Source organism: Chiloscyllium punctatum, chromosome 35 (assembly GCF_047496795.1).
Source record: "Chiloscyllium punctatum isolate Juve2018m chromosome 35, sChiPun1.3, whole genome shotgun sequence".
NCBI classification, from domain to species: Eukaryota; Metazoa; Chordata; class Chondrichthyes; order Orectolobiformes; family Hemiscylliidae; genus Chiloscyllium; species Chiloscyllium punctatum.
Window position 1 is genome coordinate 68,508,464 of NC_092773.1, and position 72,089 is coordinate 68,580,552.

Sequence of the window (72,089 nt, forward strand, 5' to 3'; positions counted from 1 at the left end):
CTAGTGTTCTGCACCACAGCCAGAAACATCCCCTGTCTCCACCAACGACAGTCTGTAGCAGCTGTGCGTTGTTCAAAACGTACTGCAGAAATTCGCCAAGGTTCCTTTCAGAACAGCTTCCAGATCTATGGATCGATAGTCCAGAACGCAATGCACAGCAGAGAGACAGGAACACCACCTGTTGCCAATTCAACATCAAGCAACTCGCTACCCTTGCTCAGAAAAATATCTCGGTTGCTGAGTTTCTGAATATATTCCAGAAAACTGAATATCAATTTCCTTGGAATGTATCAGATTGTGAAGAGGCATAAATTGATAGGGTCTCTGCGAAGAACGTACTTCTGTGAATTTTGGAATCTGAAATACAAGGGCACAATCCACGGAGCTGTTGGAAAAACTCAGCAGATCATGCAGCTTCTGTCAGGACAAATCAGAGTTAACGTTTCAGGTCTGGTAATTCAAAGGTCACCGGACACGAAACATTACCTCTCATTTGTCATCAGAGATGCTGTCAGATATGTTGACCTTTTCCACCAACTTATGGTGTTGTCTCTTATCTACAACAGGTTCAGTTCCTTCGGTTTCACTGATCCAACGTAGGCAAAAGAGACAGATTATTTCTGACTGAGATAAGGAGTCAACACCGATTCTTTCATATTCTCTATCAATGACGACTATGCGTGTTTCCTGATTGAGTACATTTCGGATTGGAACAGACGGATTGGCGGTTTCACAGAGAAGCAGCGGACATGTGGAGTGGACAGGAAACTGAATTCGAAAAATAAATCCAGCAATGATTGGATTTACTGCCAGAGTAGCCTAAATGGTTTGAACAGGCTGCACAGTCTCCTCCTGCTCCAGTTTGCTGAGCTTTCATTACTATTATGAACGCATGAACAATCATTGCGATATAGTTCCATGAGACTATTTGTTATTAAGTCTTTGCAGTCTCCAACCTTTTACTAATGATCTCATTTTTACTGCAGTGACAGCCCCATTCCAATTGCTCAGACTTCATTACCGTCCTAATTTTCTTCCATTCTTCTGTAATCTTACTTCAGATTGCAACAGGATCTGCATCATATGGGCCAATCGGCTGAGAAGTGACGGATTGAGTTTAGTTCAAATAAATGCGAGGTTCTCCAATTCGGGAAAGCAAATCTTAGCAGGACTTATATACTTAACGGTAAGGTCCTAGGGAGTGTTGCAGAACGAACAGACCTTGGAGTGCAGGTTCGTAGTTCTTTCTTAGTGGAGTCGCAGGTCGATAGGATAGTGAAGAAGGCGTTTGGTATGCTTTCCTTTATTGGTCAGAGTATTGAGTGCAGGAGTTGGGAGGTCATGTTGTGGTTGTACAGGGCATTGGTTAGGCCACTGTTGGAATATTGCGGGCAATTCTGGTGTCCTACCTATAGGAAAGATGTTGTGAATATTGAAAGGGTTTAGAAAAGATTTACAAGGATGTTGCGAGGTTTGGAGGATCTGAGCTACCGGGAAAGGCTGAACAGATTGTAGCTGTTTTCCCTACAGCGTTGGTGGCTGTGGGGTGACCTTACAGACGTTTGCATAATTATGAGGTTCATGGATATGGTCAATAGGTAAAGTCTTTTCCATGGTGTCGGGGAGTCCAGAACTAGAGTGCATAGTTTTAAGGTGAGAGGGGAAAGATAGAAAAGAGACCTCAGGGGCAACGTTTTCACGCACAGGGTGGTACATGTATGGAATGAGCTGGCAGAAAGTGAGGACTGCAGACGCTGGAGATCAGAGCTAAAAATATGTTGCTGGAAAAGCGCAGCAGGTCAGGCAGCATCCAATGAGCAGGAGAATTGACGTTTCGGGACTGAGCGCTGAAGAAGGGCTCATGCCCGAAATGTCAATTCCCCTGCTCCTTGGATGCTGCCTGACCTGCTGCGCTTTTCCAGCAACACATTTTCAGTATAGAATGAGCTGGCAGTGGATGTGGTGGAGGCTGGATGTGGGAGCTGGCTGATCCCATTGTGAACGGCAGTGACCACATCTGCAGCAAGTGTTGGTAGCTGGAAGAATTCCGGATCAGAGTCGATGATGTGGAATCTGAGCTTCAAACACTGCGGCACATCCGGGAGGGGGAGAGTGACCTGGACGCTTTGTTTCAGGAGGCAGTCACACCTGGACGATCAAGTAATTAACGTTCAGTTCGAGATCAGAGACATCAGAATGTGACTGTAAGTGAAGCAGGTACGGGGAACGTGATTTCAGGAGTGCAGCAGCCTCAGCCCTTGACCCTGTCCAACAGGTATGAGATTCTTGCTCTCTGTCCGGATGAGGAGAAGTGCTCTGGACAGGATGAGCCATCAGACCACGGCACCTTGGTGCAGAAGGCCATTCAAGAGAGGGGAGCAAAAAGACAAGTAGTTGTTATAGTGGATTCTATAATTAGGGGGACAGATAGTATACTTTGCAAGCCGGATCGGGAGTCTCGCATGGCGTGTTGCCTACACGATGCAAAGGTTGGGGACATCTCTGACCGGCTTGAAAGGATATTGGACCGGGAGGGGGAGGATCCAGTTGTTGTGGTCCACGTTGGGACTAACAACATAGGCAAAGCGAGGGTGGAGGACCTGTTTGGGGATTATCGAGCACGAGGAAGGAAATTAAAGTCCAGGTCCTCAAGGGTCATAATCTCAGGATTACTGCCTGAGCCACTTGATAGTTGGCATAGGGATGAGAATATTAGGGAAGTAAACACGTAGCGAAGAGATTGGTATGGGAAAGAGAGATTCCACTTCATGGGGCATTGACATCAGTTTTGCAACCGGAGGGATCTGTACCGTTGGGACGGTCTCCACCTGAACCGATCAGGTACCAATTTTCTAGCGAAGAGGATAAATGGGGTGGTCAGTAGGACTTTAAACTTCTGAGTTGGGGGGGAAGGAAAAGTGAAAGCAACAGGGAGAGTGGAGTTAAATGGAAAGATAAGCGGCAGGATACCATATGTGCAGGCAGATTTAAACTTGAGATAGACTGGGAATGCAGCAAATAGGAAGGATAACTTAGGACATCTTATGACTTCCAATATCTCTAATGATAAGAAATTTAGCATTAAGTCACTTTACCTGAATGTTCATTCATTACAAAGCAGATGAACTAATGGCACAGATCATCGTGAATGATTATGATGTGGTAGGCATCACAGAGACATGTTTACAGGGGGGTCAGGACTAGCAGTTAAATATCCAAGGGTTTTCAACTTATCGAAAAGACTGGGTAGTGGGCAGAGGGGGCGGGGTTTCCTTGTTAATTAAGAACAAATTAAATCTATGGAACTGAATGATAGAGCGTCGGATGATGTGGAGTCTGTGTGGGTGGAACCACAAAGGCAAAAAGAATATAGTGGGACTTATGTACAGACCTCCTAACAGTGGTCAGAACCAGGGGCACAACATGTACCGGGAAATAGAGAAGGCATGTCAGAAAGGCAATGTCACGGTGATCATGGGAGACTTCAATATGCAGGTGGACTGGGTAAATAATGTTGCCAGTGGATCCCAAGAAAGGGAATTCATGGAATGCTTGCAGGATGGCTTTTTGGTACAGCTTGTCATGGAGTCCACAAGGGAGCAGGCTATTATGGACCTAGTGCAATGTAATGAACCAGACTTTATAAAAAAATCCTATAGTAAGGGAACACTTAGGAAGCAGCGATCATAATATGGCAGAGTTCAGTCTGCAGTTTGAAAGAGAGAAGGCAAAATCGGATGTAATGCTGTCACAGTTAAATAAAGGTAATTATGTGGGCATGATAAAGGAACTGACGAAAATAGACTGGAAGCAGAGCCTAGCAGGGAAGACAGTAGAGCAAAAATGACAGGAGTTTGTGGGTAAAATTGAGGACACTGCACGGAGGTTCGTCCCCAAGAAGAGAAGGATTATCTGGGGAGGGATTAGACAGCCATGGCTGACAAAGAAAGTCAGGAAATCTATGAAAGAAAAAGAGAAATCCTATAAAGTGGCCAAGAGCACTGGGAAATCAGCAGATTGGGAAGGCTACAAAAAAAACAGAGGATAACAAAGAGAAAAATAAGGAAGGAGAGGATCAATTATGAAGGTAGGCTAGCCAGTAATATTAGAAGTGATAGCAAAAGTTTCTTTCAATACATAAGAAACAAACAACAGGCGAGATTCGACATTGGGCCATTTCAAACTGATGCTGGAAGCCTAGTGATGGGAGATCAGGAAATCGCAGGAGAACTTAATAAGTACTTTGCAACAGTCTTCACAGTGGAAGACAGGAGTAATATCCCAACAATTAAAGGGAGTCAGGGGCTGAGTTGAGTATGGGTTGCCATTACAAAAGGGAAAGTGCTAGAAAAGCTAAAAGGTCTTAAAATTGATAAAGCTCCTGGCCCAGATGGGCTACATCCTAGAATTCTGAGCGAGGTAGCTGAGGAAATAGCGGAGGCATTGGTTGAAATCTTTCGAAAGTTACTGGAGTCAGGGAAAGTCCCGGATAATTGGAAGATCGCTGTCGTAACCCCCTTGTGAAAGAAATGATCAAGGCAAAAGATGGAAAATTATCGGCCAATTAGCCTAACCTCGGTTGTTGGTAAAATTCTAGAATCCATAATTAAGGATGAGTTTTCTAAATTCTTGGAAGAGCAGGGTCGGATGAGAACAAGTCAACATGGATTTAGTAAGGGGATGTCGTGCCTGACAAACCTGTTGGAGTTCTTTGAAGAGGTAACAAGTACGTTAGACCGGGAAACCCAGTAGATGTGGTCAACGGAGACTTCCAAAAGGCCATTGATAAGGTGCTACACGGGAGGCCGCTGAGCAAGGTGAGGGCCCAAGGTGTTCGAGGTGAGCTACTGGTATGGATTGAAGATTGACTGTCTGAGAGAAGGCAGCGAGTTCGGATAAAATGTTCTTTTTCGGAATGGCAGCTGGTGACAAGCGGTGACCCTCAGGGTTCAGTGTTGGGGCCGCAACTGTTCACATTGTATATTAATGATCTGGATGAAGGGACTGGGGGCATTCTCGCGAAGTTTGCCGATGATACAAAGTTTGGTGGGCAGGCAGGTAGTACTGAGGAAGTGGGGAGGCTGCAGAGTATCTAGACAGTTTGGAAGAGTGGTCCAGGAAATGGCTGATGGAATTCAATGTAAGCAAATGCGAGGTCTTGCACTTTGGAAAAAAGAACACAAGCATGAACTACTTTCTAAACGGTGAGAAAATTCATAAAGCCAAAGTACAAAGGGATCTGTGAGTGCTAGTCGAGGATTCTCTAAAGGTAAACAAGCAGGTTGAATCAGTGATTAAAAAAGCAAATGCAATGTTGTCAATTATCTCAAGAGGGTTGGAATATAAAAGCACCGTTGTACTACTGAGACATTATAAAGTTCTGGTTAGGCCCCATTTGGAGAACTGTGTCCAGTTTTGGTCCCCCACACCTCACGAAGGACATACTGGCACTGGAGTGTGTCCAGCAGAGATTCACACGGATGATCCCTGGAATGGTAGGTCTAACATATGAGGAACGGCTGAGGATACTGGGATTGCGTTCATTGGAGTTTAGATGATTAAGGGGAATCTAATAGAAACTTATAAGATAATACATGGCTTGGACAGGGTGGACGCTAGGAAATTGCTTCCATTTTACGAGAAGACTAGGACTCGTAGACACAGCCTTAGAATGAGAAGGGGTAAATTCAGAACTGAAATGCGTAGACATTTCTTCAGCCAGAGTGGTGGGCCTGTGGAATTCATTGCTGCAAGTGCAGTGGAGGCTGGGACGCTAAATGTCTTCAAGGCAGAAATTGATAAATTCTTGATGTCACAAGGAATTTAGGGCGACGGGGAGAATGCAGGAAAGTGGAGTTGAAATGCCCATCAGCCATGATTGAATTGCGGGACGGACTCCATGGGTTGAATGGCCATACTTCTGCTCCTATGTTTTATGGTCGTAATTGCAACATTTAAGAGGCATTTTGATGGGTATGTGAATAGGAAGTGTTTGGAGGGAATAGGGCCGGGTGCTGGCAGGTGGGACGAGATTGGGTTGGGGTATCTGGTCGGCATGGACATGTTGGACCGAATGGTTTGTTTCCATACTGCCCATCTCGATGACCCTGTGACAGTATTAAATTCAGAATGAGGTTAATCATATGCAGAATCAAAATGAAAGGGAAACTGCAATGAAAATGAATATACGGAGTCATAGAGTAATAATGTCATAGTTAAGTACAGCATGGAAAACCTGAACGGGTTCAGAAAAGATTTCCAAGGATGTTGCCAGTGTTGGAGGATTTGAGATATATGGAGATGCTGAACAGGCTGGGGCTCTTTTCATTCGAGCGTCGGATGCTGAGGGGCGTCCTTATAGATGCTTACAAAATTAAGAGGGGCATGAATAGTGTAAATAGAGCAAATATTTTCCCTGTGGTCAGGGAGTCCAGGACGAGAGGGCATAGGTTTAGGGTGAGAGGGGAAAGATATAGATGAGATATAAGAGCAGCTTTTTCACACAGAGAGTGGGTGGTATGTCATTGGAATCAGCTTCCCGAGGAAGTGGTGGAAGCTGGTACAATTGCAAATTTTAAGAGGAATTTGCTGGGTGCATGAATAGGAAAGGTTTGGAGGGATATGTGCCAGGTGCTGGAAGGTGGGACTAGATTGGGTTGGGATATCTGGTCGAGTTTCACAACATAATTACGTTAGGAAGGAGACCAGAATTGTACGCAATATTCCAACTTTGGCCTCACCAATGTCCTGTACAGCTGCAACATGACCTCCCAACTCCTGTCCGCAATACTCTGACCAATAGAAGAAAGTATACCAACACCTTCTTCACTATCCTATCCAGCAGCGACTATATTATCAAGGAGCTATGAACCTGCACTCCAAGGTATCTTTGTGCTGCTACACTCTCTAGGAACTTATCCTAAAGTGGATAAGTCCTGTTGATACTTGCTTTCCCAAAATGCAGCACCTCACATTTATCTGAATTAAACTCCATCTGACACTTCTCTGCTTATTGGCCCATCTGGTCAAGATCCTGTTGTATTCTGTCATCATAGTTCAGAAGTTTTACAGCACTAAAATTAGGCTGTTCAGTGTATGATTCACACGGTGGTCTAAACTTTTGTTCTCCATCTCGAAAACCTTCCAATTACCAAGATACCCAGTTTCTGATTTACGACTGATTTATTTGTATGGAGTTTGCACATTTTCTATGGTGTCCGTGTGAGTTACCTCTGGCTGTTCCGGTTTCCTCTTTAAGTCCAAAGATGTGCAGGTTGTGTGGATTGGCCACGCTACTTTGCCCATAATGTTGAGGTATGTGCAGGGTTGATGGTTTACCGATGGAAAATATAACGTTACGAGATAAGAGAGTTGAGACTGGGCGGAATACAGTTCAGAGAGTCGGTGTGGTCTCGATGGAATGAAAGAGCCATTTCCACATTTTTGGGATTTTAAGATCCTATGACTCTTCACATGTGCCTCAAGGGATGAAATAGACTATCACCTGATGCCATATCCACTTGGATTGTGCAACATCAGGTCTACATAAACAAAGAACTTCGGATACAAGAGATCTGAACGACTGCGCAGAAATTCTTGGTGAATCTCAACATGTCTGCCAGCATATGTTCGGAAAAAAGCAGAGTGAACATTTCGTCTCCAGTAATTGTTCTTCAGAGCTGAAGATTTATGATGTTAACAGACCTACTGATCTTTCCCCGCAACCTATGTTCCTCTTTCTGATTTACAACATCATCAGTTCTTTTGTTTTTTTTATTCCAAAATTGGTTCAATATCCAGGAGAGGCAGCAGGAGTTATTGAACGATAGACATGCCTGATGATCTTGACAGATTTAGTTTGAAGGACGATAATGTCCGAATGAAGGTCAGCTTGTGATGGTCGGGCAAATGAATTATAAGATTAGTGCCCACATACCTGACTGAAATAGTTCCGTTTAGACATTGTTAGTTTGAGGATCGAACCAGTTTCAATGCTGGCTTTCGCAACACATCCATTTTGTTTCACTCACCCAAACCAAGTGACGTCTTTCTCTGCTGTAATCGATCTCCAATTCCCAGGAACGATATTGCAGTGTGATCAGTAAGTGACACAACATATAACCGTGTTGTAAAATATAAGCCATTCGGCCCTCAATGCCGTGCTGGCCTTCTATCCTACTCTAAGATCAGACTAACTTACATAACATTCATTGTACTTCATTCCACGTGATGATCCAAGAGTTGATAAACTAGCCCTGATGTATCTGACTCTACGACCACTGCTGGCAGTGCATCTAACGCAGTCACCACCCTGAGAAAAGAATCCACCTCTGACATCTCCACTAAACCTTCCCCCAATTACCTTAAAATTGTGCCTCCTCGTGATACACATTCCCATCATGGGGAAAAAAAACCTCTGGTCATCCACTCTATCTATGCCACTCAACATCTTGTACACCTCGATCAAGTCAGTTCTCATCTTTCTTCGCTCCAATGAAAAAAGACCTAACTCTATCAACGTTTCTTGTTAAAACACTACCTCCAGTCCAGGCAGCATCCTGGTCATTTCCGCCCACTCTGAAGCTTCCACATCTTTCTGATAATAAGCTGACCAGAACTGAACACAAAATTCCAAGTGCGATCTAACCTGGACTCTATAGAGATGCAGCATAACCTCGCGTTTCGAAAACACAATCCCCCTGCTAATAAAAATCAACAAACGATACGTCTTCTCAACAGCCCCACCAAATTTGGTGGCAACTTTTAGGAATCTGTGAACATGGATCCCAAGAGCCCTGTTTTCCTCCTCACTGCCAAGAGATATCCTTCCAATCCTGTATTTTGCGTTCAAATTTTATCGTCCAATATGAATGAATTCATATTATTTCAGATTTAACTCCATCTGCCTGTTATTTTCTCAGTTCTGCATCCTGTTAATGTTTCGTGGCTACCGAAAACAAATCTCCAAACTATCCACAATTTCACCACCACTCGTGTCATCTGATAACTTACTAACATTACGCTTCCACTTCCTCGTCCAACCCATTTAGAAAACTCACAAAGAGCAAAGGTTCCATAACTGATCCCTGCAGAACCGGAACAATTCATCCCCAGAGCATCAATATGGACATCAACAGTTTCTTCATTTCCCCTTCCCCACCTCAGCCAAGTTCCAAACGTCCAGCTCATCACTGTCCCCATGACTTGTCCTACCTACAAATCTTCTTTTCCAACTATCCACTCCACCCTCCTCCCTGACCGATCACCTTCTTCCCCTCCCCATTCACCTATTGTAATCTATGCTACTTTCTCCCCAATGCCACCCTCCTCTCTTTTATCTCTCCACCCTTCAGGCACTCTGCCCGCATTCTTGATGAAGGGCTTTTGCCAGAAACGTTGATTTTACAGCTCCTCGGATGCTGCCTGAACTGCTGTGCTTTTCCAGCACCACTAATCCAGAATCTGGTTTCCAGCATCTGCAGTCATTGTTTTTACCAAGAATACTGTTTTATATGATCGCTTCATAATCCATGAAATTGTCATGACACATGTCAGATCCCATGAGCAATTTTCTCTCACGTTGTTTGATGTGCACCTTTCGAGCTTGATCAATACTAATGTTGGGGGCTGAAGCAGAAATTGAGGTGTGTGATGGGGTAGTGTATATCTTAGCACACTCTCATTCCCTATCGATTAAATGATTAATTGTTTTAGCACGTGCCTCCTTTGCCAACAGCCCCTCGAACAGTGTCTCCACAACTTTCTGAACTGGCCCTGCCTGGTTTTTGAGAGTTTCCTCACTTTAAACTGTTAATTCTTTCATGATTTGTCTAACCCTCTGAACATTCTCATTCATACCCTGTATGTTCAATAAAAATTGACGAGGAACGGCACAGCATTGACCCTTGTGACAGCGTCATCCTTCAGGTGTCGAGTGAGATTATGGCATTCCCCACATTTGGTGGCCCCTGTGGCATCAAATGCTTTGTGCACCACGGCATTGGTTAACATGTGTTACATTTGTTTCAATCGAACGAGAAATGTTCTGGCGTTTGAATGCTTTACGTTATCATTTGACATCTCACCTTTGTCAAAAAGTGTGGAGCTGGAAAATCACTGCATGTGAAGTAACATCCCAGTAGCAACACATTCGACGTTTCGTGCAGAAGCCCTTCAGTTGGAATGTGAGGATGGAGAACGGAGCTTAAATTTAAATGGGAGGGGGTTGTGGAGCTAAGGTAAAGTATCTTGGAAGGCAATAGGCAGATAGAGCTGGAGGTGATGTCGATAGGTCGGAGCAAAGGTTGGAGCGGATATGTTGAAAGGAAGATGGATTAGTGGCACAGTTCTACAAGGTAGTGCTGAGTTGGAGGGTTGAACCTGGAATTCAGTGAGGGGAGGGAGAGTATGAAACCGGAGAAATCGACGTTGATACTGTGGGGTAGGAGGATCCCTGTTCGAAAGGTGAGCCGTTCTTCATCCAGACGTTGCGTGGTTCGTATTTGCCGGTGGAGGAAGCTCAGAACCGGGCCAATACCTCTCACCTATGTTTAATAGTACTTTTCCATGAACGGGTTTATGTTGGGATTGGCGATTTCTAATTCCCTCGGGCTTCTTTAGAGGAAGAAGTATTTGGTGTGGGTGAGGCAAGTGAAAAGCCAACCTACAACGATTGTACTGGTGCACCCATTTCCAAATAACCTCCACACAGCTAGTTTTGCCCTTTCATATTATATAGCCTGTTGTCCGTGGAGGGGATTGCAATGCATGCTGAAGGTGCATTCATCCGTTTTTCTACTTCTTTTTTGTACATACATTTCACAGGTCTGCCTGTCGACTGTAAATACAATAAATCTCTACCAGGAGATGGCATGAACGGAGCGCTAAAGACTCGTTATTTTGCCATTCCCCCTTATAAGGCATGTCCCATCCCATGTATTGCGTGATAACAACGTCTCTCATATTCCTTTATTGGACCAATGTGATCTCTGTAGAAACAGAATATTAAGGATTTGAACTGGAGAATGCATCCTGTCACAAAAAGAGCGAAAGGTGGACCCATTGCCTCTGAAAAGGCCATGTTGAGAAAACTGACAAGGTGGGGTAGCATCATACAGAGAGAGCGGGGAATTGCGTGATGGAAATGGGCAAGGGAGAGGATAACATTTGTTTTATGGCGTATTTAAGCAGAACTAAAGAAGTTAGAAAAGCTTTTTTTAGCAATTGGACCAGGTGTGGTGCTAAAGAAGAAATGAAATGGTCTGTGATAGGGTGGAGGCTGCAAACCTTAAATGACAAAAGATTTCATGGAAACAAATCTAAACTGATTGCTGACTGTGTCAGCAAGGAAAACAAGAGCCAAGGAAACGAGCAGGAGAAGATGCATTTATTCGATCTGTTCCATCAGTCAATATGATTGTGGCTGACTTCAGACTTCAAATTCAGCGTCCTCCCCATTTTCCATGATGCTTTGAGACACCATGAAGTTTTCGATTTCAGTCTGAAATGAACTAAGTGAGGGAGCACCCACAATCCTCAGCGATATCAAATACCAAAGACTCCGAGATGATTTGAGGAAAAAGGCATCATCTCTTCTCACTCCCAAATAAGCTTTTCCTTATCTTGAGATTGCGTTTAAGGTTGCCACACCCGCGGGAATAATTTCTCAGCATCTCCCCTATCAAGCCTCTGTCATTCAGGATCTTATATATTTCATTGGAATCGATTCTCAATTTTCTGATAACTGAGGATATGGACACATGGCATGCAATCTTGGCAGCAAATAGTGAATTTTTTTACAATTTATTCATTGGGCTTTGGCATTTCTGGCTGTCTGCTGGCTTTTGTTCCCTATACGTAGCAGGTCTGGAGGAAGCGGTGGGGAGTTGCCTTCTTGAACGCCTGGATTCCATTTTGTGCAGTTAAATACAAAGTGTGGTAAAGGAAGAACTTCCAGGATTTTCAAACATTGGCACCTTTTGGAACCAAATGTTTGTTCAAACCAGGGTGGTGAGTGGTTTGCTGTGAAATTTTCAACTGGGGTGTTTCCTATTTATCTGCTGAGCTTTACATTCCAGATAAGAGTGCTGTGTGTTCAGAAGTTGTTTTGTATGGAATTTCTGCTGGGTATCTTGTCTATGGTACGCACTGCTCATACCGGTGGTGTAGACAGAGAATTTGTCGCTGTGATGCTGAGCAAGCTGCACTGCAAGTTTATTCTCCCTCAATATTGAGGGCACATCTGCTCCATGTGGTTACTCATTGCCTGTTTGGCAATTTTATTTCAGTTCAGATTGTTTACTTTCTTGCGGGCTTTTCGTTTAATAATAAACACAATATTGTGGATAGCCTCAGCTGGATGGAGAGAACCGATGCAGGAAAACAGCAGGAGTCATTCCTTGCCCATTAGCAATGGAGTATTGTCGTGTTTCTACTCCTTCGTATCCTTTCAGTCCTTTCCTCACGTGGACTCCTCGTTTCATTATTTGCTGCATCTAATCTTGTTGCTCAATTACTTGGATTTATTCATTATTTGAATTATTTTTATAACTGGATATTTAGCAGCATACGTTATCTGGTCTCTGAACTTTTTCTGTGTCACCACATAAATAAATGCATTTGTGCAGCAGCTTAAGTTCCGCAGCATAAATGCAGTTAGTTCAAAGAGACGACGAACAGCATAATCCAATGAATAACCAACATTAAAATAATATAAAATACAGCCCAACCAGAGGAGTATGAAGCTGGCTGATATGGCAAAGAGTAAAATCAGAAACTTCTTTCTGCTCTCTATCTCTGGATCGTTCTCCATTTTTCTCTGATTCCCCAATCCCTTACGCACCTTAATAGCCTGGAAGATGTGTCTGACAGTCAGAACATTGAGAAAGAGAAGAAAAATGAATGGGAACATTGGTGTTAAAAATTGCTCCAAATATCTGAAACTTATCCACCGACGGTCGTAATAATAACTGGACCAGACATGACAGGACCATTGAATGTTGTTGATAATCTAGATTAGATTAATTACAGTGTGGAAACAGGCCCTTCGGCCCAACAAGTCCACACCGCCCCACCGAAGCGTAACCCACCCATACCCCTACATCTATATCTACCCCTTACCTAACACTAGGGGCAATTTAACATGGCCAATTCACCTGACCTGCACATCTTTGGAGTGTGGGAGGAAACCGGAGCACCCGGAGGAAACCCACGCAGACACGAGGAGAACGTGCAAACTCCACACAGTCAGTCGCCTGAGGCGGGAATTGAACCCGGGTCTCTGGCGCTGTGAGGCAACAGTGCTAACCACTGTGCCACCGTGCTGCCCACTAAAGCAGCAGGGTGGGGGGCTCCTTTGAGCCGTTCCAGGTTTAAATCGGAAGTACATAGGAATGTTCTTTAACGAGAAGAAAATAGAGATGATTGCGAGAACCCTCATTGCAGTTTTCTTTGTGCAATACGTAGTTTTCATCTGATGAAAACAAATGGCGACAAATCGATCGAAAGAAAAGGCAACAGTGAACCAGACAGAACAGTCAATTGTCAGGTGGTGGAGGACATTGATAAGACTGCAAACCGGAGTGATGCTCAGGAAACAAATTGGATAATAAAATTTTTGAAATCGGATAAGTACGACATAAAAAAAAATGAACAGTAGATCAGACGTTGCCATGGCCACCAGGTAGATAGTGCTGCATGTGGAAAGACCACATTTGCCCCGAGCTAAAATTACAATCACCACGAGACTAACTGTAAGAGAAAGGGCAGGAAGAGATTTCATGTTGCTGATTGAGCATTATTCATGCAGACTTTACGTAATGACACAGAGATGATTGTTGTACTCTGTAATATAAAGTTTAAAGGATCTGAACCATATAACAGAAAACGCATTCTAAATGGATCATTTGCACTTGGAAAAGACACAGGGAACCACATGATCAGCGGATTGCTCATGAAAACACGATAATGTGTTCTCTTTTTGGTGCCGGCAGTGGTTGATTTCATATGCTTCATAGACGAAACAGACTGGTTGGGGTTTCCCATATGACCACAACATCCACCACAAAGACACTTTGGATCAGTTAAGCAAAGAATGGGAGAAACCCTACATACGAATGGGATTGCAAAATTTCTGCATTTCATTTTAAACCAACGTTTGTTCCTTATCAGATTAAACGATATTTTATCTTACTGTATATTGGCACAGACCTCTTACTTACCTAATGCATCATGCATTGTGCTAACCATTGTGAAATCACAAGAAAACATCTTTTTATTTGGAAATGATGGTGGAACGAAAGGCATTGCTGAGGCAGATACAGATTTTGGGACCTAGTATATGACCCTGAATAGTTGCTGCAGCGATGTTCGACAGTTGAGATGATTGCGTTACCACAGCCGAAACCATTTTCACCTGTGGTCATGATGAAACCAGGGAGAATGAGATTACCAGAATGTGATCTAATTTAGTTTTTTTTGAGGGCTGTCTTACTGTGAATCACTATTTGTGATTTGAATGTGAAAGAATTGAATCTTTTTTCAGGAACTAAAATTTAACTGTAAAAATAGGCACAATTGATTGATAAACAGACAGCCAATCCTACTGAAAATGCAAGGCAAACAGTCCTAATTGTGGAGCAAGACAGATTTAACATGTGAATATTGGGAAGGTTAGAGGTCATCGTGCAAAATGCAACAAACAAGTGGCAGAGTTTGAGCCCCCAGAGTCGGAATGTTTTCCATTATGACGATAAAAGAAGGGAACTGCTTATAAATCAGGAAATTGGATTTGTAAGCTGTGAACTGACATGGAGTATGGCAGATGGGTAGAGAATACATAGCGCTTTGTGATGTAATTATTGAATTTAGTTATTTGTTGAAACAGACTTTTTTTCCTATTGCTATTCCTATTTTTATTTTTATATGTTGCCTTAAAACTGATTGATGCACAGTTCTCATCGAGAGCTCTTCTTCCTAATGAAGCCACACATCACAAAGTGTAGGGCAGCGATCTCTGAACAATTAACTGTAGGCAGATTATGAATTGCAGTTTTAACAATTGATAATCTTATTCTAACCAGATACAGATGGCAAGTCGTGACAAAATTTCCAACTCTATATCCATACTTATTCATGTTCAGAAAAGACATTACTGTAGCCATTGTTTCACAACTTTCCCTAAACTTGCTGGAAGATTAATCAGCATCAAAAACATTGCTTGAATCAACATGATATGTCTTAATGGCATTTGGTTGAATGACCGTTATTGCTCTCGGAATATATTGTATCTGTTTATCTTCAATGGGACATTTCACTTTGTAAACTTAGCATCAAACATAATCAACCAGATGCGAATATTTTCCTAGTAGCAAACCATTGTATATTGACAAACTGCATTAAGAACTTCATCACTGGACAGTACAGGAATGAGGAAGGTCATCCAAACGAAGCAGTCACTGTTTCATATTCTTATAGTCATAATTACCTTTGCTGTCAGATATTATAAATCATTGTTGTGGTTCTGTTCTCCGAGCTGGGAATTTGTCTTGCAAACGTTTCGTCCCCTGTCTAGGTGACATCCTCAGTGCTTGGGAGCCTTCTGTGAAGCGCTTCTGTGCTGTTTCCTCCGGCATTTATAGTGGCCTGTCCCTGCCGCTTCCGGTTGTCAGTTCGAGCTGTCCACTGTAGTGGCCGGTATATTGGGTCGATGTGTTTGTTGATAGAGTCTGTGGATGAGTGCCATGCCTCGAGGAATTGTCTGCTGGTAGCGCTAGAGGGAAGGACTAAAATCACTAAGAAACGATAAGAACATAATTATACTACCAGCAAACAAATGCAGAATGACGGTCATCCTGGACAAAGCAGACCACATGCAAAAAGCACAACAACTACTTGCAGATGCCAACACCTACCAAAAGAGGGAGTTTGACCCCACCCCACAGCTCACCAATAGGATAAACAACACACTGAGGAATCTAGAAAAAACGGACAGATAACCAGGTCTGACCTACAAAGAATGAAGCCTGAAAGCAACAACACCCCCAGATTCTATGGACGACCCAAAGTGCACAAACCAGACATCCCACTCAGACCCATAGTATCACTACCAGGGACACCATCACACAAACTGGCCAAAGAACTACAGCAGAAACTGAAACACCTGATCAGCGGATCCAGACAATCTATACAATCGACACAGGAATTCTTGGACATCATCTGAAATATACACATAGACAAGGAAGAAACTATGGTCTCATTCGATGTAACGGCACTGTTCACCTCCATCGACAAAACACTAGCCAAAGAAACAATAGCCAACATGCTGGACAGACACCACAGACAACAGGACTTTGAACCTATCAACAAAGACGGCATACTTAAACTACTGGACTTGTGCCTCACAACATACTTCACATCCAATAACCAAATATACGAATAAATCAACGGAACACACATGGGCTCACCGATCTCTGGAGTCATAGCAGAAGCAGTAATGCAAAGGTTAGAACAAACAGTCTTACCACAACTTCGACCCAAACTCTGGGTCAGATACGTGGATGACAACTTTGTCATAATTAAAAACACAGAGAGAGAGAACACACACCAGATCATCAACGCCACACTCACAGGAATCCGATTCACTGGAGAGGAAGAAAAGGACAACCAACTCCCATTCCTAGACGTGATGGTACAGAGAACACCGAACGGAGAATTCACCACAAAGGTTTACAGGAAAGTCACACACACATACCAAGTCCTAAACTATGAAAGCAACCACCCCAACACACACAAACGAAGTTGCATCAGGACACTATTCAAAAGGGCCACAACACACTGCAGCACACCAGAACTACAAAAAGAGGAAGAGGAACACCTATACAAAGTATTCACCAAAAACGGATACCCTCGCAATTTCATCAACAGATGCCTAAGGGAGAGACAACGGAACGAGGACAGGCCGCAACCCAATGGACGAGCCACACTACCATACATCAGGAGCATTTCTGAACTGACAGCCAGAGTACTGCGACCACTAGGACTCATAACAGCACACAAACCAACAGCCACGCTCTGACAACAGCTCACCAGAACAAAGGACCCGATACCCAACATGACCAAAACTAATGTAGTGTACAACATCCCATGCAAGGACTGCAGAAAACACTACATCAGACAAACAGGAAGACAGATAAGGATCCGGATACACGAACACCAACTAGCCACGAAACGACACGACCAGATGTCCCTAGTAGCCACACACACAGACGACAAGCAACATGAAATCGACTGGGACAACACTACCATTATAGGGCAAGCCAAACAGAGAACAGCCAGGGAATTCCTAGAGGCATGGCACTCATCCACAGACTCTATCAACAAACACAAAGACCTGGACCCAATATACCGGCCACTGCAGTGGACAGCTCGAACTGACAATCGGAAGTGGCAGAGACAGGCCACTGTAAATGCCGGAGCAAACAGCACAGAAGCGCTTCACAGGAGGCTCCCAAGCACTGAGGTTGTCACCTCGACAGGTGAAGAAACGTTTGCAAGCCAAATTCCCAACTCGGCGAACAGAACCACAACAACGAGCACCCGAGCTACAAATCTTCTAACAAACTTTGAATTATAAATCATTCTTTTCCCCACAAACAGCTAAATTCATAGTCAGAGATACTTCTCCATGCTGAAGATCGCTGGGGTAAATTCTTCTGCTCCATTTAATAATTCCCACTCAGCATAATTTTCCTTTGAGTGATGCTCCCAGTTACGCTTTCACACTCCGGTCATTTGTTCCTCTTTAGTTAGGAAATCACTTTCGATAAAGTTCTATTTGAAGATGCTCACTGAATCACTCTGTCACTGGAATTGGGTGCCAATTTATTGACCCTTATGCAATATAGATCTACAGTAAAAGATACACTTAGCAAAACTTACAATTGGAGTCACAGGTAGTCTCCTCTCAGTGCTCCACACTTACGACAATGCTGCATTTACAGGTCTCCACAGAAACGCAAGAATGCTGCGTCATAAGTTTCTGTTTGAGCAGTTACCCACACTCAGTGCAATTCGACAATGGAATACCCTCCGAGTACCATGTGGCCACTGAAGCCAGGGGATCCGGACTGAAGTTCGTGATCCTTGTTCAGTACAATTATACAATCAGTACACACTTCAAACAGAGTCATTCCTGGAGATCTAGATCAATTGGACACAACATTCCAGTCGATCGTGCGTTAACATAGAGTGACTGAAAGTTGCAGACAAATGGTTTTCGTTATTTCAATTTAGAAGTTACACGACAGAGATGGTTTGGAAATATTAACCGCAAACATTAATATCACACAGGAAGAACACGTACCGCCCCAGTCCAGTGCCCATGAAGTGGAGGGATAAATATAACCATTATGCATGTCGATGGATCAACATTCAGACAGCACTCCATATCCGGGTGTAAGATGCTCTGGCGAAGGAAAGACCAAACTTCAAGACACGATTCTACTCCAAGAGCCCATCGAAGAATGCTTTTGCCCCAGAACTCTCAGTGTGCTGTGTTGGACTCACCTCTGGCATGATGATAGTAATCTGTGTTCTCGGAAACTTACAGAGGCTTATTGGGTACGAAATAAAATTTATTTGACTAAGAAGTCTCCATTTTCCTTCAAATGAACCATTTTGGAATGGAAGAAGACAGGCCATTATTGCATCAAAATGCCTGATCCACTCCAGTGATGTCACAAACGCTGTGCCAAATTTCTCCCAGCAAGCAGTTTTGATGTGGCAACCCTGACAATTGCACAAAATAGCAGGTCTCTGTATTCTTACTTCACTCTCACCATCAAGATAATCTCTACCCCTCAATTGCCTCAAAACATTCTGGGATAGCTCAGCACCGAAATGTGATCTTCAATAAATCACCTCACTTTAAACACTGATTCGAAAAATATGAAACATTTCATCGAAGCAGAAGGAGCTGAACATGCTGAACTGCCTTGCGTGGGGTCAATGCCCAGAATGGTCATCCACACCCAGCACAGGTTTAGTCATAAACAAGTTCCCACATAGTAAACACAGGTGAGTAGTCATTCCCACTCACCTCTGCTTTCCGATCATTCAGAAAACAAGGGACATGTGACGTTATTAAGAAGTAGATTGGCTCAAATAGGCCAACAAGATCTTGAACTGCATCGAGGGAGCCAAGCAATTAGAACCGTTGGCATTTATATCTCTATATAAATTTATCTGTGTGGTGTGAATCAAAATCACTGCTTGGACAGACACAGCACATGAAAATTGCATTGATGCCCCACACCATGTGGCAAAGAGTGACATTCAAAGCAGGGTCGACAAAACGGTACATATTATTGTAACAGTGTGCTGCTGATGGATTAGATATCAATTGGTGACACTGATAGGTAGTCTAAGTCACCAATCCATTCAATTCTGAACATCGGCACACGCAGCAGGGCTAAATGTTACTCCATTTTGCCCGATATTCTTGAGCCTTATTGGAACCTTGGAGCAGGAAGATAATCTGAAATATCTTAAATTGTACTTCAGTCACCCCAAACCGACTTCTCTTCCATCAGGTAAAATCTGCTGTACCACACAATCTCCAAAGTTCTGAGTCCAGTATCGTACAATAACAGGAATGTCTCAAAAGTGACAGAGACCTGCAGTCCAACGTATAACACAACGGTTTCACAGTAAATTGGTCTAAATTATATCCAGGATGTTCATCTCCAAAATGTCAGAACCGGAAAACTAACAGCGACGAGAATAAAAATAATCATAAATTCAGATTAGATTAGATTACTTACAGTGTGGAAACAGGCCCTTCGGCCCAACAAGTCCACACTGCCCCGCCGAAGCGCAACCCACCCATACCCCTAACTTAACACTACGGGCAATTCAGCATGGCCAATTCACCTGACTTGGACATCTTTGGAATGTAGGGGGAAACCCACGCAGACACGGGGAGAATATGCAAACTCCACACAGAGAGTCGCCTGAGGCAGGAATTGAACGCTCGTCTCTGGCACTATGAGGCAGAAGTGCTAACCACTGTGCCACCGTGCCGCCCGCAAATACGGAGTAACAATCCCAATCAAAAGCCCTTATATACCATTCATATAGACCAGTATCGTTTGGGGAATATCGAAATATAACACAACAAAGGGAAAGTCGGGAAATATCTTGTTTGACAAACCTGTTTCACCACTGTTGGATTGCTGCTGCCACAAGATTCAAGATCTCATTATATTTCATATTCGATTCCTCCCGACTGAATTGTGCATCTTTTTACAAAAGGTACTACTCACATGTTTTTTGTGGAAAGAAACAATCGAGAAATACACATCTAATTTGGAACCCTGTGCTCAAAATCCCTCCCAGCAATCCGTCCTCACATATATCGTGGTCCCACACACCCACTGATTGACGAAAACACACAAGATGTTCAAAGCCATCTGTGCTGACACTCACTTATCACTCCGTAGTGACCTACTCACACCAAACATTGCCCACCTGGTATCTGCTCTCCCATTTGGAACAAGATATCTGAGATACATCCACCAACAAAATTCCTTTGCATCAAGGAATTCGAAACACCTTACTCAGAGGTTACTAAGATGTCGGTCGTTACAAACACCATCTGACTGATAGTAGGGTTTGAGCTACCACGGAGCGAGATCGGTCTTCTTCAACACTCTCTCGACCCGCCAGGGCCAGTGCTCATTCAAATTCCATCAGTATGGCCGCAGTGCCAACCCATTCTGCGCGGCATGGAGAAACAGGCAATGCTACAGATTACTGAGGGGCCTCCTAATCAATAAACTATTCACAGTAAAATCAGTAAGTGGAGACATTGTCATCTGCCATTGGTATTTGCCATGCTAAATGGAAAGGAAATAACTATTAATCATAGAGTGGAAATAAGTATGATTTAATGCTGAGATTTTTAAAACTAAATTGTTTCAAGACTTACCAGGAATACCAAAAATGGCAAAGATGGTATAGTATATTTTTTCGATCATTATCGTTGGAACATACATTTTGCTGTTTGTGAAATAGCCTTTGATGTCCTGCTGCTGACAGTCTGTCTGAGTGTGGAGAATTACCTGGCGCTGACACAGTTCAAAGGTTATTATTTTATATCATGTGATGGTCCACTGGGAAACACTGATTTTGTATCCAATATTTTTAACAAACAACTTATGACAGAAGGTTTATTTTAAATTTGTGATGTAATTGAGATTTAAGCCTGTACTTGAAATACCCCAAAGACTAGATTAATCTGATCCTGTTAGATCTCTTATATTAATTGTAAATCTTCTTCAAAATTCAATGCTTGTACAAAATCATGTATAGTTCGTCCCATCAATACCAAAATATTTTTCGATATTCTTTTCAGTGACTGCATACATTTTGATCAGGCTTTACAGTCATTCCATAGTTCGCGCGGTTGACCTTTTTAAAAGCTGTTGTACTGCATATTGTTGTATCCCTATTTTGCTTTTTAATCCAATTTACAACACATTTGAGAAATTCTATCTGTGAATGAGCACTCTCAAACAGAACCTGAAGCTGATAGAAACCACAACAGCTGGAACGTGCACTAAATTATATAGTTCGCAAAACAAATGCAAAAACTAAACAGAAAAGATTCAGACCTTTGACTTCAGAATCCAGAATGACCGAATGATACATAATACAAGTGACCCTTAGACCCGTCGTGTTCATTCCACCAAAATGAATCTAAATCTACATTAATCCCACTTTCCACTGCTTGGCGTATAGGCTTGTATGTTATGACATTTCAAACGCTCATCCAAGTAATTTTAAAAGTGTGTATGTTTTCCTATCTCAAGCACCCTCCCAGACAGTGCATTTCAGGTAAATACCATCCTCTGGAAGAAACGAATTTCCCTCATGTCCACTATGAACCTCCTGCCTTTCACATAGTATTATGCAACCTTGTTCCTGACACTAAGACTGAGAGAAACAGCTGCTTTGGATTCACACTGTCAAATGCCCCTTATAAGTTAAACACCTGCTCTAGATAAGTCACTCCGAACTTATCCATCCTCCCTCTGCACAGCTAAATTGTTGCAAACTGAGCACCATTCTGGTGAATCTCCTTTGCACTTCTTCCAGTGCAATCACACCCTTCCTATGGTGCACTTCCGAAACTACACACAATACTCCAACTGTGGATTAAACCAAGTTCTGTACAGCTTCAACATGCACTCTCCTTTTATAATCCTCCTACATTTCTCATGAAGGCATTATGCACGAGAAGTCGACTTTCCAAGTCCACGGATACCGTCTGTTCTGCTGTGCTCTCCCAGCGCCACACTGTTTGACTGTGATCTCCAGCATCTGCAGTCCTCACTTTCTCCTTATAATCTATGCATCGACTGAAAAAGGCGAGTGTCCTATACGCATTCTAAACTACCCCAGTATCCTGTCATTCCACATGCAGGGATCTGTCAACAGCACCTCAAATCCGTTTGGATCCTCTGATCTTCCTAATGTCGGGCTATTCATTGAGTACACCCTTTTATGGTGACTCCGTTTCTTTTAAAGTGCTTCATCTAACATTTCAGAAGGATTACATTTTATCAACCACTCATCTGCCCATCTGACCAATCTATCAATTTCTATCTGACACCTAAGAATATATACCTCCATGACAATGACCCAGACAATGCTCGTACCATCGAAAATCCTATTTCACGTTCCCAATCTCTTCAACTGCTTCTCCCCATTCCCCAGCCACACCCACTCCGTAAAACACACACACACATTCTCAGTCCCCCATGTGCGAACATGTCAAAGCCTTTGCTCAATTCCGATGAACTACTTCAACTGCCCTACCCTTATTGAGAGATCTGGCCACCTCATCGAAAGACTTCACCAGATTTATGAGGCATGACCCCCTCTGACGAAACCGTCCTGACAATCCACGGTGAAAACATTCCGCACTAAATGGAGATGAATTCTATCCTTTGGTTTTTTTCTCCAATCGTGTCCTGAACACTGATGTCAAACTCAGTAGCCTGTTTTTCCTGTTCGATCTCCACCTTCCCTCTTGAACAATGGAAACACACCAGCTGTCCTCTGGAACACCCCGCCCCCCACCCGCCTCCACCCCCAACCCCCCCCCCCCCCCGTCCCCTCCCCACCGTAGCTGAAGAGGAATTGAAAGTTTCAGTAAGCAAGCCTTTAAATTTTTCCGTTGTTCCTTTGGTTATATATCCTACGCAAATCAGAACTTTTACACATTTAAGGTCTCCAAAATCTGCAATATCTGCTCGCATCATATAAATGATGAGAGATTGAGCGAGTTTCGTTTTTTTAAACTCTTTCACTTCCCATTCAGTTTCCCAACCATAAAAAGGGAAGACAAAATGTGTTCCCAGAATCTTGATTTCCGAATTCTATTTTTTTGAATAAACACATTGCAAAGTTATTTTAGACTAAGTAAAAGCCGATTTCAGAAGAAGAGAATTGTACACTGTGGAAGCAAGCCATTTGTAAAACGATTCCACTCCGACTCATTGTACAGCATCACACTTGACCCACCCTTTACCCTATCGTTGTAACTTCTCATTTCCCTTGTCCAATCCAGCTTTCCTGCACATCGCTGGACACTGTGGGCAGGACAGAATGTCTCGTTCATTCCATCTCCACCACCCTGGACTCTGGGAGGAAAGTGGATCATCCAAAACCCAGACAGAGACTGCGGGGACATGCGAAATCCACACAAACAGTCGTAAAGAGTGGAAATAACCCAGGTCCATGGTGCTGTGAGGCAGAAGTGCTAAACACTAAGTCACTGCATATAACACTCATAATTCAGAAGAATGAATTAGGTGTTTTACACTCTCTCTCTCTCTCTCTCTCTCTCGCACACACACACAGACACACACACGCACAATCACACACACACACACACACACACACCACATGAAATGTATTTTTACTTTCTTCTTTCACTACTTAACACTTTCCTTTGCATGGGGAAACAATTCCTCTGATCATCAACAGTTGCTTTTTCCTCACTGAGCAAATATACTAAGCCATCTTGATTTTCTCTTAATTGTTCGCAGTCAATGGTAATGCCATTGCCTGGTCTTATTTTGACTGCATTCACATTTTCTCGGGATCAAGTAGAAACAAGTTAATAATTCGCTAAATAATAATAAAACTTACATCTTTATTGAGTAATTGGCACAAAACTTCCAATTTGGTCTCAAATTCAGGCAGGAAGCCAGCTTTAAATCTGTTCATTTTATGACTGTTAATATTGACATAAAGCTATGGCCAATTGAAGTAACAACCCATCGAATTCATAAATGTCCTTTAGGGAAAGAAAACTGCTGTCCACAGCCAAACTGGGCTCCACGTGTCTCCATGCTCAAAGACGTTGATGTTGTATTCGGAGGTTAGTCATATAAGCTCAAGGCCCACACTGCATGATATCCTCAGGATGGTGTTCTTGACCTAACAGTCTTTTGTAACTGTACAACTTACCTCTTGTCAATTAAAAGAGCCATAAGGTACACTGTTTGCGAATAATTGCACAATCCTCAGCAGTATTCCTGGATACTGCAGCACTCCATGCCGCAATGATGCAAAATCTCAGAAACATCCAAGGCTGTGCTGATCAGTGCCAATTATAATGCGTACCACACAAATGTGAAACAATTACGACCTCGAATACGAGATCATTAAAGTTCCACCTCTTGACATTCAGAGGCTTTGCTGATTGTGAACCATTGTGATCAACAAACTGGAGTTACTATTGAGCAGACAATGAACTGTCAGGTCAAGAGCAGGTCAGAGGGAAAGAACGCTGCCATGGCCAACGAATCACATAACACCGAAAGCCTCTCCACCACTTAACTGTGCAAGGCACAAATCAAATTGATTGGTGCCATATTTGGTAAAATATCTGCATACATGCATTCCATCCACCACCGATGTTCAGTGAAAGCATTTTGCATGATTGACAATACACATTGCAGAAATTCGCTGATGTTCGTTCAGTAGTTTCTTCCAAATAGCGACTGTCACATTGCCAAAGACAAAGGCAGTAGATGCATGGGAACACCTCTCGCTGCATGTTCCCTACTCGGCCACTCACCACCCTGCCTTTAATGTATCTTCATTCAAAAAAATTGTCATCACCCCAATGGATAATAAAGCTGCTCTCTTATTAATGATAAACGACTGGTTGTGAGTTCAACCTGAGGGTTACCATGTCCCAGGTGAGTGTTGATGGTGGGAATTTAGGAACTTTTTGGTGATATCAGCCAGTGTGGGAAGTGGCCCACACTGTTGGTGCTACTCTACATTGCAAAATCAGCCGTCCAGCTCGCAAAGCTGCAGGAGGTCAGTTAGCACAGCTGAATTGACAGCTGCTGTGAGATAAAGAGAGGTGAGGTAATCTTCTGCTCAATATCGCTGCCAGTTATCTCACTGTTTGACAGAACAGACCTCCGTATCTAAGATGATTCGTTCGGTGTGCCATTGTCAAACTCCTGGACATTCCCTCCCTCCTGTCCCCATCATATCTTCAACTATTTTTTCCGACACTGTTGCGACCGTCGTGGCACAGGAAAGCAGCTTCAATAAAATACTGAAGGGAAATAAATTTTGGTCGATACATTAAAAAACAATCCCGCTGAATTAATTGATGAAACATGCCTGAACAAACCATTTTGATAGCCAAGATTATGACTACCAGAAAATTCAGATTAATGTACAAGTAAAATCGTTGGATATGTAAACATTTGGCAGATCTTTTTCGGGTTGAGACTGAATAAGAGAATATGCGTGAGAGTGTAACAGAGATGGTGCGAGAAAGAAATTGCATGTCAATTGCTGAACTCAGTTCAATGTCATTTTAACTATGACGAAATACATTGAGCAAAGACCACTGCTGACTGAATTTTCTTTGAATATTTTCGACACTTTGAAGCATTTTCATACATGACAGTCTGAAAGGGGTTAGTACATGTCGCACGTCAGAACGTTCCTGCTTCTATTCGCAGAAATAGCTCTTTATAATCCTAAATTATCATCTGATGTTTGCGCAGTCCTTGTGTCTCAGATGAAAATATCGTTCTCGTGATCTAAGATTGGTCAGTGTTTGTGCTCGAGAGTAATAAAACATAGCATCCATGCTAAATTGCGTATTGTTATTGAAACGATGAAGTTCTGTGATCAGCATTTACGCTGCAGTTGGATTAGAAAAGTATTGTTATCTGTGTTGGGTGACACAAGTATCGGGAGAGAAGAGTAAGTGTTCCAGTGAGGGGTTTTACATTCAAACCGACATTGAATGAGTACTGTTTGTGCAAGAATATGATGGCTCAGTGGTAAGCACTGCTGCCTCACATGTCAGGGCCTCAGTATCGATTTCACCATCGCGCGACTGTCCGTGTGGAGTTTTCACATTCTCCCAGTGTCTATCCGTATTTCTTTCAGGTGCCCCGGTTTCCTCCCACAATCCAAATATGTACAGGTGAGGTGCTATACTCAGGGGTAAATGTCGGGGAATGGATCTGGTAGGGTTACCCTTCAGACGGTTGGTGTGTACGTCGTGGGGAAGAAAAGGCCTGCTTCTACACTGTAGGAATTCTACCGTTTTATGAACGAGATAGGGAACAAAACTTCTGTCAGTAGCTGATTGAAGACAATATGTCTCAGAAGAGTTCCCATCGCTTGTACTTTGGAGATAGGCTCACTGCCAGTTCATCAAAATGTCACTTTCCAATTGGAAGTATTGTCTTACTGAATTAGATAATGATATTAACCACACTTTCCTTCAAAGTGAAGCATATAAAACAAACTAATAATACTTGTTAAAAGAGTACATATAATGGAACCATTCAGTTAACACATTTCGCTCCCTGGAGATTCGATGCTCGAATTCGAACCAGAATTAGGCTGCATTGTCACGTATCCTGATGAATATAAACACGTGAGAACAGTAAACAGAGTACAATGTCCCCATTCTCAGGTATCAAATTGGTTACAAAAGCAGAATTTTTAAAAAGCAACATTACAAATAACACAGCCAAAGGTGTGTGTGGGGAGAGGGATGGGAGTTGGCTGGATTGGGGGAAGGGGGGAAACATCCGGACATTAAAGTTTAAATCTTTTCTCCATAAGCGTGTTTGCAACCACCAGAACAGGCACATGGACCTAGCCATCGCCTGTAGTATTGATCCGCCTACGATTCTGCATTTAATAGAAAGGGATGTCGTTGCTGGAAGAGGTTGCAACGATAAAGAACGTTGCACAGACTGGACGATGAAGCAGCGAGAGGTAGATCTATCGGGATTGAAGCAGATAACAGTAATATTGAAGGGTATAGAGACTGTAGGAGGTTCTAGCGATGACCGGAGTGGCAAGGATGAGAGGAGTTTGCTGAGATAGAGAGGGCAGGAGTATCTGAAGGAGTTGACAGCGACAGGGAGATGTGTGACCGCTGGAGGAGTTTTCAGAGATTTCGACATTTGTCGGTTTTGGCGGAAGTTCCATAGATGGACATTGCTGCTGCTGTGATACTATTATATGCGCCATGATACTGTGCTTTCCATGGTGCGTCTGTAAAAGATCTTGAGATTCTTATAGACATGGCGAACTTCCTAAGCTGCCTGAGGGAGAAGTGGTGTTGATGTACAGTCTTAACCATTGTATCAACACGAGCCGTCCAGGAGAGGATGCTGGTTATCGATGGCCTGAGGAACTTGTTGTTCTCAACCCTCTCAACCTGCTCTCCTCTGATGTAGATGAAGTGATACATAAATGAAGGTGTGAAGATTGTACAGAGATAGGGATGTGTGTAAGGGTTAGTGAGGTTCAAGAAAGGCAAACGTGTCCAGGCAGTTTGAGTTTAGAGAGAGGGGGAAAGTTATCGGCATTGGAGAACGTTACAGACAAACGGAGGCAAGTAAATGCTGAAGGAGTTGGCAGAGACAAAGATGCATGTTAGGCTGGAGGTTGTTACAAATATAAGGATGCATGCAGTTGATGGAGGATTGTACAGAAGTTAAGAGCTGTAGTAATTGGGGGTTGCAGAGATAGGGAGGTGTGTAGGGGCTGGAGATGGTGACCGAGATATGGAGGGGTGTAGCTGGTGTCAAAGATCTTGGGGTAGGAGTGGAGTGATGAAAGGGCTGGAGAAAGTTACAGACATATGCACGGGTGTAGCTGGTGTTAGAGATCACAGACGTGGGGGGTGAGAGGTATCGTGGATGGACATGGGTCGAGAGTTTTTGAGGGGTGTAGCTGGTGTGAGACGGCACGTAGGTCATAGTGGTGGGAGGGGTGTAGGGGCTGGAGAAGGTTACAGCGATATGGAGTGGTGTAGCTGGGGTCAGAGGTCATGGAGGAAGGAAGCGCGAGTGGGAGAGGCGGGTTAAGGTTATACAGATGTAGAGCCGTGTAGCTGGTGTCAGAGATCATCAGGTGGGTGGGGAGTGGTGTAGAGCCTGTAGATAGTTGCTGAGGAATCGATGGGGGGTAGCTGGTTTCAGAGATCAATGCGTTAGGAGGGTAGGGGAGAAAGCAGGAGATATCTATAGAGATATGAAGATGTGCAACTGTTGTGAGATGTCATAGAAGTTGGTGGAGTTGGGTGTAGTGGCTGGAGAGTGTTGGAGCGATATGAGGGGAGCAGACGGTTTAAGACGTCATAGAAGTGAGGGGGTAGCGGTGAAGCACCTCGAGAAGGTTGTAGATATATGGAGAGGTACAGCTTGTATTAGCCATCATAGAGGCAGGAGTGGTGGGGTGGGGGGATGGAGACGGTTGAAGAAATATGTAGGGGTGCAGCTGGTGTCAAGCATCATAGAGGTGAGAGGGAGGGAAAGAGGATCTGTCGAGGGTTACAGAGATATGAAGAGGTGTGGCTGGTGTTAGAGGCCATAGAAGTGCGAGGGGACAGGGTGCAGGGTCTTGCGGGGGTTGCAGATATATTGAGGGGTTAAACTGGTGTCAGAGGCAATAGAACTGGGGGGCGGATTGAGGGGCTGGTGAATATTACCGAGTTATGCAGATATATAGCTGGTGTTGAAGGTCATAGTTTTGGTAGTGGAGAGGTGTTGGGGCTAGAGAGGGTTACAGAGATATGGAGGGGTCTAGCTGATGCTATAGAGGTGAGAGGGGTCTCGGAGCTGTGGAAGGTTACAGAGATATGGAAAGGTATAACTGGTGGGTGAGCAATCAAAGAGGTGGGAGGGGACGGGTGTCTGGGCTGGCGAGGGTTAAAGAGTTAAGGAGGGTTGTTGTGGTTCTGTTCGCCGAGCTGAAAACCTGTCTTGCAAACGTTTCGTCCCCTGTCTAGGTGACATCCTCAGTGCTTGGTAGCCTCCTGTGAAGCGCTTCTGTGCTGTTTCCTCCGGCATTTATAGTGGCCTGTCTCTGAAGCTTCCGGTTGTCAGTTCGAGCTGTCCACTGTCGTTGCCGGTATATTGGGTCCAGGTCGAAGTGTTTGTTGATAACGTCTGTGGATGAGTGCCATGCCTCTAGGAATTCCCTGGCTGTTCTCTGTTTGGCTTGCACTATAATAGTAGTGTTGTCCCAGTCGAATTCATGTTGCTTGTCGTCTGTGTGTGTGGCTACTAAGGATAGTTGGCCGTGTCGTTTCGTGGCTAGTTGGTGTTCGTGTATACGGATCGTTAACTGGCTTCATGTTTGTCCGATGTAGTGTTTTGTCCAGTCTTTGCATTGGATTTTGTACACTACATTAGTTTTGCTCATGTTGGGTATCGGATCCTTCGTTCTGGTGAGTTGTTTTCTGAGCGTGGCTGTTGGTTTGTGTGCTGTTATGAGTCCTAGTGGTCGCAGTAGTCTGGCTGTCAGTTCAGAAATGCTCCTGATGTATGGATGACACCTTTGTCATAATTAAAAACACAGAAATAGAGAACACACACCAGATCATCAACGCCACACTCACAGGAATCCAATTCACTGGAGAGGAAGAAAAGGACAACCAACTCCCATTCGTAGACGTGATGGTACAGAGAACACCGAACGGAGAATTCACCACAAAGGTTTACAGGAAAGCCACACACACAGACCGAGTCCTAAACTGTGAAAGCAACCATCCCAACACACACAAACTAAGTTGCATCAGGACACTATTCAAAAGCGCCACAACACACTGCAGCACACCAGAACTACAAAAAGAGGAAGAGGAACACCTATACAAGGTATTCGCCAAAAACCGATATCCTCGCAATCTCATCAACAGATGCCTAAGGGAGAGACAACGGAACGAGGACATGCCGCAACCAAAAGGACTAGCCACACTAAAATACATCAGGAGCATTTCTGAACTGACAGCCAGACTACTGCGACCACTAGGACTCATATCAGCACACAAACCAACAGCCACGCTTCGACAACAACTCACCAGAACGAAGGACCCGATACCCAACATGAGCGAAACTAATGTCGTATACAAAATCCCATGCAAGGACTGCACAAAAGACTACATCAGACAAACAGGAAGACAGTTAACGATCCGCATACACGAACACCAACTAGCCACGAAACAACATGACCAGCTATCCTTAGTAGCCACACACACAGACGACATGCAACATGAATTCGACTGGAACAACACTACCATTATAGGGCAAGCCAAACAGAGAACAGCCAGGGAATTTCTAGAGACATGGCACTCATCCACAGACTCTATCAACAAAGACATCGACCTGGACCCAATATATCAGCCACTACATTGGACAGCTCGAATTGACAAACGGAAGTGGCAGAGACAGGCCACTATAAATGCCGGAGGAAACAGCACAGAAGCGCTTCACAGGAGGCTCCCAAGCACTGAGGATGTCCCCTAGACAGGGGACGAAACGTTTGCAAGACAAATTCCCAGCTCGGCGAACAGAACCACAACAACGAGCACGCGAGCTACAAATCTTCTCCCAAAATTTGAGGTAAGGAGAGGTTTAGCTGGTGTCAGAAGTCATAGAGGTGTGGGTGTCGGGTTAATGGGCTGATTTGGTCTGGATGAATTTGCAGATTTACCCAGTAACTCAAGTAATTTTGAGATTCGAATCCCACCATGGCAGATTGCAGAATCTTTCACACAGAAATTCTTGGAATTAAGAATACACTGATCACTGTGAAACTATTTTTGGTTGCCAAAAATATCCAACTGGCTAGCATAATTCCTTCAGAGAAGGATTTCTGCCATCCCCACCAGGTCTGCCAACATTTGAATCAATTCTCAACGGAAGTTGGTAGACCCTTAACTGCCCTCTGAAAGAGCAAGGCAGTCAGTTCTATCAATTGCTACAATGTCTCAAAAAACAAATGAAAAGGCACCGACAGCTGAGCATGACCTAGGCAACAGAAAAGACAAAGCCAGAAAAGACAAAGCAAGAAACAGACCTGTTGAACCTACAATGTCTTCCTAGAGTTTATGACAAAGTTCGGAAAGTGGCCTCACAGAGCAGTCAAACAGCTTTCTATCCTTTTGTGCCCCCAGCCACCTCTCACTTTGTTTCTTTCTGTCTTTATCTTTCGTTCCTCTTCCTCTACATCTGTGCAAACATATCCTACTATATCCGTCTCCTATTCCGTGTACTTGACGTTACCTCTTATGTCTGTCTATTTCTATCTATTTTGCACTCTGTCTGCCCAAAATCATTATGCACTGCCCAACATTTGTGCTTCTCCATTCTTGCATAGCCGCAATACGTGTTGTTTTTTTTTCTCTTCTCAAACTCAACACTTCACACAGCTCCAGACAGAGTTGTATTTGCCTCTTCTCTGTATGAGTGACCATTGCACAGAATCATCGAATTATTTTAGTGTGGAACCAATGCCATTCTACCTACCGAACAACACTGACCATCCGAAGAGCAACCCACCCAATCCACATAACCCTGCATTTAACATGACGAATCTACCTTGCTTGTAATTCCCAAGACACTATGGATTATCTAGCATGGCCAATCCACCTAGCATGCAGAACTTTGAACTGTAGCAGAAAACCGCAGCAACCGGACTAAACCAACGCAGACACGAGAGAATCTAATCTAAAGAAGTGTACAAATTCTCCTCAGAAAGTCGCCCAAGCTTGAAATTGATCCTCGCTATCAGAGTTGTGGCTTTTTTTTATGTCATGTGTTAATTGCGTCTGATGTGATAACAGGAAAAACAGAAACCACTCCCAACCTCTGAGAAGACGCTTTGGAATCAAATTTCCAAACACGAAACTTCTTTCACTCATTGTCTTCTGCCTCAGCCTTTACTTTCGAGACAACCTGTCACTTTGCCTTTTCTCAGATATGTTGTTAATTTCGAGTTCAGAGGAATGGTCTTTCGACCCGAACTAATAGCACTGATTTCTCTCCACAGGTGGTGCCAGAAACTCTGAGCTTTAACAGCAATTTCTGTTTTTGTTCGTGATGCATAACTGTGATTGCCTGTTCCCTTCCCAAAAACATCACTTCACAATTCTCCAAACTGAGTTCAGTTTGTCACTTCTGCAGGTTGTTTCTTTTAGTTTTTACACACCCAGAGAACCGTGGTAGACAATCAGTCAGCTTTGCCGACATGCAATGTCTAACTGAACCATTGAGAAAGCTCTGCATTTCGTCTGCACGACGGCACAGCCTTTTTGGGAGGCCTGACTCGTTACCGATCGCTGTAGCAATAAATCAGACTAAGCCTACACATGACTGACAGTTATGTTAACCAATCCGATTACCACGTCACAACACACTTTGGTTCAAATCCTTTCAGGCAATCAGAGCAGTCAATCTCTGACATTGGCACTTGCAATCAATCAGATTGGCAGTGCAGCGGCTGCTTTATCCAATCAGAAATCACCATCCATCCCCCCCCACCCCACCCACCTCCGTCAGACCAGGAACAGTGGGAAAGATTTTTAAAAAGTTGAAGAACTAGTGATGCTGGCAATGCGAAACACAATCTGAAATTGTTGGTTACTGCTGGTAAGGGTCACTGGACTGAAACGTTAAATCTGATTTTCCTCCACAGATGCCACCGGATTTACTGCGTTTTTACAGCACCTTCTGCATTTGTTTGTCACATTGAGAAGCATGTTTCACATATTGACCCAGAAGCATGAATTGTACAGCCGGGAGATATTCAGAACAACTTGCTCATTCCAGTCAATAAATATATGACTACAAAGAGGTGGGGGAGTGGCATTGCCTTGCAGGGACAGTGTCAGAACTGCAGAAAGGGAGGTCATCGCGAATAGTTTGTCTTCTGAGTCAGTATGAGTTTCAGTCAGATACATGAAAGGAGCAATCACATTACTGGGTGTTTTCCACACAGCCCACAACAGCAACAGTGACACGGAGGATCAAGTTTTGTAAAGGTGCAGAAGAAAAGGAGTTCTATTCAAGGGCAACTCCACCTTCCATAACATGGATTATATATTTTCAGGTGTGCCCAGGAAGGAGTCCAGACTCAATATGTATAAAGGCCGACTGGAGAAGCGGGGGGCGGGGTGCATATTGGATTTGGAGATTTGTAATGAAGCAGGTCAGGTGTCATACTTCTCGTTGGGAGAGCATTTTGGCGAAAGTGCTCATAACTCTCCTAACATTACTATAGTTATGGAAAGGGATAGGACCAGACAGTATGGGAAAAAGTCATTGTGGGCGGGGAAACTATGATGCCATTAGACAGGAACATTCGAGCATAAATTGGGAGTTTGCATTCTCAGAGAAATTCACGACATAAATGTGAAGGGTGTTCTTGGAGAACTTGCTGTTTGTTTGGCATAGATTTGTCCCAATGAGACAAGGAAGGAATGATCAGGTGAAAGAATCTTGGATGATAGAGATGTGGAACATCTCATCAAGAAGAAGAAGGAAGATTACATAAGGCTGAGGAAGCAAGGATCAGACACGGCTCGAGAAGGATAAAAGGTAACCACGAAAACACTGAAGAATGGACTTACGAAAGCAAGAAGGAGTCATGAAAACGGTTTGTCCATTCGGATTAAGGGAAACCCCAAGGCATTCCACATTTACGTGAGGAACAGGAAGATGGCCGAGTGAGGACAGTGCCGATCAGGGATAGTGAAGGGAATTGGTGCCTGGAGTCGGATAAGTACAGCGATTTCCTTAATGAATGCTTTCCTTCATTACTCACTAGTGAGGAGGATCTTGACGTTTGTGACAATAGCGTGAAACAGGCTGTTATGCTTGAACAGGTTGATGTTAAGAACGGGACTATGCTGGAAGGTTTGGCAGCATGAGGTTAGATAATTCCCCTGGCCCAAATGGAATATATCCAACTTTACTACGGGAAGCGAGGGAAGACATTCCTGCGCCTTTGGCGATTGTCTTTGCATCTTCACTGTCCACTGTAGTAGTACCAGATGATTGGAAGATGGAAAATGTTATTGCCTTGAACATGAAAGGAAGTAGGTTTAATGCTAATCATTACAGAACAGACAATCTTACCTCAATGATGGGCATATTATTGCAGAGGAATCTGAGAGACTGGATTTCTTATTATTTGGGAAAGATTTGCTTGATTAAAGTTAGTCAACATGGCTTCGTGAGGTGCGGGTCATGCCTCACAAGATTTACTGAATTCTTTGAGGATATGACAAACACATTAATGAAGGTCGAGCAGTGCATATTATGTATATGGATATTACCAAGGAGGTTCAGTAAGTTAGGGGGGATGGGATACAGGGAAATCTGGCGACATGGACACAGAATATCCTGGGTCATTGAATGAAAGAGAGTGATAGTAGATGGAAAGTATTCAGACTGAAGCTCAGTGACCATTGGTGGCTCTGCGTGAATGACATGGATGTGGAAGCGGAAGAGTGGCTTCGTAAATTTGCCTGTGACACGAAGGTTTTTGGAGTTGTGGATAGTGTGCGGGGTACTGTAAGTTGCAGTGCGACATTTAAGGAATCGAGAGCAGGGCTGAGAATCCGCAGATGCAGTTCAACCTAGATAAGTGTGAAATAATTCACATTGTATGGTCGAATCTGAATGCAGATGACAGCATTAAAGGCCGAATTTTTGACAGTGTGTAAGATTAGAGTGATCTTGGAGTCCATGTCCATGCATCCCGAAAAGATGTCAAACAAGTGGACAGATTTGTAAAGAAGACGTATGATATGCTGGCATTCATATGCAGGTATATTCAGTTTCAGATACACAATGTTGTGCTGCAGCTCTGTAGACCTCTTGTTACAAACCACTTGAAATATTGCTTTAGAGAGGGTGCAGAGGATAATTACCTTGTCTACCTTGCTACCTTGTCTGGAGGGCATATCCTATGATGAAAGTTTCAGGGAGTTAGGGCTTCTCTCATTGGAGCGAACAATAATGAGAGGTGATTTTATAGTTATGTACAAGATGATGAGAGTCATAGATAATTTGGCTAGCAAGAGACTTTTTTCTAAGGCGGAAATGATTATCACGGAGTGCATAATTTTTGCTGACTGGACGAAGGTTTAGGGGAGATTTCAAAGGCCGGTTCTTTACACAGAGAGGGGTGGTTGAGTGGAATGCATTGCCTGCAGTGGTAAATGCGTCACAGACTTTGAAGTCACTTAAGCAACTTTTGGATTGTAACATGGATGATAGTAATATGAAGGTAATGCAAGTTACTTTGGTTTTAGAGGAGCTTAAAAAGTCGGCACAACATCGACGACTGACAGGTCTGTACTGTGCTATACGGATCTATGTTCTTTGTGCAATAACTCTATTTTCAACTTTGGATTAAAAGCGCTGGGTTCACAAACACATTGAGTACATCATGTCTCATTATTTTCTGAATTGAATTCCATTTCCTATTGCTCTGCACATCTAACTAATCTATTGACTTTCTCCACCTGTTTACGCTCTCCCCCTCACTATTGACTATGCTACGAATTTCATATGATTTGCAAACTTCTTGATCAAGCCACGAGAAATTTATTGCAAATGCTGACATCTGTACTGAGAAAAAATGTTGGAGATTTCAGTGGGACAGGCAGCATCACAGAAGAGAGACCAAGTGAACGTTTCAAGTCGCGATCACTTTTCATCACCACTGTAAAGAAGAGTGGAGGGGGCAGCATTTATATGATATTTTGGGGGAGGTTCGTGGGTGCAGTGTATGCTGGTGGAGAAAATATGATGATTGCTCAGATGAAGCGACCAGTATGGAGAAAGACAGAGCAATGCTATGTCTTACTGTCAGACCTGAAAGGGCAGACACTGGGATCAGTGGTGGGGAGTGAGGGCATGATCACAAGCTCAATGAAAGTGAAGAAATGGTTTATAATTTGAACACCTTATTAAGTTCAGAAATTTGAAAAGTGCCTCGTCTGAATATGAGCTTTCTTCCTCCAGTTTATGCTGCGATTCACAGGAAAGGCATACGAGCAGGATCCTGCATTTCAATGATCGTTTATGAGATTGTTGGATTAATGCTTGTGCATAGATCGGAAGTGTGCGAAAAGACCGTCATCCAGTCTGATTTTAGAATCTCCAAGGAGGAATACGCCACATTGGGTGCAGCGAATACAACTCACAAGATTGGAGAAGGTAAAGATGAAATGCTGCTTCATTGGAAGGAGTGTATAGAAACTTGGATTGTGAGCAGGTAAGAGGTGAAGGGGCAGGTTTCACACCTTCCGCAGTTACATCGGAAGGTGCCATGGAGAGGTGGATGGATTTAGTGGTTGTGGAATGGTCTTGAAAGTTTCAGAGGGAATGATGCCTGAGAAATGCAGATCGTGGAAGTGAGGGAAAGATTTGCTTGGTGCTGGCACTCTGCTGGAGTTTTCGGAAATGATCAGGAATGATCTTTTGAATGCAGAAGCCTGTGGGATGAAACGTGATGGCAAAGAGAACTTGATCACGCTGCTCTGTGTGACGGGAAGGGACAAGGGGTTAAGTACGGGTGATAGGTCGAATACAGGTTAGTCAATCACAGTGGGTTGGAAACCACGGTCATGGAATAAGCAAGTCATGCCAGCAGCAATGCTAATGGAAGGAGGCATCATTCAACAGATGCTTTCTGGTTGGAAGGACTCGGAGGATGTGATGGAGTTCTTGCAGGACATGGGGAACATCGGGCTGCAGGGAAATTAACCATGAGCGTCAGTGGCTTTCCAGTGGACGGCAGTGGACACTTTATTACCCGTCTGTCTCTGTCTCCATTTCATGTTGACACTAAGGATCTCACAGGCATTGTCCTTCTGACCGCCACCCAATGAAAGCATTAATGTTTGTTGGTATTGACAGTATGCTCAAGGAACCACTTGTAAAGATCGGTCCTTTCATTTTCCAGCAGAGTCTCGACGACACTACATGCTGACCAATTCCTTATCCACTGTTAGTCAGAGACACACAGATACTGACCTCGGTCAGTCAACCTGCAAAATGAGTTGTGGCTAACAGAGTCTGTCACTCAAAACCCATCTCCTCCGACATCCCATTTCATCCACGCTGGTCCTCGCACCCTCTATTGGAACACACCTCCAACAGGTATGAAACACAATCGCAATCACTTTTGTGGGATGAGACCGAATGTGGGAGAAAGCAGCAAACCAATGTTTTAGCTCAGGTCTGTTCATGTCCCTGCCCCATTCACACTGGACCCAGTCTTGGAATACACACGGACACAATGCTGCAGTTTCATACCCAGAGAGACCACACACATGGTTACAATATTATTCAACTGAAGGTTTTTCTGCATAAATGAATGCAGGTTTATTCCAAAAATGGACACTAGCACTTTGGATAAATGAACATAAGTTTAATACACAAATTTACACGAAGTTCTTAAGTAACTGAGGACAAGAGTTTTCGACAAATTTGATGAATCCAAAACAAACAAAAGAGGAGCAGCCAGAAGTCGTGGTCCACATTGGTATCAATGACATAGGTAGGAGGTGGGCTGAGGATGTTAGGCAGGCTTTCAAAGGAGCTAGGTTGGAAGCTCAGAGTTAAAACGAATAGAGTTGTTGTCTCTGGTTTGTTACCCGTGCCACGTGATGGAGAGTCGAGGAATAGGGAGCGAGAACAGTTAAATGCGTGGCTTCAGGGATGGTGCAGGAGGGAGGGATTCCGGTTTCTGGAAAACTGGGGTTATTTCTTGGGAAGGTGGGACCTCTATAAATACGATGATCTACACCTGAACCTGAGGGGCACCAGTATCCTTGGCGGGAGGTTTGGTAGTGCTTTTTGTTGGGGGATAGGGTTTAAACTGACTCTGCAGGGGCATGGGAACCTATACTGTAGCTTTAGGGTGCAGGACCTGGAGGGGAGGGAGGTTAGGAACATGCCATCAATCTCAAAGGAGGGTGCCTGTAAACAGGAAAGTGGCTTGAAGTGTGTATACTACAATGCAAGAAATATACAAAATAAGGTAGGTGAACTTGCAGCGTGGGTTGGTACCTGGGGCTTCGATGTTGTGGCTATGATGGAGATATGAGTAGAGCAGGGATAGGATTGGCTGTTGCTGTTTCCAGGGTTTAAAGGTTTTAGTGGAGTCAGAGGTGGGGGTAAAAGAGGGGGAGGTGTGGCATTGCTTGTCAAAGATAGTATTACAGTGGTGGAAAGGACTAAAGATGAAGACGCGCCATCTGAGGTAGTTTGGGCTGAGGTTAGGAATACGGAAGGTGAGGTCACCCTGTTCGGAGTCTTTTACAGGCCTCCTAATAGTCCTAGAAACGTAGAAGAAAGGATTGCGAGGATGATTCAGGAGAAGAGTGAAAGTAATAGGGTGGTTGTTATGGGGGACTTTAACTTTCCAGATATTGATCGGGAAAGCTATAGCTCAAGTTCGTTCGATGGGTCGGTGTTTGTCCAATGTGTGCAGGAGGGTTTCCTGACACAATATGTAGATATACCAACAAGAGGTGAGGCCATACTGGATTTGGTTCTGGGTAACGAACCAGGCCAGGTGTTAGAATTAAAGGTCGGTGAGCACTTTGGAGACAGTGACGACAATTCGGTGACTTTGACTTTAGTGATGAGAGGCATAAGTGTGCACTGCAGGGTAAGAGTTATAGCTGGGGGCAGGGAAATTATGATGCGGTGAGGCATGACTTAATATGCGTGGCTTGGAAAAGTAGGCTTCAAGGCAAGGGCGTAATTGATATGTGGAGCTTGTTCAAGGAGCAACATTTGAGTGTCCTTGATGAGTAGATACCTGTCAGACAGGGAGGAAAGGTTCGTGTGAGGGAGCTGTGGTTTCAGAAGGAATTGGAATCCCTTGTTAAATGTAAGAGGGCGGCCAATGTGAAGATGAGGCGTGAAGGTTCAATTCGGACAATTGAGAGTTATAAGGTAGCCAGGAAGGACCTGAAGAGAGAGCTAAGAGCAGCAAGGAGGGGACATGAAACTTCCTTAGTTGGTAGGATTAGGGAAAACCCTAAGGCTTTCTATGGGTATGTCACGAATAAAAGAATGACTAAGGTAAGAATAGGTCCAGTCAAGGATAGTAGTGGGAAGTTGCGTGTGGAGGCTGAAGAGATTGGGGAGACACTGAATGAATACTTTTTGTTAGTATTCACTCAGGAACAGGACATTTTTGCCGATGTGAATACTGGGTCACAATTAAGTAGAATGGATGGCTTTGAGGTATATTGGGAAGAGGTATTGGAAATTCTGGAAAGGGTGAAAATAGATAAGTCCCCTGGGTCTGATGGCATTTATCCTAGGATTCTCTGGGAAGCAAGGGAGGAGATTGCAGAGCCATTGGCCTTGATTTTTATGTCCTCGTTGTCTACAGGAATAGTGCCAGAAGACTGGAAGCTAGTAAATGTGGTTCCCTTGTTCAAGAAGGGGAGTAGGAATAACCTTAGGAACGAGATGCCGGTGAGTCTCACTTCTGTTGTGGGCAAGGTATGAGAGAGAGAATTGTAAGGGATAGGATTTATTAACATCTGGATAGGAATAATGTGATCAAGGATCGTTAGCATGGTTTTGTGTAGGGCAGGACGTGCCTCACAAACCTTATTGATTTCTTTGAGAAGGTGACTAAGGAGGTGGACGAGGGGAAAGCGGTAGGTGTGGTGTATATGGATTTTCGTAAGGCGTTTGATAAGGTTCCCCATGGTAGGCTACTGCAGAAAATACAGAGGTATGGCATTGAGGGTGAGTTGGAAGTTTGGATTAGGAATTGGCTGGCTGGAAAAAGACAGAGGGTCGCAGTTGATTGTAAAGGTTCATCTTGGAGTGCACTTACGAGCGGTGTTCTGCAAGGATCTGTTTTGGGACCATTGCTACTGTCATTTTTATAAATGACCTGGAGGAGGGGCTATGAGGTTGGGTGAGCAAGTTTGCGGATGATACAAATTTCGGAGGAGTTGTTGACAGTGAGGAAGGATGTGTCAGGTTACAACGGGATATAGATAAGCTGCAGAGCTGGGCAGAAAGGTGGCAAAAGGAGTTCAATATAGCTAAGTGTGAGGTGATTCACTTTGGTAAGAGTAACAAAAAGATGGGGTACTGGGCTAATTGTCGGATACTTGGTAGTTTGGATGAGCACAGGGATCTTGGTGTCCATGTACACAGATCTTTGAAAGTCGCCAGCCAGGTAAATAGTGCGGTGAAGAAGGCATATGGCGTACTGGCTGTTATTGGTAGAGGAATTGAGTTCCCGAGTCCTGAGGTCATGTTGCAGTTGTTTCGGACTCTGGTGCGGCAGCATCTGGAGTATTGTGTGCAGTTCTAGTCGCCATACTCTTGGAAGGATGTGGAGGCACTGGAACGGGTGCAGAGGATGTTAACCAGGATGTTGCCTGGTATGGTCGGAAGATCGTATGAGGAAAGGCTGAGGCACTTGGGGTTGTTTTCATTGGAGAAAAGAAGGTTTAGGGGTGACTTGATAAAGGTGTACAAGATGATTAGGGGTTTAGATACGGTTGACCATGAGAACCTTTTTCCACGTATGGAGTCAGCTATTACAAGGGGGCATAGCTTTAAATTAAGGGGTCTTAGGTATAGGACCGATGTTAGGAGTAGATTCTTTACTCAGCGAGTCGTGAGTTCATGGAATGCCCTGCCAGTAGCAGTGCTGGACTCGTCCTCTTTGTGGGCATTTAAGCGGGGATTGGATAGGCATATGGAGGATAGTGGGATAGTGTAGGTTAGGTGGGCTTGGATCGGCGCAACATCGAGGGCAAAGGGCCTGTACTTGCTGTATTCTTCTATGTTCTATGTTCTGTGTTCTATGACACTGGGAAGTGAAATGAAAGAAAGTGCCAACTATGCTTTTAAACTTTGTCTCTGTGCAGCGCATCTGTGGAATCCAACGCTCAGGATGAGCAATATCGAACGCCTGGTGAAAATACAGCACAGTTATTCATATCAACGTTGGATGATTAGTTAATGGATCATACGTGGCAGAAATAAAGTGGGTGACAGGGGGCAAGGGACTAGGTGGAGCAGTCAGATTTTGACAGACCAATCATGAGAATGAGAACATTAAATAAAGGCATAGCCAGATCACGTAAAGGATAGTAATATCACATTCTCAATCCATCATACAGAAAGAAACCAGACACCATAAACCCACGGGCGATATGTATTCACTAGGAACACTGTGTAGACCAACCTAGTGTTCTGTTCAAAGTAACCCAGCAATCTGCCGAGATGAAAACGTTGTGAAAACAACAACGGTGCATTGATTTTAAACCCAGACCAGGTATCTGAACAGCATGGAGAGCTGTGTCCACGACGTCAATGCATTGCTCGTTAACGCAGCATTGGGTCACTGACCAGCGTGGGAAAAATATCAACCCATTGCTGCAATGACAAAATGTAGAGATGCCATCCATTTACAGCTCCATATCTCCATTAAGCCATAACAAGGGGTTCTGAGGTTGTAAACATCAATGCCAGAGAGAGTTGTCATGGGAATCATTTTGAATATCGACAAATCAGAGGGTACAGAATATAGGGCCAGAAAGGGAGACTGAGAGGCAATGTCATCGAAGGATGTATTCACAGTTTTAATAATGCTGAAAGGAAGACATTTCGACAGCATCTGGCAACATGAGACACTATTTCCAGGAATGATTGGTGAACGGGGGACAGGTGTGAGTTCATTTGATCGAGTTTTGTAAATTGTAGTGGGATCAGCACAGACTCGAATTATTGTGCTAAATCTATAAATAATTTGTCACAGTGTCACTTTCATTGAGTGTGGCAGAGGGATCGCCTTCACGAGGCCTAACTACTCTCCTCATTACATCGTCTCGAACTCAACTTATTCACTAACTGTCTTACCCTGTCGTGTCCCACTCATTCAACACCATCCCGATTCTCCCACCCATCATGGCCGGAGCTAATGACTGTCGCCGGGATGCCCCTGAATATTCCGTGATCCATGTCACTGGTGCCATCTTAAAAGGGTCAAAGTGTGGACGGTTGAACTTTCTTAGTTTGGCGTTGTCCTTACATAGAAGATAAGGCGCAATTACGTAACTATTTGTCTGCAGGGACAAGGAGGACATGATGGATGGGCTCGTACAGAGGAGGACTATTCTCTTCCCAAATGCGGCCACCCCACGGTGCAAACCAAGCATGGTTTCAGCTCAACACCCAGCTCAGTGCAGAATTTGGTAACTGCAGATTTATCCAGCAATACAGGGAAATGATCAATTATCCTCCCCACACTGCAAGCATAATTGTCACCGTATTGTCTCTGCTCCCCAGCACTCGCTGTATTATGTTATTGTGGGAGAAAGGGAAATCATTTTGGGTTTGTAAGCTATTATTCCCAGCTAAGAAAGGACGTGCCAAACATAACAGAGATGACTCAAGATATACAGAAGTATTGACTGTGATCAAGTCATTTTAGAATCGGAGGAGGCACGATAACCAAACAATCAGTGAATGGGATGCGCTCACTCAAAATACACTTCACTTCCACATGCATTAGCAGCAATCCCGAGGGATTTCCTGTCCAGGGGTAACCCTATCTAAACCAGTGACTTCGGAGACAAGATTTCTCCAAACAATGTAATATTGAAAACCACAGCCTATGAGACACTGTGCTCGGGCTGCGCTTATGTCTCAACTAATCATGTGTATTATACCATTGTTATTGTTCGCTTTTTACGATATTATTAAACTATCGCTCATAGTTCGACCTGTATTGTCTTGTCGTCTTCTATTTGCGAGTTGTAACCCTTTACAAACTGCATAGGGAAGTATCTGAGTGGAGACAGTATGACTCATCAGTGATGAGCAACTCTCTGTCTGAGCAATGATTGACCTCTTCCCACAGATAAAGAGAAATAAACAACTGTCTCGGGCGTGGGCTGAAGAGGCTCGGGACAACTCGTCCGATGTTTCTGAAACGTCCACGTCCGACTATCCAAGTAAAGTGTAATGGTCAATGAAGGGCAATTCTCAATTTAAACCAACCAACAGTTTATTTTGCCTTGGCACAACTTAGAAGTTGTAGCCCCAATTAATTTTCTCTTTTGTGTTGATGTGAACGAATCGAATCTGCATGGTCATGATGAGCAGTCGGGTGGGCTCGGAACACATCGCCGCCACCACCTGCCAGAAAGTGAGTACGGATGCTCTCTCCTATTCCTCCTCCTGTGAACAGCTCAGATAATGAACCTAATTAGCGATATATAATGGTATCTCTCCACTTTTCCTGACATCTTCAACATTCTGTGTTCATACATACCAACTGCCCTATGCTTCTGCATTCCCTTTATAACTGTGTAGACAAGTCCTTCAAAGATCTTCCTACAAAATGCATGAGCTTACACGGCTCTGAATTAATCATCATTTGCCAATATACACGAAGACTGCACAAACTTGTTACTGCCCTGTTGCAGTACCACACAGTCATCTGCAAACTTTACAATTCTTCCAGATTTGGTATCTGCAAACATTGAAACTCCACGCAGAAATACTAATATACGAGCTGGTGTGATCAAGCGCAATACTAAAACACTGCCCAAGGGGACACGCACAGACACACTCACACATTCAATGACACAAGCACACAAAAAGAAACACACACAGACACACACAATCACACACACGCGCGCACACAAACACACGCATACACACGCGCACGCCATCAAGAGGATTTTCATTTTACTGGGGGCATCAGAGTGGATCATGCTCATGTGGAGAAATGTCAATGCTCCCTCTGCAATGACGAAATTATTTGCCTTTGGGCAGACTTCCTGAATGCACAGATTAAAGAGTAATCCCATTGCAATTATATCTCAGGAATGCAGAGAAAATCAAGTTGAATATAGATATGAATTTCATTGCATTTTCTGTTAATTCGCAATGTCTAATGATAACTAATAGAAATAATGTTACATGTGGGAAAGCATTGAAAAGCCCAAAAACAGACCAGTAGAGTGTGGTATTGCCTCACATGAAACAAAATGTGAAGAGAGAAAGATAGAGTGATAAAGGGAAAGCGCCTTTGAACCCCATTTCAGTGACCCACTTCAACACAAAAGACTTCGTATTGTACAGAGATGCTGAGACCGAGATACAAACGTTAATGCACACAGTAATTCTCGAATACACATAACACGTGCAGAGAGTGAGATGCATACAGAGGGGTTGACAGAGACATGTGTAGGCACACATCAACAAACAAAGACGAGACGAAATATACCGATAAGAATTTGGAGACACAAACACACATACAGTCACAGAGTTACAGATTTATCGGCCCATTTAAGTGAGTGCAAACCATAATCTCAAACTAATTCAGTCACGGTTCCCTGCGATTGACCTATATTTAAATTTTGTTTTTAAAATTACTCGTATGCTTGTACATAATCAGATGTATTTTGAATGTTTTAACTTTCCCCACATTCATTACTTCTGCCAGCACTTCATTCCACACATAAATCATGGGCTATATAAAAAAAAATGCACCTTGTGGGTCCTGATAAGTTGTACCTGAGAACTCTTTGGAAGCTGGGGAAAAGTTTGATTCACCTCTTGTTAAGATGTTTTTTTCAATCATCAACTGCTCCAGGTGAAGTGATGGAATGCATGAGGTCAGCTCAAGTGGTGCCATTATTTAACAAACTGGGAAGGAAAAGCGAGTGAGGAATGGACCGGGGAGCCTTGCATCAATGGTGGCCAAGTTGTTGGATCGAATGCTGAATAGCAGGATTTACATTTATTTGGAAAGTCACGGGCTGATGAGGGGTAGGCAACAAGGCTAGTTATATGGGAAATCGCATCTCACTAAGTTGATTATATTTTTGACAAAGTAACAAGGAGGATTAGTGAGGGCATAGTGCTGGATGAGAATTGTCAGGAGGTCAGTAATGCATTCGAACGCCTCCCTCATCGTCGAATGCGATGCAATGTTAGATTAAAGGGAATAGACGGAGTACCAACCATTTGGATGCAGAACTGCTTTGAAGATAGAAGAGAGAAGGTGATGGTGGAGTGTTGGTTTTCAGATCAATGGCCTGCAACCACTGGTGTGACGCAAGGAGGTGCAGGACTCACGACGTTTCGTCACTTATATCAAGCAATTGGATGTGAGCATAAGAGGTATAGTTAGTTCGTATACAGACGACATCAGAATTGGAGATGCAAAGGACAGCGAAGTAAGTTACTTGAGAATACAACGGAAACGTGTTTAGATGGGCCAATGGGCCTAGGAGTTTCAAACTGATATTAATTTAGAGAATTGTGAGATTGAACCTTTCGAAACGCCAAAATCAGGGTCGGACATATACAATTCACGTTAATGCCCTGAGGAGTGTAGCTGAACAAATAGACCTTGGAGTTCCTTGTATGTGGATTTGCAAATTGATAGAATAATGAAGAAGGCGTTTGGTATGCCTCCATTTCTTGGACAGTGCATTGAACATAATGTTGGGTGTTCGTATTGCAACATTACAATATATTGGTTACGTTACTTTTGGAATACTATGTGCAATTCTTGGATGTGACCAGTTTGAAAACTTTGAGCTAGGGAGAGGCTGAATAGGCTGCGGATGTTTTCACTGGAGGATTAGAGGTTGAGTACGCACGTTAGAAGTTTATGAAATCACGAGTGGCATAGTTGGAATGAATAGCTAAATTCTTTTCCCTGGGGTAGCACAGTCCAAAGCGAGAGGTCAAAGGTTGAAGTTGGGAGCAGAACGAACTTAAGGGGATCGAAGGGAGAACCATTTCACACAGAAAGTGGTGCATGTGTAACGAGCTGCCAGAAAACGTGGTGGAGGCTGGTACAATTTAAACATTCAAATGATATTTGGATAGGTACATGATTAGGAAGGGTTTAGAGGGATATGGACCAAGGATTGGTAACGGGGACTAAATTAATTTACGAAATCTGGTCGGCAAGGACGAGTTGGATAGAACGGTCTGTTTCCACGTAGTATTGCTCTATGACTCTATATGTTTTGGAAAACGTTTCTCCTCACAATATAAAACTGCCCCCCTCGTCTTGATATCTATTCCCGAGGGAAAAGGCGTCAACAATTGAACAGTAACTATGCCCCTGATCATTTTACAGACCTCTATAAGGTCACCTCTCAACCTCGCACACTCCAGTTAACAAAGCCCCAGCCTATCCATCCTCTCCTTTTAACTCAAACAGTCCATTCCGGGGAACAACTTTGTAATTCTCTTTTAAAATTTCCCCAACTTAATAATATCATCCATATAACAGGGCGACCAGAAATGAACACGGTAATCCAGGGGAAGACTCACAAATGCACTACACAAGCTAAAAATAACTGACCAACTGCTATACTCAATGATCTGATCAATGAAGTCAAGCATTCCAAACGCTTTCTTGAACAACCTGTCTGCATTTACACAAACTTCAAGCTTTTGTGCCTGACACCCAGGTCTCTCTGTTCTGCACATGACACAGCTGGTCCATTAACAAGGTTATGTTTTCCTTAGTCATTTTTTGCAGTGAGATCGTAAAAGACACAGACTCTGAAAAATCTGAATTGATGGGTTTAAAGGCCATTTTGTTTGAAACTGATAGCTTTAAGCAACAGGCTATGGCGCATTTGAAAGTAAGACTTTTTCTACACCGACAGCTCCCAGCTCAGCATCTGTCAGGTGTGGATTTCTTTATCACAGATGTTTTGAAGTTGCTGGGCCCAAAAAAGCAGCTCCAGTCTGGTGCTCTCTCTCTCTCTAATTGCCCTTATGTAATGCCCCGCGTTTGGGTTTACATTTTGTACCAAGGGGTGTTTATGCGAACTGTCGTAAGTAATAGGAACAGCATCATTAACGTGGGATAATTTGTTCTGTTTTCGGATTAGTTAAATTATTCTGTATTCTGTTCCCTTTTGTTTGTGCCTCATTCAGGAATGATGCAACAAATTATGTTTTGTTTCAAACCAGTTGCATGTCTTCTGCAATATCTACTCACACCGGCTTAAAAAAATAGCCAACTTATAGTCTGTGCTACCTTCTTTAAGTGTTATTGTGGACCTGGTCTGGCACATTACAGTCTGGGGGCTCGTTCGGGACTTGTTCTGACGTTCGCTTTGGGATTTTGTTTGTTGGAGTCGAAGGCAACAAGTGATTTTTGTTCATGACCTTTGTTCCGTGTTTTGATCTTGGTGGTTTTAAACAGTGCTTGGGATAGTCATGGTTCTTTCAGTCACCAAGAGTTATCGGAGAAGGGGTGGAGTGGAAGAAGTGACTTGGGTGTATTGCAAAAGTTGACGAAAGAAAAGCTGCTGAAATTAGCCAACAAACAGTTTCTGGAGCTGTGTCCTTCCGTGAGCAAAGGAGAGATAAATAAGATATGAGATTATGACGGAAAACAAATGAAAGAGAAAAAAGAGAGGAGAGTGCGAAATAGAGAGAAAAAAAAGAGAAAAAAATGAGAGTGAAGACAGGGAAAAGGAGAGAGAAGAAAGGATAGAAACAGAGGGAGTTTGTACTTTCGAAATTGGCACTTGCGAGTCCACAAATTCCTTTGCTGCCGTAATAAGAACCCACGTGTAAGAGAGGAGATATATAATGGCAAGAATAGCAGCTGAAATGTCAGATGATTATGACTTCGTCCATAAATCAATATTTGGCTCCCAATGTCACTTTCAACTGCCCTAACCGCCATTCCCACGATTCTAATTTCCCAAAGCGATATAAGAAAAGAAAAAGCAAAAACCACATCTGGTACTTTACGAATCTGGAGGGAGATATTTGGAAGGCACGATGGAAGTGGTGTTTCAGAGAACACAACCAGCCAAATGCATTACTTCACGTCAAAAGTTTCATGTCGACTCCCGCCGACTCACGCTCCCAACTGAACCTGCATGTTAGCCTTATGAGTATTTCTGAACTCGGACTTGCAATTCCCTTTGTGCTTTAAATTTCTGTAGCCTTTCCCGGTTAGAAAATGGTCTACGCCTTTCTTCATCCTACCAAACCGGATTATTTACACTTACCCAAATAATATTCCGTCTGCACTTCTTCTACATTGTCTGAGCCTACCCAAATCCTCCTGCAACCTACCCACTTAATTACCTGTCTCTACATCTTTGTGTCATCCACAAATATCTCAGTAATGCCCTACATTACTTTGTTCAGATTGTTATTGTAAACCGTTAATACCTGTGGTCCGACCACTGACCCCCGCGAACCTCAGCAACTTACCGCCTTTCCCATTCTGTAAAAGATACCTTTAACCCGATTCTCTGTCTCCTGCCAATAAACCAATCATCTCCATTGGCACCAACACCATGTCTTATCACATTTAACATCCTGCTGTGTGGCCTTCAGGAAATCAAAATGGATTACGTCCTTTGGCTCTTCCTTGTAGAACTAGATTTTTACTTTTTTCAAAGCAATCTAACAGGTAGGTCAGGCATGAATTCCCCTCGACAAAACTCTGCCGTATTTTAACATGCGCTTCCAACTACCATGCAAACTCATATTTAAAAGGGGACTCTAAAACCTGACCAACAACTGAGGTCAGGTACGCGGCCTATTGTTCCCTACCAAAGTCTCCCTCCTTTCTTAAACAGCGGTGTTGCATTTGTTAATTTCCAGTCCTCTGAGAACCCTCCTCACTCCAGATATTTCGAATGCATCATGACCCTCAGCTGCCTCCATGACCACTCTGGTCTGTAGTACATTCGGTCTGAGTGATTTATCCATCTTCGGACCTTTCAACTTACCTAGCTCTCTTTTTTACGGTTGATGACCATTAATCTCACTTCTGCCCATGTCTCTCTTGAAATTCCGCTACGTTGCTGACGTCCTCCACTCTGAAAACTGATGCAAATTGCCTATTCAGTTCCTCTGCTGATTCTTTATTCCCCATCATTGTTTCTCTACCCTCATTTTTAGCATTCCAATGTCCACTTTTGTAAACATTTAGGTATCTAAAATATTCCATTAAATTCATTGGCTAGCTTACTCTCACACTCTTTCTTATGTCCCCATATTTCTCTTCTTGATTAATTTTATGCTGCTTCTAATGCCTTTTCAATCCTCTGGCTTCAACAAAATTGTATTACATTGCATGCTTTTTCTTTTTCTTTTGCTTTCATGCTGTCCCTGCCTTCCTTTGTTAGCCATGGTTGCCTTATCATTTCCTCCATCTATTTCTTCTTCTGTGGAATTAATTTCTGCAGTGTCTTCTGAGTCATCCAAGAAACTCTTGTCCTTGCTGCTGCACTGTCTGCCATGCTAGGCTCCCTTTATTTTCAATCTTGTTACATCTGATTGAGTCTTTTCTCTCTCAAGCTGCTGGGTAAACTTTATTCTTTCAAGTCACTGACTCCAATGGTTTCTTTCTCGTTCAGATTCCGAATCTCATTACACATCACTAAATCCAGAATTGTCCATTCCTGTTGGGCGTTCCCACAAGCTGCTTCAAAAAAAACTTATAGACATTCTACAAATTTCTTTCTTCCTCTCGACTTCACTTCATTCCTCTTGCAGCCACATCTCTACAGCACCTACAACATTGTCCATGTCAATTTCAATTTTTGCTACAAACGCATCCAAATTGTTTAAGATTTTGCAGGTACTTTAACCTGTGTTGAGCCCTCCATTCACTTTTATTTTTCCAATAGTTTCCCACTTAAGTGAAACCAACGGCACAATTTTTATTGAAGTCCTATCCACAAGCCGGTGGTACGGTGGCACAGTGGTTAGCATTGCTGCCTCACACCGCCAGAGACCCGGGTTCAATTCCCGCCTCAGCCGACTGACTGTGTGGAGTTTGCACGTTCTCCCCGTGTCTGCGTGAGCTTCCTGCGGGTGCTCCGGTTTCCTCCCACAGTCCAAAGATGTGCTGGGCCAGGTGAATTGGCCATACTAAATTGCCCGTAGTGTTCGGTTAGGGGTATGGGTGGGTTGTACTTCGGCGGGTCGGTGTGGGCTTGTTGGGCCGAAGGGCCTGTTTCCACACTGTGATGTAATGTAATCTAATCTAGACTCGAATCCGAGCATCATTGAGTTAGATCACGTCCCTAAGGCACAGTTCCGTCCTTGGCGAAAGTGAGTACTAACGCCATTGTCCAATGCATTCAAACCTGCAAACTCCCCATCACAACCAAAACAAAACTTTCAGTCATTCATGTGCCTTTTTAATCATGCTTCCCTTGTCCTGATTCGCTACTGGATCAGATAGTAACACAGAGTTCATTAATTTTTTTGGTTCTCCTCTGTAATGCAGCCCTATTCTACTCATATTCGTTCATCAGAACCTCATCCCTCTTTTATTCTAGAAGGAAAAGGGGTTAGTTCTTCTCACACTCCAGTGTTCCTCTGCAGCCCAGATGCGAGATAAAAAAATCTGGACACGACGTAACCAAAACAGCCTTCGGGCTCTCGATTCTGGCAACAGAGAAAGCCGTTCATTTCTGTGACTCGTCTCTTCCTGATAACGACTTCACTTTTCTTCTTCATCTTGAATGTCTCCCTCTACCGCAGTGCTCAGTTTGCTCATCCTCGCGACAGCAACCACTCTCAATCACAGATGGAAAAATAATCTCAAACCTGTTTGTCCTTAAGCAATACCCTCTGGTTTTCTCTACATGCTTCACTCAGAGTCAACAGAGACAGTTAATCTATGGAGTGGTACTGCCTGTTGAAACAGAGAGTCCACGTAAGTTATTCCCGGATTCCTGAAGTGATTCGGAGATCAGGCGCCAATTCGTCAATCTGAACCTGGATTCCTCAAACAACTAACAGTTGCTGTGGTTATGGTCACTTTGAACCACAATGGGGTCTATGAGCTGCCATTTAATCGAGAAATCACAAAACCCCCTGGAGTGGCATACGTATTTTAATTATTTACTACTTTATTTGCTTTATTGGAGTTTCGTACTGAAATAGCAACCACCATTTTGGGGGTGATTGAGCATGCTCAGCAGTCCAGAATTAGGTGGGTGCAGATCGTCTGAAGAAGTGTTTCGCTTACCGAGAGTACAAAGACTTTAATGACCGCTATCATAGAGGGATTTGAAAATAACGACAACAAGATCTTAAAATATTGTTATTTCTCACCTGGCGAGATCACTGAGCTCAGTGTGGGGAGTACAATACTCAGTGTGAGTGAGCACACAGGCATTAGAGTGTTAGGTGAGATGAAAGTTACAGAGAAGATTGAAAGTGGGAGGTAGACCAGGAGTGTGTTACGGCCATTCTGCCTCGAGGTTACAAAGGATTAGATGAGATTTAGAGCAGATGGAGTCTGTGCTGGAGTCAGACCGTGTAACTGAAATGGAAATGGAACCTCACAGTAAAGAGTTGGCAATGCTAACAAAAGCTAATATGTACATTCTACTAAAGTTGTGAAAAGCTTGAGTCAGACAGTTTTCGGAGCGATTGAGGCAATTGGAATGAGGATGTTTGTAACGGACACTGAAGCCAGCAACGTTCAGAGAAAAATGATTAGGATTATGCCATTTCGTTTTGTGCCATTGAATGAAAACATGGGCTGGTGTGAAACATTCATCCATCTCAGATTTAAAGCTAAACAGCTGAATGATTGCGCACCAACTGCCATTTTGAACATAGTTCTAAAGCTCTACGGCAGTTTTTATGGAAATTATTCCAACCATCGCTCAAGCAAAGACTGCGTCCCAATGTACCAGATTGAATTCGAGGAAATTTCCATTCATACAGCACTCTATGACAGGACTTTGTTACTTGGGGGGACAATCAAAGAGGTTATACGCACAAACGCCTGCTTCCCTGCTCTTTTTAAATGGTGCAAGTGATTGGTTTTGGGGAAGGCAAAAAAGTAATGGTTGTGCTGTTGGTTAATAGATCCTTTCATTCATCACCGCCTCCTTGTAGAAACCTCCGCCCTCTCACCGCTCAGGCCCTCCTCTCACATGAAGGCGCTAAGAACAAACTGCGTGCCAGTTCTGGAAGACATCACAGTCAGTTGTTTTTTCAATGACAATTACTAGTTATTTATCACCTTTTCTGTGTGTCCAGGTGGTGGAAATGCTCGATTAATTCAACAGAATTTCACAATCTGTTCCGTGATTGTGTAAAACTAGCAATCTATTACACGAATTGGAATAACAGAATATTTAGAAATGCATGAAACAATGAAGCAGAATCAGCATGGTTTGTGAAAATGAAATCATAAGGGACAAATATATTAAAATATTTATAGAAGGTAACAACAGTTTAGATAATGTGGAAACCAATAGATGAAATATATTTGGAATTGCAAAATTCATTCGGTGAGGTATTTTATGTGAGATGAATCCATGTGAGATTATTTCATGAACTCTCTTTATTTAGAAGTGCTTTCACTTTCTCTGTCCTCCACCCCTTGTGAAGCTCATGCAGCATCTTTGTCATTCAGATTGAGACAGTTCGAGCAATTGTCTTTTCCACATCCTTTCTTTCCCAGTAACTGTCTCTGAAGTTCCACTTTGTCTGAGCTCTGAACTCTCAACTTTCTCCAGTTCCTCTGCTGTATCCAGAGCTTCACTCCCTTAAGAAATAACAACAATTACTTAAACTTTTTCCACTCAATCGCTGAGCATCCAGCCTCTATTAATTCACTAACATTCGTGACAGTTCTTCCTCTTGTCTGGTCTGGTCCCTCTCATTCTGTATCCACCTTTGCCATTCATTCAGTTAAAGCCAACTCCAAAGTTTTGGTACTTGGTGTCCCTCAAAGATGCCGTGAGGCTCCCCTTATTGTCACCGACACAACATGAGTAAATCACCTCAGCCAAAATCCCGGCATTAGTTTTCACACATCCACTGGCATGGCCCAATTCTATTTTGGAACACATCCTGGTGTTTCCAATACTCCACGATTGCTAAATTATCAGACTGCATATCCCACACCACTAGGTGTTTTATTTAGTCACAAGGCTTTGGGGTCACTGGCTCATTCAGCGTTTCCTGCCCATCAAAAGCAGTTAAATCAACCATATTGCTGTGGTTCTGCCGTGTAACATGTTGACTACACTGACTGTGGACCGGTTTTCCTTCCCACCGTACTTCACTGAACAAGGTGGGGTTTTTCAACAATTAACTCGGGTTCTGCCTGTTATTGTGGAATTCAAAACCATATCCCCAGAACGTAACTTATCTCTCTGGATTAATTGTCTGGCGATAATTACTTTACGTTATTTGCTCCAGTTAAAAATCGTCAAAATCACTACTTATTCTGTGCCATAACTCGAGAGCTAATCCCTCTCCAGGGCAATCAGTCTCAATCAGTCCAAAATCTGTGTCACTGTTTTAAACACAATGAGCTCCTCATCATATTTCCACACCATCCTGAAATCTGTTTGCAATTCTCTGGATCATTGCGTGCTTCCATCCCATTCCTGGAAGGATTTTTTTCTAAGATTATTCTCCATGTCCCTGGTCAGCCTCTCATACTAACCTTATATATCATTCGCTCAACCATAAATATAAGATCACACAAAACTCTGGTGTGCATGCACATGCTCGCTCCAGGTTCAACTTGTACGTCAATCCCAAGCTCACTTAGCACATTTTCTCACACTCAAGAAAATAACAAACGTTAAAATTTGCATCTGGTTTGTAACCCGTTCATGTCCTCATCACGCTTGATCACTGTAATCTCCTGTCCATTACTCTCTGTGATATCTTCACATTTGACTGTATTGTTCCCTGCGTCTGTAATTTATAATAACCCACCTGAGATACCTGTACAGCTGTCATTCTGCAATCGTTAGAATCTCCGATTGTTCATTATAGCCTAGCTTCAGCAGGAATTTCTGCTATTTCGTCACTATATCTGTCTGCCGCTCCTATTATTAGTTGTATTTGTTCCATTGTACTCATTTTTCAGACATTCAATGGAATATCATCAAATGTGTCTGTCAGATACTGATTTTGCAAACTCTCCTGAAGGCACTGGAGGAGTTTGTTTGCATGAAGCAAGTGGCATGTTGTTCCTTTATTATAACAATCAATTCGTTCAAAATAAGATTCTTCAAACAGCGATCAGAGAAGTGAATGATTTTCTTCACTAACTTTCGGACAGGCATTGCTTGTTCATCTGAGGAGTCCCAAATTGTGCTGTATATTGTGTCATCATGGTCTCACAGAGTTAGGAACCGGGTCCATTTCCAAACACGGATAACTGTCTGTGTTGAGTTATGAATCTTTGCCAATGTCTACTTTGGTTTCCTTCAAGTGCTACTGCTTCTTCTGACATTCCAAAGTTGAGCAGTTTTGGTTTATTGGCCATGCAGATTTGGACAGTACCCAAGGATGTCTAGTTTGATGGATTATCCATGGGAAATGTAGGGTCTACAGATGTTGGGAGCGGGTGGCGACTATTGGTGGGATGCGCTCCAGATAGTCAGATTTGGCTTGTTGGGTTGAATGACCTGTTTCCACACTGGAGGGATTCCATCATTTTATAAATGTCTTAGAAAAACTGTGACATTTGTCATGCACGGAAATCATTGCAGCAGCACAGAATGTCTTGGCCTTGGACACTACCCTGATTAACACCGGCTTTGATGTGCTGGGCTTGGGATGATGACCCACCAAGATTAACAAATGTTAGAGCTGTATGGTTCCAGCCAGTGGAGAATTTCCTTTGATTTCAACTGACAGCTGTTCTGCAATAGCTCTTTTATGCCTTACTCAGAGGTGCTGTCATAATATCAACGGCAGCCAGTCTCAGCTTGTCTCTGGAATTCAGTGCTTAATTCATGTTATACTAATTCTGTGATGAAGACAAAGGCGGGGTGGTCCTAATGGAGATCGCAGCATCAATGAGTTGCTTATTGCTGAGTGAGAACAATCTGGGAGCTAACAACCTTCCATCACTTACTTGATTGACTTGAGTCGGTTGGGTTTGTGTTTGTTCTGCGTTTGTGGACTCGACATAACAGACATATGTTTTAAATGTATCGTCAATCTCAATGTTATAGTTACACGAGAGCAGCTTCACTGAATATGATGACCATTCATCATCATATTGAACGGCAGGGTAGACACAAAGGGTCAAGGAATCACCTCCTGATCCATTATTTATCCGCTGCTAATCTTAGAATCGTCGAACGCACTCAAACATTTGTTGTGACTCATGGAGTCTGTGCTTCGACCAACCTTTCACACTTTTGACTGAAGACTATTGGCAGTGCTTTCGCATTGCTATCTGCACGGATTGTGCTGGAATCCCCCCATCTCCGAAATGACCGAGACATTCCTTGAGATGAATAGTTCATTTCCATTCTGCTTTGTTCTGACTGAGGACAGAGATAACATTCACCCTCACAGCTCCATGCCGCTAGCAGAATCAGCGCGTCCCTCATTTACTCTCATTCGCTGGAGGCTCGCTCTCTTCTCCGCCTATTCGTATTGGGCAGGTGCTAATGTCAATCACGTGCATGCGCTGTGCAGCTGTGAAGCGGCTGGCCTAGAAAAACTGCGGCAGAGAGGACACGAACTGCCGGCTGGAACCATATGGACTTGAGCCACAGGCTCGATTACAATGGGGAGTTTAGAATTACACAGTGACGACGTAGAAGTCCAAGTAAGAGGGTTTTGTGCTTGCTCTGAGCGCGAGAAAGCTTCAGGTTTTACGTTCCTAAACAAGCCCAGCCTTAACCATCTGGGTTGATTCTCAGTGATCAACAAGAGAGAGCGATTGGGAGCTGCGTGGGTGTGGCAGAGGCAGGAATGAGCTTTGGAGCAGGGATTGGAAACGGTGACTTATTTTTTCCCGGTCTTTACTGGAGTTAATTGGTCACGATGAAGATAATCAGAAACCAGGGTGCACACGACATTAACTCCAGAAGTGATAGAGTATAAGCGGAAAAGAAGAACAGACAGAACATTGGTAGATTTGGAGAAAACACCTCGATACGACAGACTCCGGCAGTGACACATTTCAGCCTTGAGTTTAAAGTGGAGAAGGCTGACAGGAAATTTTAAATCCGTTTCCTTTCAGAACAGATCACGAAAACTATTCCCAGTCGTAGAAGCTTTGAGCAGATGGAACTGAAGGAATTATTCGGGTTGTTTGAACCTAAAAATAAACATTTTCCAATGCCTTATGTGCAGAAAAACAGTTAGTTACTTGTTTCGCTGTTGCATTTGTAAGATACTGTTGTGTATCTGGATGAGATATTCAAAGAACAGTCAATATTTGAAGATATTTTCTTGCAATCAATGCCCCAATTTACAGCACGGAAATCTAGAATAATAAACCAATAAATATTGTAGCTGCATCGGAACAGGAGGAAGCCATTCACCCCATTAGTGCCTGTTCTAACATTCAAAAATATCAAGGCTGTTCTGTGGCCGAACTACATTGAGCGCATGGCACTTAGCACCTTTGTTATCTACCTCCGATTAAAATTTAAGGAATGATCCTGTGCCCACTGCTGCTTACGCAAAAGAGTTCTAAATATTTGACAAGCTCTGTCGAGCTTAAAGTGCTTCCGAACTCAACTCCTGGGTGGTCTGGGCCTAAATCTCAGATTATTCCCATTGTCAATTTACAATGATTTTAATCAACACCCAACGCCTAATTAACCACAGAGACTGAGGTGCAAAAAGCTTCTAAGATCACCGCATTGCGGGTGTTAGCGAGTTCAAGCTTCAGATTTCAGTTCCTAATAGGATGATTGTCTTTACCAGTTTTCATATTCCAAAATACAGGCTGCAAATTTCATTGTCGAGAGATATCGGCAGTCTGATCCCCATCAATAGAAACACATCGATTACACCAGGAAGCAGCCCTATGTGTGGATACATACAAAACAATGCTGCAGCCTCTATGCCATTTACTGAATCACTTCCGTTTTTTTTTTGGAAACACATTCAGTCTGAGCCGAAAATTGTCTGCCTGTGTCGTAATCATGGCTGTAGCTTTAGAGCACCATCATTGCCTTAAATATTGGTCGAGTCGTTCAGGTTGTGGGCTTAAAAAGCCAATGGTTACAAATCTTGCTGACATTATTTCTCATCATGAACAAAGTTTAGCAAAGTTTCCACAGAAATAATTAACCAGCAGCTGGAAGAAATGCTTCCAAATATATCTGTGAGATAATGTGTCTTGAAAGAAAAACAAAGAAAGAAAGAAAGAAAGAATGGTTGGAGGATTGCCGCTGTGCATTTAATTTGGAGACGGTTTTGACCAATCCAATGGTTCCCCGTATACGGCTGTCTCACCCTCAGGGAAGTCTCCGAGGCTTCCTGCCTCACCATGACGTCTGATAATAAGTGCGGGTGTGGGATCCGAGGGAGATGGGCTGGCCCCATGAAGAACCCTGTCACAAACAGTACTGGGGAAACTAAACGTAGACTGTGTGACTGTTTCGCGGGACATGTGCAGTCTGTCCTCAGAAAAGGTTCTGAGCTTCCAGTTGTTTGCCAATATAAGACAACTCTGTATTCCCTGGCTAAAATCTCTGCGTCAGTCTTGCTGCAATGATCCAGTAAATCTCAGCACAATTTGGAAGAGCAACAAATCGTTCTCCACTTGGAAACCTTGCAGCCCTCCGATTTCAATATTTACTTCAATAATTTTCGATCTAAAATCTCCTATGTCCTGGCTCCCAACCCATCCGCCAAACCTAGTTATCACACAGCCCGCTGTTACACAAATCTCAGTGTTAACCTCGAACCGAACCCATTAACAGCTATTCACCCTTTTCTATTAGATCATTATCACCCCTTTGTTGATCCAACTGGTTTTCTGTCTCTTTGGATTCTGTCCCCAGCTATTGTTTCCTCCTCACTTTCGCGACCAACCCCCGACCTTCACTCTATATTCTACGCATAAACCGATACATATTCATCTACTATCAGTTCTGTGGAAGGGTTAACGTACCCGACATATTAACTCTGATTTCTCTTCAGAGATTCTGTCAGACCTGCTGAGTTTTTCAGCAACTTCAGTAAACATGACTTAGCCGTGGGTCCCGTGGGACTGAAACATTCAGTGGAATGTGAATTCATCTCCAGGGATTTATATTAATACTTTATAGTCACAGGCACTTCAGCGAATGGCCTCAAGTTAATCAATTGTCCTGGTATTACGCTTTTATTTCTGATATTTCCTTGGCGAAATTGGAGAAACATTGTGTTCTGATTGCTAAACTTACTGTAAAATAACCAGAAAATGAGAATGGAACCCAATCGTGTTTTTTAAAACACCTCAAAGGTATTTTTTCTCCTGTTGGCTGAATTCCCGGTTGCACCCTGTGACTTACAGTTTGGAGTCAGAGTTCCTTGAGGCAAACGTATGGAGGAGGATGGGAAAGGGAGAAGTTGAGAATTTCGGAATGATGTGCAGACAGATAGTAGGGCAAGTTATTCAGAGACGGACGAAGAGAAAGAGATACGGAGCAGGCATAAGCTTTTGACGTCTGATTTACATAGAGATCACATCCACCCCTCTTCCCTCAGCAATCTTCTTTTGTTATTTCTTCAAAAACTCAATCAAGTTAATGCTTTGCCAGGCATAAAAGCATGCAGACAATCCCCAATCAGCCCTTGACTTTCTGAAAACATCGGAATCCTATTCCTCAGGATTTCCTCCAACACCTTGCCCAGCAACGTCAGGCTCACAGTTCCACTGTTCGCTTGTTTTTCCTTCCCGTTTTTCTGAAATAGCGGTGGCATGTTGGCCAACCTGCAGACTTCTGGCAGCTCAACAGCGACTATCAAATATACAAATGTCTCAACAAGGAGTCCACCAATCACTTCCCTGATTTCGCATAGAGTTCTACAGTATACTTGATTGGTTCCTGGAGATTTAACCACTTTAATTTGTTTCAAGGTATACAACAATGGGAAACGTCAGCTAACGTGATAATTGTGGTAATGCAGCAATAAATGTGGACATTGGTGCAGTGTGGTACTAAACGGTAGAGCCTGTGCCGTGTGGCACTCATTAAGAGAATTGATGCAGTGTCCTATTAAATGGGAGCATTGAGGCAGTGTACCACTAAATGGGAAAGTTATGCATTGTAACATTAAATGGAGGCATTGTTACAGTGTTCCAAGAAGTGGGAGAATTGCGGTAGTGAAGCACTAAATAGGGGAACTGGAACACTCTAGCACTAAATGGAAGAAGTGTGGCAGTGTGGCATTAAGTGAGGGAACTGGTGCAGTGTTGCACGAAATGGGAGAACTGGTGCAGAATTGTACTAAATGTCGCACAAATGGAGAACTGGGACAGTTTTGCACAAAGTGCAAGAACTGCTGCAATATAGCTGTAAGTTAGAGAATTCTGAAAGAACAACACTGAATGGAGGAATTGGGGCAGGAAAATACTAAATGGTAGAATTGGGTTATGGCATCAGTAATTATGAGAATTGGTGTAGGTTAACAGTGATTAAAGACATTTTCAGGACATATTTTAACGTGGTAATTGGTGCTGGGCAACAATGAATTTGAAAATTATTGCTGAGCATCAGTAAATTAGAGAAATGGTGCAACTTCGATAAACTTCAAGAACTGGAGCAAATGGGAGAACACGGACAGCAAATCAGTAAAAATGGACAAATGCTGCAAAGAAATTGTGGTGGATATTCGATACAGGGGAACAAAAAATGAGAGAGTTAGTGCAATTCAACACTAAAAGTATGGTAAAAGCACAGCATGTTAGGCCGCATCGGAGGAGAAGGAAATTCAATGGTTAGCGCAAAAGACCTTCATCAGGAATTGTCTTTTTCTTGAATGCTGCCTGACCTACTGCGCATTTCCAGCACCACATGCTTGAGTCCAATCAATCATAAAATAGAGGGATATGGACCATGCTTATTCAGATTACATTTATGTCAAATGACGTCATGTAAGCCATATTGGGCGAAGGGTCTCTTCCTGCAATGTTCTATGTTCTGATCCATGTGCAAAGTAAGTGTACTGATATAAATTTATCAAAAATAGGTGCTGGATAGCAACATTGGCGACACTAAATAACGCCAAAATGCATGTTTCATGCGATGATACCGACATTTGTATTTTGATGCTGAATTTCTGACTTTATAATTTAATGACTGTGAAAGAGCACTTTGTTGTAAGCTTGGAAAGTCATTAAGTTCAAGACATTCCTCCAAGTGCTCGCAAGTTGATTGGTATAGATATAGTGTTACTCATTCATTTGGATCTAGACTCCATCTGCGCTGTGTTCATCTATTAACACATTATATACATCTGTTTCGTACCAGGACTGTGGAAATTACAATTGTGTGTAATGGTAACATCTATTTCCAATATACATCGATCAACCATGACAATTTCCTCAAAGCCCTCCGTTTCTTCCTCTCACGCCAACCCAAACAGTAGCTTTGGACTGACAACACTCATGCGCCTGGTTGAACCTGTCCTTAACTTCAATAATTTCTCCTTTGAATATTACCATTGCCTCCAGATCAAAATGTTAGCAATGGGTGTTCATATGGCCCCCATCTATGCCTCCCCTTTCATAGCGTCCGTCGATGAGTCCATCTTCCGCAGATACACCAGCATCTTTCACCACCTTACCAAACCTGCGACATCAATGACAGTATCAGTGGCATCACGTGCTCCCAAAGGAACCTGAAGCGTTCATCAACTTCATTAAGACGTTCAAATACGAGCGTACATTCACATGGAGTGTCTCCGAGACCTCCCTCCTCTCATTGGACCTCTCGATGTCGTTTTCCGGGTACTGACTTAACATGGGCACCGACAAACTCACCAACAACACTCCACATCCTTATCTGTTTTCGTTAAGGATCATTCCATCCGTGAGTCCCTTGTTGGGTCCAAGCCCCGTGCCAACTCACCCTTCACTCTCTGCACATTCATCTGTCATGTCAAAATTGCAAAGCCTGCGTCCACATCTTCCCCATACCATTTGCCAAAGGTCCTAAAGGATTCTTCCATTCCCGTTATGTCTCTACCTGTGTTTACACAGCCGTCATCTACTGTGTTTGCTGCTGCAGATTTCTTTTCCTCAATAGTGCGGTGATAGGACGCTAACTTGCAGAACATTTCAGGGAACATCTTAAGGACACACTTACGAACCAACCCCAGTGCCCTGTGGCCGAACACTTTAACTCCTCCCTCCCACTCCATGGAGGACATGCAATTTCTGGGCCTCCTCCACCACCAAATCCTTATCATCCGACACCTGGAAGAATAACGCTTCATCTTCCACCGTCAGAACTTCCAACTGCTCGGGTCAATGTGGATTTTATCTTATTCTTCTTTTCCCCTCGCCCACTTTATCCCTGGTCTAACCTTCTAACTGGACACTGGCCTCTTGACAACCTTCCTACTTGTCCATTTTCCTTTAGACCAGTCCGGTCAACTGCCTCTGCGAGCTATCAAATTCACCCCCAACTTTATCTCCGTATCGCATTCTGAGCGACGTTTCCCACAGCCACACCTTTCCTCCCATTTTCCTCTCAGCCTCTTTTGGCCTCAAGCCTCATTCCTGAAGAAAAGCTGATGCCCGGAATGCCGACTCTCGTGCTCCTCGAATGCTGCCTGACCGACGGCGCTTTTCTAGCACCACATTCTTTAACTTTGATCTCCAGCATTTGCAGTCCTCACTTTCTCCTCATTGCAAGTTACAGTCAGCTCTGAAAATCGTTTACTTGGAATATTTCATGATGATATGCAATAGGATAGAATCTCATCACTTATTCATTTTGTAAGTCAGAATGGGGACAGGTCGAAGAAAGGAGCTCATATTCTACACTTTCGGAATGAAGATCAGCAATTACTGTGACTGGGAGATCGCGACAATACATGGAAGGAATCCGTGCAATTACATCTACTGCAGCATGACCACTTGAGGACACACACAGTGTAGTTTCAATGACATAAATTAGTTCGATTGCCATGTAGCGTTCACGATTTGGGTTAACTAGGGATGCATCATTCATCCAGAAATATGTTTCCAATTATGTGGCACTACTGGTCACGTAAATACTCAGACTCTCCACAGAAGACTTGATTCGATAATTGTTGGCAAAATGCATGGGATGCAGTTCTCTTTGGTCGGCCAAATGACAGAGTGGTTAAGACAAGAATCTGAATTGTCCATTAAGAAGTACATGATGGAATGTCTTTTGCGAGGCACGTTCAAGGCTCAAACAGGAAATGACAAGATTATGATCGCACATGTTGCCGGATGAGTTTCGATTACGTGCTATGCAATTTCTGCGAGGGGAAACAAGTAAAGAGAAGGTTGGGGTTTGCTGGGAAGTCAACGTAACATGTATTAACTATGAAAATTCATTGTAATTGTGTACTTCACGTTTCTGTTTCATGTGAACTCTCTCTGTTTTCAATCACATACGATACACACGTTTACTGGCCACATGTTAATGTGAATTGTTGGAAGTCCAAATTGACAAGTTGTTATATTTGATGGATTTCATCCCAAGGATCATGAAACGAATATCAACTGAGGTTGCTGTACATCTGGTTTAGTTTGGCAAATCTCATTAGATTAGAGCAAGATTCCTTTAATTTGTCTGACATTTAACGTAAGTCATTTATTTGTTCTTATCGTAGAATGTGCAAATACAAAGCAATTAACATCTACTATTTGTAAATTTGAGAAGCTTTCATATTAAAGACGTTGTAATTTCGCAGTCGGGTATGTTCTAGGTTTACAGGCAGAACGAACATGGTTTTGTTGAAATTATATCACGTTCAACTAATTTATGGACTTACTCATAGATGTAAAGTTTTAAAGGGGAGCAAGATGATTTATATTACTTCGTTTTCCATTAGAAATCTTATTCACGGCAGAAAATATTCACATAAAATCATGATTCGGAATCTAATTATTTATGTTGGCATCAAAGCATTATCATTGAAGGAAGAGTGACTTGGTGACACGAAAATAAAGAACAGAATAAATTATTTCTTACGTCATGCTGGAGGATATCGGATGCATTGTGTCGATATGTTTCAGCGCTGGGATTTCAAAGTTTTCTAACTGGTAGAAAAAGATTTGACCGAATGAATGAAAGTTACTACCGTTGAATTTCATGATAATACAATGATAGTTCGGAAAGTGAAGTGTGGAAAGGAGACATGTTGAGTTGAATGCAGAATAGGGAAGTTATAGTTTAGTTTTGGATCCCATCTGGAAAGTCTCTATAAAATGGAGACTGCCGTAAATAGCGAAGAATGCTAATTGTTTGGAAGGATTTCAAAGAGATTTATCGTACTTGTTGCAGCAATGAGGTGATTGTCCCTTGTGGAAAGAAACGTCTACTTGGGCCTGTATCCGTGTGATATTTCGAAAAGTCCAAAATGACTCATTGCAAAATGTAATATCCTGAGGAGCACCAGGCTGCTGAATTTGGGAATTAATTTCCTCTCTTGGCAGAATACAAAGATTGAGACCTTCATTTTTTTTTAATGAATATACGAACATAAGACTGAGGAACAGGAGGAGGTCCCCTGGACCTTCACGTATACTCTGCCAGTCAATAACATCATGAATGAAACCTCCTCGCCTCACTCCACAAAATCCGCACTCTCACTGAAACTCTTAAATCAATTCTTTCTCAAAACCATCTAAGTATCTTAGTTTTAAAAACAATTACTGAATTAGTGACAGCTATTCCACTTGGCAGGGAATTCCATCGATTCACAACCCTCTTTGTGAAGACGTTCCTTTTCAGTTCAGTTGCAAACCTGCTTCATGCTGTCTTCCTAGTTTCACCTGCCATTGGCAACATCATCACTACGTCTATCTTAGGTTTTTCCTTCATCAATTTATATATTCCTGTAAGATTCTCCCTAATTCTTCTAAATTCCAATGAAAAGTTTCCACGTCTACTCAGTCACTCCACATAAACCAAACCTCAAAACTCTGGAATCAGCCTAGTGAACCCTCCTCCATCCCCTCTGGTACCAATATATCCTTTCCCACGGAAGTAAGCCGAGGAGCAGTATTTCAGATGTCATCTCAACAGAACCTGATACAGCTGCAACTTAACGTCCCTGCTTTTAAACACAATCTCTTCAGAAATAAAGGACAAATTTCCATTTTCCTTCTTGCTTTCCCATAGTAACTGCAGGACAACCTTCTGTGATTCATGCACAAGGACACCCAGGTTCCTCTGCACAGCAGCTGTAACGTTTTCTTACCATTCAAGTATAGTCCTGTTTACTGTTAATCCCACCAAAATGAATGTCTTCGCATTTACGATTATTGTTTTCCATCTATAAGACGTTTGCACATGTATTTGTGTTCCTTTGCAAATTTTACATCGTCACAACTCTTTGTCCTGCCACACATCCCAGTCTCATCTGCAAACTTTGACAAACTACACGTGGTCAAAACATATTTAGAATGTATGAATAATTGTGGTCCCGACACTGATCTTGAATAAAAAGTAATGATCATTTAAAACAAAAATGAGTCAAAGGAGAAGTCTACCCACCAGAAAGTTATACTCTTGAATTCCTTCCATAAAAACGCAATATCTGACAAACAGACAAATTGTAATGCCACTCTGTGGTGGAGAATTCTTCGAATGAAAAATGCCTCCAAGACTATTGGTACTATGCAGTGAAGTAGAGTTAACTACAAAATCAGTTCATCCAAATCATTATAGAATCGCGGAACAGATGCGAATATGTAACTGGTCTACTGTTGTTCATTGTTCTTTGCAATGGTATTCATTTTATCGTCAACGTATGCAACTGCTGTTTACAACACCAAAAACTTGCAAGACTGCATATTTTTGGAACTATTAAATGTCAACAAGTGTCACCTTAAATAATAAAAAAAATGACTGCCTCATTTCTGTTCATAAGATAATTCGTTTCTATATATCAAACAGTTTTACGCTTGTACACCGAGGCGCCAATGTTTATTGGTAGAATTAAAACATGAAGTGGAAACTGATCCGAATCTTGTGCACGCCCTTGCTGTACTTTTGCAAGAAGATGACGAGAGCTGAGAAAATATATTGGGCGTTTTCTTTTTTTCCCAGAAAGTAGAACATTTATCAACAGAACTGTTCTCAGATTGAGAAGAAATCCTTGAGAGTTGCTTTAGCTTTGGAACTTTACATCATATCACTCATGTTATCCCTACTTCTCATAATTCCTTAAAATCTTTGTAAAACGTTAAGGACAACACTTCCAGATTGTTTAAATAGAGATTATTATTGCAGCCATTCAGTGTTAAAATTACATACATTACAAGACAGGTGGTTATAATTACCGATTCATTTTCGTGACTGTAACGAAGAAAGATAGAGGCAATCAGTGGTGTGGTTAAGTGGACGTAAATGAAATGTAGTAGTGAATATTTTCATGCTAATTATCAAAGTAATTTTAATCCATTGTAACGTCATAATAATTCCAGCAGCATCTGAGGAGCAGGAGAATGGGCGTTTCGAGCATAAACCCTATATCAGGATGTTTTCAGATGAAGGGCAGTTGCCTGAACCGTCGATTCTCCTGCTTCCCGATATTGTCTGAACTGCTGTGCTTTCCCAGCAACAGTCTCGACTCCACCATCTGCAGTTCTCACTTTCTCCTAAATAAGGTTAAAAGTGTTTTTATTTTTAAATGAAACTATCCATGAATATTGATAGATCATTGTTTAAAAGGGGATATGTGCAGATGTTGTTTGAAAGCGTGCATTTTTTTCTTTTTCTGTGATATTTCCTCTCATTTTTTACTACAGAAATATGCACTGTCTATTCGAATTCAATGAAGTAAATGGCTTGTTACGTCTTTTTTAAAAGTTGAATCCTTTGAAATAGGCTGGAATGGGTGGAGCCATGCAGAAACAGAGGCAAGAAACTTTTGTTTTTGGTTATTTCAGGAACAATTGCTGGATCTTCAGCAGAGAACTGGAATCTCCAATATGTCCGTTCGAGCTATACTTTCTCCGTCTCTTTAGATATCTCTCTCAGGTTCGTCTCTTCATCATTTTTAAAAAAATATTGTCAAGCGAATTTCCTGTGAGGCAGTCTATGTTTAATTTTTTTTGCTAATGCCATGTTTTGGGGTGATTTTGCTTTCGAAATATTACTCTTTGTTAGTTAAATAATCAAATGTTCTGTTAAGTTTTCTGATCGAGTTGTTGCTTTTTATCTTTCCATTAATGCATTTTACTTATGAATAAAGTGTGTGTTGCTACGAGAAAGTGAGTTTAATCAATCGACTTCCATCCAGAATATAAACCCTGACACTTGTCATTATAATAAGAAAAGCTATGGTCTACTGTTGTTTTCCTAATATAACATGAAGAGATTTAGGCTCTTCCAAAAAATAAAAATTCTTTCTGACACATCTCAGTTTGAGATCATACCATATTTAGCGTTATGTTTTACTTTGCATTCACTGCAATGAATTCGCAATACACGAGCACGTGAAACAGAAATGAATTCATTATTGGTATCAGCAGCAAGGCTGCTTGTCCCATTTAATCACGGAACGCTCAGTTTGATGGAAAAATGTATGATGCAGAGCAATCCAAGCTTTATGTCAGCCGATTTTATTCAAGCAAAAATCTTTGCTGAGTGTGTTCCAACCAGAGTGCAAGGAAACAAAAACTGTGCACGTGATACGACTTGCCATTTGGTAAATACGTGCAGGGGGTAGAGCATGTCAAAATACCGAAGAGAATTGAAGTTATGTGAACCTTTGTGAAAGCTAACCAATGATTTGTGCCTCATCAGAAACAAAGTGACCTCATGGCTGATGAAGTGGTTCGCTTCCAAGTGCAGAAAGAAATTGCCAGCAGTCAGGTTTGTGTTAATAATTAGAAAATGCGTTGGGCAGTTACCTTATTAAGTAAGTGGAAGGAATCCATTTCCTCATGACCATAGATGAGATTTACAATATGAAATGGCTGCAGGTGGCCACTGACCAATGGCAACAAGTCCAGAGCAAATTAGTGGATTCGAACTCGAGATTGCATTCTGCATATTCGTACTGGGGACGAATTCATTGTGATCTGGTGTGGCGGGGTGGGGGGAGCTCAAGCAATCCCCACTTTAATCTATTCCTGTTGTTTTGGCTGAAGACAGTTCACCATTCTATCGACAATTCGTTAAATTCTAGTTCGATGTAGTGATGAAGGGAAAACGATTGTCATTACCAGACGCAATCAACCACAATTAATTGCTAATCCGTTTCAAGAACGCTTTGTCTCCTCTTCCTGTTTTTAAACTTTTCAGTGAGCACGATCACCTTGTTTGCATTTGATCACTGACCGTGATTTAAAATATTCAGAAAATATTATCTGCTCTATTTGTTTTGGTACCTGTTATTTTCCCTGCCTATGTGGCATTTAAATGCAGTCATGAGGTCGCATCCACTATTTTTTCTTCATAGTCAGCTGGCGAACGTTCTTCACAAACGTTGTATTCCCTCTTAAAATGTTCTGGCACATAGTGCACAAAAGTTTATACCAAAATCTTTTTTTTGCCAATAATTTGCACTGTTCATGCCGAATTAATACATTCTAGCTGATTACTGGATACATTTTGTTTCACAAATCGTAACATTGAAGAGCTTGTTATGACATAGGTCAGTCCACCTAAAAATATTTTGAGTCGGTCGAATCGATGTTCACTTTTTTCATACTTTAGGGGCAGATATGGTATGCATGTACCATGTGCGACGCAGCTGGTGAAACCACTCGGCTCTAAGCAAAACGGAATTTATTGAAACACTACAGTTGAAATACGGACAAAAGGAAATGGAATTTAGAATAACATAACAATTGCAACAGTTAACTGGCCCAGTGCAGCAACGTCACTGTGGAATTTCTCCAATCTAAACCTCCCACAAACACACCCCTGTGGCAAAAGGTAAATTCAAACACAGTTTCTTAAGACAGCAGGGAAATACTTCCAAAAGATTTAAGAGAGACAAACCAGTCAGGACCCATCCTTGCTATGGACGGCGGCAGTTTCTCTGAGAGAGCTAAACAAGCTGCTTCTCACTTTTAAAACGAAACCCAACTGAAAAAAAAGCACTGCGAGAACTGGCCTCTACTCTACCAGAAGTAAAGTCGGCATTTCGATACATCTATCTTTATGAACTCACTTTAAACATTCCCCAAGAACAAAGTAGACTTTTCAAAGTAGGAAGGTAAAAACAATGACTGCAGATGCTGAAAACCAAATACTGGATTAGTGGTGCTGGAAGAGCACAGCAGTTCAGGCAGCATCCAACGAGCAGCGAAATCGACGTTTCGGGCAAAAGCCCTTCATCAGGAATAAAGGCAGTGAGCCTGAAGCGTGGAGAGATAAGCTAGAGGAGGGTGGGGGTGGGGAGAGAGTAGCATGGAGTACAATGGGTGAGTGGGGGAGGAGATGAAGGTGATAGGTCAAGGAGGAGACGGTGGAGTGGATAGGTGGAAAAGAAGACAGGCAGGTCGGACAAGTCCGGACAAGTCAAGGAGACAGTTAAAAAGTGGGATCATCGTCTCAGATTTTGAGCTGTTGTGATCCACATATCAATATATACCTTCACATGCGCAATGGAATATTCACGAATAGTCCCTCCCATCCCACATTCACCAATAAGCTCTGTCTGCAACATTAATAGTTGCACTCAAAACAGTCATATGCAGGCAGCTCAGGCAATAACTTTGAAATTAGTTTTCCGTAAGTGAACAGTGAAAAATACACAGACAACGGAAGCTGGGCTAACTACTAAATGTTAAAACAGACAAAGATGTATTCACAAAATTACACGAGATACAACAAACTGAATAAAGCACCCGCACAAAATTCAACCTATCCAACTAGACTTAATTATGTTGCTCCAAATATACACAACAGTGTCAATAAGCAAACTCCATTAAAACCCAGTATAAATTGAATACATGCTTGCATGTTGCAGTTGAATGGCAGGAAAAGGAAGAGAGATTTTACCCAGCTCCCTGTTAGACCTCAAACCAATTCAGGACTAAGCTAAAACAGATCAGCTCAGCTGGAGTGCTGACTGCTCCCTTTCATAACACAGGTTGCTTATAACAGATGACGATTTGATGTTTCACGTCTGATCTGTTTACGTTTAAACAAATGCCTCCCAAAATACTATTCATTTCTGTACCAAACCAGGCTGATGGGAACTCGGCCCGTTTATTACCCGTCAGAAAAAGAAAATCAAGAACAGGCTATCCTGAGCCAAGCAATAGCTCTGAGATAAAAAAAAGAGACAAGCTTTGTGACACCTCCTCCATTCAACACAAATGAACAAACAATACCAAAAGATGGCTTCATTTCGAACTCCTCAATAGTTGGTTAATAGTCTAAACACCCATTTAAACTTTCATGAGTATAAACATGAAAACAACACAAGTACATGGAACTTCAGGCCGCAATGCTCCCACCACTGACTGCCTCCGTATCTCACTCCTGTCTCGATAATGCGTCAGCAATCACGCTTTCCCGACATGCCACACGCACAATTCGCAAATTGAATGGCTGCAACAACACGTTCCATCTAAATTATATGTGTTTTTTGTCCTTGAATTTCCCACAAATGTGAATGGGTTGTGATTATGTATACTGTTGTCTCAGATGCATTGCTGGTAATATAACCACTGAAATGTTGTAATGACAACTTCAAGCTTAAAGTCTCTGTCTCCACCATTAAAAATTTCTTTTGATGAAAGTTCAACATTTGCGAATAATAAACGATGTTTCATTCTATTCACTCATCGTCCTCCCACCGTCGCCAACATCACTGCCATTGATTATCACCATGATATTCTTCGTGAATTCAGGTGTGGCTAATGCTGGGAAGTGGTTAATGCAGTTTTCAGGATGGCAAAAGCCTTTTGAAAGGGCACCAGTGACTCCTGCAAATTCTCACGAATAGAGTCAGGACCACCAAACTCTTGACTCTAAAGTACCCACACTGCTAAAGTTCGACCCAAACTTTCAGTAAAATCTATTCAACGAAGGTAATGCTTACTTGTCGACCATGTGGCAAATTTCTGAATTACTTTCGTTTTTACATCTCGTTCGTGTAAAATAACATGGCCCAGGAAGGTGACTTGGTCATTGGCAAATTCACATTTAGATAGCTTTACCACCAAACCTGCCTTCCGAACTAGGTCAAATAAGTCCAATCAATGTTTCTGCCGAACTTTGGCAGTGTGGCTACTCCACTCAGCGAATTGGTAAGAAAAGGACAAGAAGTTTCAGTGGACAGTGATCTGTCAAAATGCATTTAGAGCCAAGAATTTGGTGGTCCTGACTCTAATCGTGAGAATTTGCAGTAGTCACTGGTGCCCTGTCAAAATGTTCATTCCAAAAGTGACTTAAAATCACCAGGTCATCAATGTACACTACACAGTTGGGAATCTCCGGTAATTTTTGGAATACCTCATTAGTCAGTCTCAGAAATGAGACTGGAGCATTTTTCATATCAAATGGCATGAATTGAGCAGATAGAGTCCTTTTGGCATTACGAAAGCCGAAATTCTATATGCTCTCTCTGCCAGAGGTACTTGCCAGTAGCATCTGAGCTAGTCGAACTCAGAAATATACGTTGCTTGTCCCACGTTTTTCACATAATTCTCCAACCTTGGAATTTGATATGTATCAGTATTTGAAACAGTGCTGATTTTGCCATAGACCACACGTAATCTTTATGTACAATTTGGATTTCCCACCATGACTATGGGTGAGCTGTAGTCACTGTAACTCACTTCGATTATTCCATCGTACAGCGTGCGCTCGAATCCTTTCTTAACCTGTGCCAACGTTCGAGAGTTATCCCCACAAAGATGTTGCTTATTCGGAACAGCATATCCAAAATCTCCATCATGTACAGCCGGCTTAGTACTTCCCAGTATATTTCTGTATATCTCCCAACGTGATAATAATATCACTTTTAGCTCCTTTCGCTTTTCTTGTGGAAGGTAACTCAACAATTTATCACATATTTTGACAACTTTGTCATTCTTCATTTTAATTTGGGGAATCCCCAATTCAGAATCCTCTGAACTTGGTTCTTCCTTCTGTGCTGCAATCATTAACAACTTCTCCTCTGGCTTTCCTTATCGATCAAAATGCGTTTTGAACATACTCACATGGCACATCATTCTGTGAGAATTTCTTCCGGTGTTGAGTCCTTATCCGGCAGTTAACCTCACTCAATTTCCTCTCAAATTGATACGGTCCGCCAGAACTTCCTTTTAAAGGTTCACCTCTGACGAGAAGTAACACCAATACCTCACCCCCAATTGCAAAATTGCGAATTTCTGATCTCATATTGGCTTGCGTTTCATTGTATACTGTTTCGCTTTTAAATGTTGCCTAACTAACTTACCAGGTCTTGTTAATTGTTCTCTACAATTTGCAATATCGTCCAAATGTGTAGTCTCCTTAATCAATTTTAACAATGCTGTTATTTCATGCCCAGAATACAATTCAAGTGGATTGAATTATGTGGATTCATTCGGTGCATCTCTGATCGCAAAATGTACAAACGGAACTCCCTCATCCCAAATATCTGGATTCACCTTACCAGAAGGTCTAAAACATTATCTTTCGTGTTTGATGCCATCTCTCTCGGGCTCTCTGTGTTTCTGGATGGGACGCAGTAGATTAAAATTGCTTTACTGCCACGTTGTTCATAACCTCCTTGAATAGGTTGGATGTGAATTTTGAT